At 45.9% G+C, this 69,219-nt stretch overlaps 2 protein-coding genes across 2 annotated transcripts; one reads left to right on the plus strand and one right to left on the minus strand.

Moving 5' to 3' along the window:
• Nucleotides 1–37,033: 37,033 nt before the first annotated feature.
• On the minus strand, nt 37,034–40,172 carry Tlnrd1 (talin rod domain containing 1). The gene has a single exon (XM_055623325.1). The coding sequence runs from the start codon at nt 38,850–38,852 to the stop codon at nt 37,764–37,766; it is 1,089 nt and encodes a 362-aa protein (XP_055479300.1). The 5' UTR covers nt 38,853–40,172; the 3' UTR covers nt 37,034–37,763.
• A 7,220-nt stretch (nt 40,173–47,392) lies between these two features.
• Mesd (mesoderm development LRP chaperone) lies at nt 47,393–55,910 on the plus strand. Its single transcript, XM_055623326.1, has 3 exons — nt 47,393–47,625; nt 52,537–52,769; nt 54,555–55,910. The coding sequence occupies exons 1-3, from the start codon at nt 47,437–47,439 to the stop codon at nt 54,811–54,813; spliced, it is 681 nt and encodes a 226-aa protein (XP_055479301.1). The 5' UTR covers nt 47,393–47,436; the 3' UTR covers nt 54,814–55,910.
• Nucleotides 55,911–69,219: the final 13,309 nt, after the last annotated feature.

A 69,219-nucleotide genomic window follows, 5' to 3' on the forward strand; every position in this document is an offset into this window, starting at 1 on the left:
CTAATCAATGGCACCAAGCCCTTAACACATGGGAGGCATCAGAAACTTTAAAAGGTAGGACCTACTAAGAGATCTTTGGGTGTACAATGAGACCCAGATCATGAGAGCAGCCTTGCTCTGCCAACTGGGGTACCTAGCTTCATCACCTGCCCAAACCAAGGGGGACAGATGATCATGCCCTCATCCTCCAAAACTGTAGTTTGTGATGCCCTTCTCTCTTGAGAAGCTGATGGTCTGGGGCACTAATGATCTGAGGTGGTGGAGAGTTCACTGGCACGCATACTCACCTCCAAACATTGCCGAATCTTCTCCTTCCCAAAGCCCTGGAGAGAATGCATTGGCAGTATAGCAAGAGGGATGAGAACAGACCAGTCTGCACAGCTGTCCACATATCCTGCATCTTGGACATTGTCTTTCTTGCTGCGGAAAACTTATGGGCCCTCAGTCTTTCACTTTTGTATGCCTTTAGGTCAATTGTTTTCCACGGCCTCCTCGTCCTTATTATCCAAACAAATGCTGGTGTTGCCAGATGTGGGCTACTTGTCACTGCTGTAGAAACCTCCCAGCCTAAGCCTGACAAGAAGTGTGGTTGTTGCTGTGAGGACAAAGGACTCTCCCATTGCCTTCCAACAGGCTCACTTTTTCCTTGGTGAGAGCGCTTCCCCGCCCATCAGAAAGCCTCATCAGGGGCTTTCTGGTGGTCTAAGTAAGCATCTCTACCTGAGGCTAAACCCAGGAAGCTCAGATCTTGCACTTCTGTCACTGGCTGGAGAAGGGATTCTTTCTGGAAATTGGAAGTTTCCACCAGCTTTTCCTTTATGAAACATGTGGCGTTCTGCTCGTGAGCTGGTGAGCCCATGTAAAATGTTTCAAAGATAGCATTAGAAGAGAGGAATTCAAATTTCTTGTTATGAAGAAATTCTGGACTTCAAAATGAAGAAGTCTGAATTCTAGCCCGATTCTACCACAGTTTTTCTTAGCAGCTTTTGTGGTGTTGGTGTTGGTGTTGGTGTTGGTGTGTGTGTGTGTGTGTGTGTGTGTGTGTGTGTGTGTGTGTCTGTGTGCGCGCACAGGCCTCTATTATTTTCAGCAGTGTTTTTTACACAGGGTCTATACCTGGAGCTTGCTAACTGACAAGACTACCTGGCCACAAAGCCACAGAGATCCTGCTATCCCCACCTAGGCCTAGGTTACAGACAAATGCATAGAAAGCACTCTTCTCAATGAGCCACCTCGAGCCCTTGCAACTCTGGAGACGTTCCTTGCTTTTTGAAGCTTCAATGTTCCCTTCTGTAACAACAGCCCTTAAAATTCCAGTCTTCGCAGTAAGAGCTCTAATGCAATTACTTAGAGAACACTAGATTCTTCTGGCTGAACAGTCTTATCTCAAAAAAACCTATCCTGGAACAGCGGAGTGAGTAGATCATTCAGACCATACATTTCTGTGCTCTTCTCTCCACACAAAGTCAGTAACAGGAGAACAGCTGCAAGTTTGTCCCATAGACTTTCAAGGCTCCCCTTATTCATTAATTCTTCATAGTCAAATTGGCTCTTGACTGTCAGAGGAAGCTGAATTATTAATTATTATCATTATTATATTATTATTATCATTGTACTTTATTATTATTATTATCATAGGTGCTTGTGAGCTATATCCACCAAGGGTACAACTTGATCATAGGGTCTGTACTCTGCCAGAACACTAAAATGTCCCCCTAAGTGGGTGTGTTCACAGGATACTGGGTAGGATGTAGCAAGGGAGAAGACAGGCCTTTCCTTGAGGCAGAAGGCATGGCGTCACTGAAGGCTGAAGAGACAGGGCTCTTCAGGCCAAGGATGGGTGGGTTTGCCTTCTTTCACAGGAAATGGGTGAAGCCTCATTTTGAATTATTCCTCAGACGTTTTGTACTGTAGAGGAAATGTCTTCTGATAGCACGAAGCTATTGGTTTCCTGTTGTGAACTGGGAATTTCTGGCTTGCCCAAGAATAGACAGGAAGGGAAAAAGAGCTTGTCTCTTGAAAGTCCTTGTTTAATGAAAGTGTCCATTCAAGGGTTTCCAGAACACTCCCAATGGCCACAAGAGAGGGTGAGATTCTGAGAGAGGTCAGGGTAGAAAAGAAGGTCTTGTGGACAGATAAGCTTGTGACACATTAGTTCTAAGAACACTTGCTAAGCAATTCTATGTTCTGAGAATTGTACTATAGTAGCCAGGTAGACCAGATGGCTTGAGCAGTCTTCTCCTTCCAGAAACAGGCAAGTGATGGAAAGTGATACAAAAAAATAGGTTTTTGTAATATAAAGCTGAGATGGAGCTATGCTTAAAGTACTAAGTAGCATATAATATACTTCAGATTAGAAGATTAGATTAATCTTTTCTGTGCACATATGCCTGGAGAGGAGGGGGGGAGGATGCGGAATATCATGTATCCTGCTCTATCTTTCTTCCACCTTAGTTCTTTGAGTCAGGGTCTCTCTCTGAACCTAGAGCTTGCCTTTTCTGCTAGGGTTGCTGGCCAACCAGCCCCAGAGATCTCATATCTCTGCTACACCCCTCATACAGCCCCACCCTTCTCCCCTGCCCTCGTGTTTCAGGCATGCTCAGCCACACCTGACTTTTACATGAGTGCCAGGGATCTAGATTCAGGTTTCTCCATCCAGTGCTCTAACACACTGACCCATCTCCCTAGTACCACTGAAGTGGTTTTTACATGCTTGGGAGTCTTTTTCCCTTTATTTATTTGTCATGATGCTGAGAATCAAAAGCAGAGATTAAAGTTTCCTAGAGTGAGACAGTGAATACCGAGCGCTGTATGTGTTCTGAATGCTTACCACCCCTGTCCTCACCTAGTGTCTGCCACACTGATTCTAAGAAATAGGTCTCTGGAATTCAGAAGGTAATCATTTACTGAAGGTCACAAAATGTAAGACAGAGAACCAGAAGCTAGCATCCCTCTTTCCTTTACTCCCCTCTCCTCCATCTCAGACTCCCTTCTCCAATGTATTTTTGGGGTGACCAGGTTTGCTATCCACCTTTAATTTGGATGAGGCCTGACCCACTCTCTCCTCAAGTTGTGCCAAGAGGAGTTGTATCCACATGAGTCCCAACTTACTGAAGAGTTTGACTCCAGGGAATTACAAAACCAAGGAAATTTCCAAGGACCCAAATTAGAGATAGTCACCAGCCAATTTCTATTTTCTCTAAAAATGTTTCAAAACTGTTATAAGTCAATGGTTTGCCAGAACACCCTAATTCCTGGGTTGCATGTCCATTCTGAATCTGCCCTTCGCTTCTTCCACATGTGTAGCTCTGGTTTACTATGCAGAGGAACAACTGGCTCCTCCTGTAATTGAATTCACCCCTTCCAGGAGTGAAACACAAGAACCTATAGAGAAAAGCCCTAACTGCTATGGTCACACTACCTTGCTTGTACTTATGGTTACATACCTCTTTGCTTCTTTGTGCCTATATGTCTGTGCACACATCAGATTGGTGAATGGGAAACACCATATCGCATTATAAATATTGACAACTCAGGCTTTTTTTCTTAGCACTTGATGTTTGTGCACAGACATATTCTTCCCTGTGTTTGTAAGAGTATGAATAGAGTTTACCAAGAACCAAAGTCCATCCTGTGAACTAGAGATTCAGACTGAAATTAATAGAATGTGATAGTCTTAGAAAAGTGGCTATTAGTCCACTGGGGACACTGTTTATAGTACATCCTGTGAGTTGGCCCTCACTACACATAACTCCAGTTCTCCTTTCTTGAGTCTTTCTCTGTCATAGTGACTGGGAGAGAAATGCTTATTTCTTTAGTCTCCCGTCTAGTTAGAAATGGCTATGAGACACAGAACACAGTTTATGTGATACCGTGCTTGGAATAAACACAAGTCCGTGAAGAGGTGTTCTGGAAAAGCTTCCTATGACATGAAGGGAAGAACAAATGCACATGGAGCCTTTTGCTTCATGTCTGGAATGCAGACATGTTGGGGCCAAGGGCTGTGAGTAAGGGGTAATATATACTATTCCTGTGCTCTGGATGACAGTGCTGAGAGTATTCCCCTGTGAACTGCTTGCTTTACATTTCCTTTCTTTCTTCCATGCTGGGAATAAAACCAGGGTCTTGTGTATGCCGGAAAAGCTCTCTACTACTGAGCTTTTTGAGGCAGTGTCTTGCTATGTACCCTGAAACTCATGATACATCTGCCTTTTCCTTCAAATCTCTCAGTTAACAGGTGTGTCTTTTGGACATGAGGGAAGGTCTTTCAAGCAGGAAGATAAGGAATGACTGAGTCTGGAAAGATTAATCTGCCAGAACACAGGATGGGTGAGAAAGAAAATAGGGAGAACAGATGATGCTAAGATTGCTGGACTTTTACCGAGAAATAATGAGATGGGGAATGAGATTACAAAGCTCAAATAAAGGAAAAGACTTGAGGCACAAGTGTTGCAGTCTAACCTAAAGGGTCAATGAAACACACACAAACACACCCCATTTTGAAAATGCAAAAATTCTGTAAATATAGATGCTATAAAAATGTAGGCAGGGAGACAGGTATTAATAGATATTAAACTATTTTCCCTTCACTCTGCTGAGCCTTGGGCTGTTGGTCTTTGATTCAGGAATAGATGTCTGAGGAGGTAACAATTGAGTGCATGCCTCACTTGTATAAAGTCCTGGGTCCAGTTACCATTACTAGATAAACCTGGTGTGGTCATGAACACCTATAATCAAAGAACGGGAGGTAGATACAGAAAAACCAGAAGTTCGAAGTCTTCTTTGACTACAAGTAAGTTCAAACTCTGTCTAGGCTACATGGTATCCTGTCACAATAACACATGAATGTCCTCTAAGAGATAGTCCAACATCACCCTGATCTAGAAAGCCACGAGCCATCCCTTAGGTCCATGAAGGGTCTTACCTGAGAAGTTCCCTTGTCCAACTCTAAGTAGTGACCACCTGGCTAAAGTTTTGCATTGTGACTTTCTATCTAGCTGGGTCATGGGAGAAGAGTGTCCTGCTCATTCCCTCCATTATCTCTACCTGTGGGTTCTCAGCCTCCCTCACTCTCAAACCTCCAAGAAAATAGGTTGCCCCAAAGTACAAGGTGGGAGGTGATTCATTCGGTAGGGCTCTCTGAAACTAGCCTAATCTACATTGTGGGTTTCAAGCCATCCAAAGCTACATAGTGAGATTTTTTTCTTTAAAACAAAACAAAACAAAAAAAATTCGTTTCAGAATTTCAGCATTCAACCTGAATTTCACAAAACATGAATACCCCATGAGATTTTTGTTATTGTTGTTGTTGCTTTTTGTGTGTGTGGGGGGGGGGGTTCGAGACAGGGTTTCTCTGTGTAGCCTCGGCTGTCCTGGACTCGCTTTGTAGATCAGGCTGGCCTAGCACTCACAGTGATCTGCCTGCCTCTGCCTCCTCAAGTGCTGGGGTTACAGGAGAGCATCACCATGCCTAGGTAGATACCCCATGAAATGTTAATAGTTTTTTTTTAAGTTTCTACATCAAACTTAGATGAAGTTAAAGATAGTTTTGTTATAAATTATCTCAGAGATTTTAACAGGCTAACATTTATCGTGCATATCACATACAACAAATGAAGGGTACGGCATTTGCAAAAGCCCTGGTTTGGCCCACCAGGATTCTCTACCCTTGTTGGGCAGCAGCTGGGGCATTCTGTGGCTGAGCGCCCCTTTCCAAACAACAGCAGATCCCTCCCTCTCTCTATCTTTCTCTTCTTGCTACCCAATTGCTAAGCCTGGCTAGGGAAGGAAAAGGATTGTGTTCCAGAGTGAAGGACCCTCTTCAATTCATGCACAAAGAGGAGGAAGACCCCAGCTCCCAGGGCCTCCAGTGAGCTTCATCTGTGGAGACAGACCATGGAGTACAACTGGCAGGACATGGGCCATCCGTCATTTCACTCCTGGACAGATGCCTCTGTCCACCAAGTCCCACCCAGGTTGCTGAGGCTTCAAAGCAAAGAAGAAAATGGGCAGGAAGTAGAGGAAGCTATAAATATGGCTGGACACACACACACAAATAGAGAGCCAGATGAACAGACAGACTACCCTTGTGACTACCCTTCTAGTTCATCTGTCCTCCTTTTCCTCCTCCCTAGGGTTCTTACCTCCTCTTTCTCTTTTGCCTCTGCTCAGCCTTAAGTTAACTGATTCCATTTCCTCTAATGAAGCTGTCTTCCCAAGCCCAAGAAACCCCTTATCTCATCTTTAGGATTTGCTTTGAAGTACTTTGGGGGAGCAAATAAGTAAGTGTTTAGCCTGACTGAGGTTGGGTCATTGGGGTTCATACCCATTTGGGGTAACATTTTTAAAAACCACACACCTAGCAGGCATAGTAATAAACAAACTTGGCCTTCAGGGCTCTTAAAACAGACTCCCAGACAAACCCAGTCATAAAACAAACAGAAAGGGAGCACACGCCAACGAAACAGAAAGTCCAAATATAAAGTCTTAGCAGTAATTACAGAGTTGTAAAGTTCAAAGTGCCGAGGAGTGATTAATAAGCGACTTACCCCACTTCCCATCTCAGAACTAAACCCTGTCTGCACAGCCTCCAGACACAGCCCTCCTCAGCATACCTCCACGGTGAAGGGCACAAGGCCCCCTCCTTACACAGACTCACTGCAGTCCTGAGCCCTAACAATGTCTGAATATAAAGAAAGAAACCGTGAAAACTCAACAGACAACATTAGCTTTTATTCAAGATAGGCTCTTCACTGAAACCTGTGGACTGCCTGGCCAACAAGCCCCAAAGCTGCTCCTCCTTCCACCTCCCTGGTGCTAGCATAGCATCCAGGCTTGAACCCAGATCTGGCTGAAATTCCCCAGGCCCTCTTGTTTTAGTTTTGAGAATTCTCCATAATATATTAAGTGGTTGGTCTGGGTTTTGGTCAATGTTTACCATCTGCAAAAGGGCCCAGTTTACGTTTTGTTCTAGGAGCTAAAAAGTCGGCTTAGCTGTTAAAAGCATTGGATGCTCTTCAGAAGACCCAAATTTGATTGCCAGCTCCCACGGTGGCTTACAACCATTCATAATGCCATTTCTGGAGGATATGATGCATTTTTCTAGCCTCCACAGGTATTACACACATGCAGTACACAGACATACATGCAGGCAAGACACCAAGACACATAAAATAAGAATAATAAATCTTTTTTTTACAAGTTTTGTTCTAAGTGAACAACTTCAACGTGTAAATAAAATATAAATAATTAGGTTCTCTTTCTTCTTTCCTTCCTTTCTTTTTAAAAGGCAGGGTCTCACTGTGTATCACCTGGCCTTGAACTCGCTATGTAGACAAGGCTGGCCTGGAACTCACAGAGATCCACCTGCCTCTGCCTCTTCAGTGTTGGGTGTAAAGCCATGTAACATCAGGACCAACAATAATTTCATTCTTAAATGACTTCTCTTGTAAGTTTATTTTGCCCATACTTCTAAAGTTATTAAAGTTTTAAACTACACGAAGAGCTTTGGAACATTGCCATACCTTGTAAATATGACCAGATGTTTCATATAGTGTTGGGGAGCTGGGGCAGGACTTGAAAGATCTGGGATGTTTCCCAGGCCAAGCCTAGGATGCTGCAAGATGCATCACACACCAGGATCCTGTCACACCTGTGTCTGTGTCTGCTTGCTCGCTTCCCTCCACCTCACCCACCCAACATCCAGACTCTCATGATGCCTGGGGACAACGTGAGAATATGAGGTGGCCAATGCACTCAAGTTTCACCTCTCGTCCATCTTTTTTTTTTTTCCTTGAACATCGAATGGGCTTTCTTTCTACACTCAGCTCTCTGCTATTTAAACTTTACCTTACAGGCAGAAAAACCACAGAGAAGCTTTAATCAACAAGGAAAGTGTCAATTTTGAGCTAACATGTTTTGTTTGATTTTCATTTCATATGAATATTCTTCAAATCTATGAGGACAGTCTTTCCAACCTTTTGTGCTCATCCTCTGAAAATTAGTTTGTGTATCCTGGTCAAGAGACATGTTTGACATGTGTTGATGTTGAGACCATTCCGACCAGTAGATGGAGGATGACAACTATGGTGTCTCCCCTCCCCCACTGTGTGTGGAAATACTTTTGCTCCTATCCTCTGTCCAGCATTTTTTTTCCTTTTTTCCTACCTAGCAGCTCTTTTACCAGTTGAAGAGTCCCATGACATCATGGTTATTATGGTCTAGTTACAGTTTGCATGTGTTCTTCAAAGATTGGCTTGGAAACTTGATTCCCACTGTAATGGGGTTAGGAGCTCATGGGACCTTTAAAAGGTAGAACATCAGGAGAAGTCATTCCTGACCCTTCCATGCTCTCAGGCTTCTTAGCTCATCAAGATCTGTTCTTCAGTTTAATACATCTACCGTAAGGTTTCCAGCTGATGTCTGCAGTATACCTTTGGATCTCCAGAGCTATAAGCAAAACAAATCTCTTTTCTTTATTAAATTACCCAGTATCTAGCATTTTGTTATAGTCACAGATTGTGGACAAATGCAGTGGTGAGGATTGTTATATTTGGAGTCAGAGTGATTGTATATCCAAATCAAGCAGGAAATAGAGCAGAGATTGAGCCTTGTGCAAAGTCTGCAAAATTAGAATATGAAAAAAAATTTCCAAATATGATGGCTATTCTTGGTGTCAACTTGACTACATCTGGAACTAACTAAAACTCAAAAATGGAGGGTACATCTGCAAGGAATTTTTGTTTAATTTGAAGTGGAAAGATGTACTTCTAATTTGGATCCACAAGCAGTAGGAAGAAAGAACATGAGGCCTGGCTTGGGCTTCTGAAACCTGAAAGTCCACCCCCAGTGACTTCCTCCAACAAGGCCACACCCCCCAATTCCTGTCAAGTAGCACCACTCCCTAATGACCAAGCATTCCAATATATGAGCCTATGGGAGCCAGTCTTGTTCAAACCACCACCCCAAAGAAAAAGACTAGAAACTCCCTGGTCCAGGACAACTAAAAATGACTCATCCTGTTGATGTACAGAGGCACTCCAGAGCGCCTGAGAATAACCTATGGCTCGTTATTGTATAAAATACGCAGTGAATACTGAAAATGTTAATGAGATACGTGATGCATGAAATTTTATGTAGAATTATGTGTAACAGATACAGGGTTATTACAAAAGCCTGTGCTATGCAAATGAACTCCAGTACCCTGCTGTATAATGTAAAAGGTCCAATCTGTCACAGTGCAACACATGCCATTTTTTTTTCACTCTGTTCAGCTCCCATCTCTCCCAGAAGTGTACAACCCCTAGATAAACTCTCTCAGCGTCTGTTGGCATCCATGCGTTTCTGCTCAATTCCTTGTTCAGGGACACAACCTGAAAGCCCTCCTGGAGACGACCTCTAAACCCTGATATCAGCTAATATCATTAAAAAAAATACATAGTCACAACTGTAAAAGTTGTCTGCTGGGGCTACCCTGCTCAGTAGGAGGTGATGAGTTGATGAGTGCCAACTAAGCTAATCCACCCTCTTCACTGACTAGGATTCATTAAGTCCTTAACAAAAATAAGCTGGAAAAATTAAGTCCAGTAGACTCCCAATATCTGCCTTATTCCCATTTGTTCATAAGCCATCAATTTAATAGACTCATTTGTTGGTGGGGTGGGGCAAAAAACCAGACTCTTCCAGAAATGTGCCAGGAGTTAAAATTAATTCACCATTGAGAGGTCCCCAGTTCCCCCCTTTTCCTCCCTTTAACAAGACAGCTCAACTCCGCTCTAGCATGACCCCTCCCTTTCCCATTGCCTTCAACTTCCAGAAGATTACTAACCCTGCTTCTGCTTTCACAGCTGCGCTTCCTCTTAGGACCTTGGAATTTAATTCATCCCAGTTTTGAGACATGAATCTGATTGAAAAACTCAGACTCTCTCCCTATCACTTCACATTTCTGTTTTCATTCATTCAATAAATGTTCCTGAGTTGCAGAACCCTGCTGGTGCCATGTTAAATGCTGGCAAGATAGAGCACACTGCCTAAGGTCTTAAACAGGGTTTCCTGCGTGAGTCAGTTGTTCAGGCTCCCTCACATTAGCTCCCTCTTTATCCTCTGGTAATTTCACAAGGCTTCCTCAGAAGGACCAGTTTATCTTTTTCTTGTTCTTGTTCTATGCAAATCCTGAAGCGCCTTCAGATGAGTTCAGCACTTTCCCTAAGCCTCTGCTCCTTTGCAGTTCAGTTTCTGTATTCAGCCTTTCTTTTGTGTTTTATACAGAATCAACTCTTGTGCCCAGATAAAGCTTCTGTGAAGCCCATTAACCTCCTTGAAGAAAAGGCCTCTCAGCTCCAGGCTTCACAGGGGACACTGAAAAGGACTTCTGTGAGTAAGGAGTTTATTAGAAGACCATGAGCAGACAGACAGTGTGGCAGAGTTCTGAGCTATGCTAGAGGCAGACAGCATCCTGGAGGAATTTCAACAGAGGCTCCTTCTCTTCTTAGAGCTCTCTGAGGAAGGATAGTTTCACAGCACAAGCCTGCAGCCAGGCTCTCTAGCTTTCCTGTAGGAAATAGGGAAGCCGGTGGGTGCAGGATGGGCGGCCACCAATACTTTCTGCTGTAAACTCATTTCTCCAGGTGAGAAATCCTGGCACCTGGGTAGCTGTTAGAGATTCACAGAGAAATGTTCTCAGTAGGGTGCCTGTGGGTATCTGTGGGAGGGGAAGGGCTGCTGCAGGCTGGTCTGGAGTCTAGCAGTGCGTTTACGGCCACCTTCTGTCTCCCCCTCTGAAGATCATTGGTCCACATAAGGCAGTTTTGGCTACCGTAACAAATGCTTAGAGCAACAAGGCAGAATTGTTTAATTTTTGATCAGTGACTCAGCAAAATAGGACAGGGCTTATTGTCCTATCCTGTACCACAAGGCTTTCTTAGTCAGTGCAGTGGGGAAAGAGCCTTCTGATGAGTTCAGCATTTTCCAGAGGCCTCATTCCCATTCACAAACCATTGGTCAGAATTTGCTGTGCCCACACATTTGGAGAAGGACAATGCGTGAGCAAAAGATGTTCATTCCATAGGCTGAGTCACCGTCCCACAATATAGAGCCCTGAAGCCCTCCGGCTCTAATATCAAGCCTCCCTTCCTCCCCCTCTCCCTATGCGTGTGTGTGTGTGTGTGTGTGTGTGTGTGTGTGTGTGTGTGTGCATATACATATGCACATACATGTTTGTACATGGGCTTGTGGAGCTCAGAGGACCTCCTCTGCACCTCAGGTTTCCTCAAGTGCCTCACGTTTTTCTCTGAGGCGAGGTCTCTCATGGGTCTAGAATTTTACCAAGTAGGTTAGGCTAGCTGGCCAGAGAGCTTCCAGGTATCTCTCATCTATCTTGACTTCCCATCTCCCCCACAGCTCAGATTACAACTGTGCGCCATGGTGTCCACATTTCTGTGGGGGTCCAAGGGACTGAACTCAGATCCTCATGCTTGTGAGGCAAACATTTTACTGAGCCATCCTCCTGTCTATTTCCAACTCTCTCTTTTGTCATTTTTCTTTCTTTCTTCCCCACCCTACCTCTCCTTCCTCCTCTTTCTTCTTTTGTTTTCTTTGACAAGAAGTCATGTAGTCCACGCTGGCTTCTAATTCTCTATGTAGCTGAAACTACTACTGACTGACCTGCTTCCATTCCTCAAGTGATGATATTACTGGCCTATGCCAACGTGTCAGGAGGTAACCTATCCCTTTTAAAGCATATGCTCCATGTCCCAGGTTCTGCCAACCTTTCTCTTCTTCATTTATTAGCACCATTGTTGAGAAACTTTTGCCATTCTAACTTTATGCTTAACATTTGAGTAACCTAAGTAAAATATGATTTGAGGAAAGTAGCATGAGGATAAAGGTAAGATTACAATGTGGACCTACAAAGAGAAGAAAGGCAGCTGGCAAATAAGTGACAACTCCTGCAGAGCGACAGAAGATGCAAAGGAAGGGGTCTTGCTGCTCCAAGTGGGGTACCTGTTCAAGCTGCCTCTACAACCCTTGGAGTTCTTAGATATGCTGACTCAGCCCCACTGAGACCCTCAGTCAGACACCCAATGAGTTGACATTCAGTTCAGTATAGTGTAGGAAACCATGTATGCTTGCAGGCCAGAAGAGGGGACCAGATCTTATTATAGATGGTTATAAACCTCCATGCCAGTGCTGGGAATTGAACTCAGGACCTCTGGAAGAGCAGCCAGTGCTCTTAAACCCTGAGCCATCTCTCCTTCCCAGGAACCCCATATCTTAAAGGCAGGATTCCTGGAGCATGCAGAGACCGAGTGGACAGTGAGGTGATACAGAAGCAAAACCCAATGAATTTTCAACCACATTGCTAGATGTGAAAAGAAACTTTGCACCCAATAAGAAACAATAGCTGAAAACTACTTATGTGAGACTAATCCGGAGTGGACTATTCTCGTTAGTTTTTTAATTTAGTCTTAGATATTAGCCCAAAGAATGAATATGGAGCCAAGTATGGTGGTTACACACCCATCATCACAGCACGGAGGAGGCTGAAACAGAGGTTCCTGAGTTAGAGGACCCCTATGACACAGCAAACCTTATCTCACAGAGCAGGAGGAGAAGGAAGGAAGGAAGGGAATGGCTTCCCAAGGTCCAGCTGCATTTCTTGCCCTTTACATATTCTTTATGCAAAGGTATTTGTCTACTACAGGGGTCAGAATCAATCCACCCCACTGGCCTTCTTGCTGACAATGATGAGGCTTTAGCCTTGGTTTCGTCACTCCAAAATCCCAAAACTTCTCATTGCTAACTCCTCAGCTTGCTTTCCCTATACTGTGCTGACGGCTCTTCCGTCTATACCACAGCCCTTCTTCATTTTAAGAGGTGTTGCAAGCTCGTGGCAGCGTAGGACAAATTAGAGAAGAGAGGGGGGATAGATAACTAAGCCCTGAGCATCTGTGCTAGTCATTTTTCTTGTTGCTGTCTCCAAACGCTGGCAGAAGCAACCTAACGTCAGATTTATTTGGGCTCACAGTTTGAGTAGGTACAGGCCATTACGGCATGGAAGGCCTGGCAGAGTTTGGAGTGGTGGGAGTTTACAGCTGGAACTTCTCCCTTCTGGAAAGACCAGGAAGCAGAGAACAGGAAGTAGTGCTATCTCACTTCTTCCCTGTCTCCTTTTCATTCAGTATTAGACCCCAGCCCGTGGAATGATACTGCTTGCACTTAGGGCATTCAGTGCCATCCAGTCTTCCTTCCTCAGCTAACCCCTCTCTGGAAATATCTTAAAGTCACTCTTACAATGTATCTTTTAAACGATTTCAAATCTAGTCAAATAGAAGAATAAGCACCTCTCTGAGATTTGACTTTTCCTAAATCCCAGCTACCCCTTGCTTTTAAATTTTTTATTTTTATTTTTTATTCCACACCTTCCAGGACACTGTGAACAAGTTCCCTTTTATACTCCTAACTCAAACCAAGTTTCTTTGGCTGGAATCAAGAGATTAAGCCATTCTCCAAAGCCTCGCCTGTCTCTTTATACTACTGTGGGTGAAACCATGATTTACCAACTACTATGCTATACCACTGTGGTTTTATTTTTTCATTTACTTTATTAATCATATTGAGGACAAAACTCAGGGCCTCAGCTATGCTAGACAAGTGCTCTATTGCTGGGCTTTGCCTGCATCCCTGGGTTACAGCAAATATACAAAGTGATGTAAAGCTATGTGTATCTGTATTGTAATGCTGGTACTGTAAGGCGTCTGTCCATACATGCCATGGTACAGTATGCTCAGGAAAGCAACTCAAGGGTGAGAGCCGAGATTAGCTGAGGGCTCGGTGACTATGAGCAGCTCTGCACACTCACATTCACCAGCTTTGGAATAATTCTGCATGCACCCTTCTAAAGACAAGCAACAGAACATCCCCGACCCATGCGAAGCCTGATGACATGGGAAAATGAACCCATTTCATCACTTCTGCAGCTAGGTGAGTCCAAGGCAAGGAGAATGCTTCTTCAGAGAACCTGACTGTGCCAACACCATGAACTCTCTCAAACTTCAGCTTCCACTAGATACGGATGGCGGCTCTGGCTTGCAATCCCGGTGCTGGGGAGGTAGATGCAGGAAGCTACTTGGGACTTATTGAACAATCAGCCTAAATTCCCTGTTCCTTCCCTTTGCTACATACAGAACTGAGTGTGGCTATTATCCCATTGAGGAAACACAAAACTGATGCTTGGTAAGGCAGGTCACATGCTCGAGATCACCAGTTAAGAAACGATGCTTCTAGGAGTTAAAGCTAGATCTGCCAGACACTTCACTCTGTGTGCAGCTGTGATTCTCAAATTGAAACTTGCATAGAGTCATGTGGGTTTTCCCTGGGTACAGGCAAATTCTGACTCAACAGCTATAGACTCTAGATGGGACCTGGGAGTTTATATTTTTCTTTTATTTTTAATTTTTTTTTAATGTGTGTGAGTGTTTTGCCTACATGTACGTTTGTGTACCATGCACATGCCTGGTGCCCACAGAGGTTAAGAGGAGGAGTCAGAGCTCCTGAAACTGGAGTTACAGGTGGTTGTGAGCTACTCTGTGTGTCCTGGGAACTAAACGTGGGTTCTCTGGAAGAGCGACAAGTATTCTTTACCACTGAGCTTTCTTTTCAGTCTCTTCTTTTTCTCTTTTGATTCAGGGTGTCATATAGCTCAGGCTGGTCTTTGACTTACAATGTAGCTAAGGACGACCTTGAATTTCGCTTCCTCTCTTTCTCTCCTGACTCTCCTTGGATTGCAGAAATGCACTCTAAGAGTCCATATTTCTTTTCTTTTAAAATATTAATTGTATGTTTGAATTTATGTGTGGGAATAAACCTATGTGTGCAGGTGTCAGCAGTGAGCCCAGAAGAGAGCTTTATAACACCCAGAGTTGGAATTACAGGTAGTTTTGAGCTACCTAATATGGTGCTTGGAACTAAACTCAAGTTCTCTGCAAGAGCAGTACATACTCTTAACCAGGGAGCCATCTCTCCAGACCCAGAATCCACGCTTCTAACAAACTCCCTGGGGATGTGATAGCTACAGTCTCCGAACACACAGCAGGTGACTTTAGGTGACAGCGTAGCCTTGATCATGTGAGTCCTCTGAGCATTAAAAGGGACCTCAGGAGGAAGCTTGATTTTTGGAATCGGTAGATTTTGAGCTAATTTTATATCGCTCTTGTGGGGTAGGGGGGCCTCACAGTAACATCTGGGCTACATAAGTATTCAGCTGTACAGAGCCCAGCTTTGTTTTTTAAGATACAAAAAAAAAAAAAAAAAAAAAAAAAGACTGAAAACTCCTTTTTTTTTGTCCTGCTGGCAGAAGCTTCCCTGAGAGAGAAGACATCTTCCCCTGCCCCCTGTTCTTTCAGTGTTGCTCTGCACTGTCCAGCTAGTCATTTCACCCTGGTCACATGTGAGCCAGGCCATTAGCCATCACCTAGCTGTAGCACGAGCTGTCTGATCTCCCTGCCCTTCCCCCACTGTAGGTTTTCCGAGAGGTCAAAAATAATAATTACACGAATTTCCATGATAAATGGAACTTTAAGCAATGGATTCACATAGCAGGACACGTCATAAATCCAGGGAAAAGTCCAAATTTTCAGGAAAACAATTTTTTTTTTATTCTTTTTGCACATATTTGAGAAAGGGGGCAGGGAGGATAAAGCAACTTGGCCTGGGAGATTCCTCATTGAGTCAAGGAAACCTAAAATGACTGTTGGCAGCTCTTTGCTGGGACGGGGTGTGGTTCCCTTTCTGACAGCTCCAATAAACTGCTCGAGGATGAAAGTGACCTTGAGCTGTGTCTCCAAAGCTAGGAAGACTTTCTACAGCTTTTCCCTAGACCTTACTTGGAGCTCATCTCTATCCTATCAAGAGCTGCAGCCCTCAGCTGCACCCACCAAACCCCTTAAATCTTAGCTACCAAAACCCATGGACACCTTGGCAGTGTCACATAAACCATAAAAGTCCGTGCATGGTCTGTGACCCAGGAATCTACCCTCCAGTGCATGCTCGAGAGCCATGCACTAGGGACATGATTCTCAAGGGTTCTCAGGGGAGCTCCGTTCCCAGCAGTGCTGAACCGAGAACAACTGGATTGTGTAGCAGTCAGAGGAAAAATGGACGGGGCTGCGTTTATACAATGGGATAGTCTAGAGTGTTGGGAACTGCAGTAAACTGGTCCAGATGTGACGCAATCATTCCTGCCTTGAATCAAAGCAACTGCGATCACTCAGATCCTCCCTCACAAGACTGAGCCTGCTAACCTTCCTCCCTGAAAGGTTAGATCTTTGGGCCCTCACCTGAGAGTCCAGTCACAGCTCCCACCTGTCGCTGCCAGCATATATACTGTCCTGGCTGCATGAGTTGTTTTGCTTGTGTTTGGTGAGGGCGCTGTGGAAGGCAGAAGGCTGAACTGGGTCGGGGGAGTCCAATGATGCAGCTCTCCTAGGTCATCAGCCACGGTGGGATGGGTAGTTTTTGGTGATGCAGGTATCTTTGAGTCACCCATGTGCCTGTATGTGATCCCAGTGAGTTCATTGGTTTGCCAGGCTGACCTCGCTTGGTAACATTTCTTGGGTTTATAATTATCCTATCTGGGATGAACAAGAAAAAGCATGCCTTGGGGATGGATGAGCTCAACTTGAATGAGTTCTATAATGTACTGAATGATGGACAAGTGTAATCAAAGATGTGTGGGTAAGATGGCTTAGTGGATAAAGACAATTGTTATCAAACTCTAAAGCCTGAGTTCCATCCCTTGAACTACACAGTGGAGAGAGAGAACCAACTCTCTCTATCCAAGTTGTCCTCTGAATTCCATGAGTGTACACATTCAGATACACACACACCACCAAGACCAAATAAATTTAAATATTTTGTGTGAGCAAAGGTGTCAGAAGTGGGGACAGTGGGATCTTGTGACGGGAAGAACACTGGAGAAAGGGTGCCTGAGATGTAGCTGTGTCAGGCCCCTAATCTGGGTTCTCATGGTGGGAGTGAATGCTGTGTGCATCAGGTGAATGAATACCTATGCTCATAGGTCTGCTGTAGGAACCAGACCTTCGAGTCCACCCCGAGCATCACACGAAGCGGACATGACGGTGTAAGCCTGCAATCCTAGCACTGAGGAGATTGAGAGCGAAGACCAGAGCCTCTGAGTCATCTTCAGCTGCATCCTGAGTTCTGGGCAATCTGAGTCCATGAGACTCCATCTCTAATTAATTAAAAATAAATGTTGACTTAAAGAGAAAGCTCACCAGTCTGCTGATCTCCAAAGAGCACCCAGACTCCTCCCGTGACTCTGCCACCTCAGGCCTTTTCTGATGGGCATTGCTCCATCTGTTGCACTTCCTTAGTGATGGCCTCACCCTGAGACCTGTTATGGATGAAACTCATCTCCGGATTCTGCTCTCTGCCCTGTCCATCCATTCCTTCAAAAGCGTTGACGTCCACTTCACCCTGACCATGATCTTTTTCATCACCCACCTACCACCACTGAGTCCAAGATAAGAGCCCGCTCCTCTGTCTGGACCACATATGTTCAAACCTGACCAATTTTGTCTACTCTTCCCTCCCTGTGGCCTTCTATGACAGATTCCCTAGCTAAATTATCTCTTTAGTGTCACCATCCTTCTTATTCTTGCTGCCTGCATTCCTGAGGAGCAGAGAAACATCAGGCCACCTCAGTCTTGCTCATTCTTCCTAGAAGGACTAATTGCCATTCAGTCAGATTTCCTAGTAAGCCTGGATCATAGCCCATGCAGTCTTTTTCTCCCAACTCACCTTAATTGCTTACATCAACCACAGTTGGCTTTACATGTTTGGATTCCTTCAAAGGAGCTAGAGAGGGATGACAGTGTTCTGAATGTTGTTTCCCCTTGTCTAAGTTCCCAACTCGTGCCTGCCTGTTACCATCTAATTTAGAAGTTTCTCTGTCTCAGACCTAGGTCACCTGCACACCACAGATGGCCTTAAAAAACAAAGACACTGTATCTACCTGTCTAGTATGTGCACACACACACATACACACAGGAATGTACACAGGGTCATGCACATGTGTCCACAGGCACCAAAGCTCAAGTGTGGAGGTCAAAGGGCAATTTGTGCGAGTCATTTCTCTCCTTCCTTCCTATGGGTCCCAGGGATAAAATTTAGGTCCCCAGGCTTGGCAGCAAGGCTTCACCGGCTGAGACATCTCAGGCCCACATCAGACTCCTTCAACATCAGAAGACAGAGCCATTGCCTGGGGCCTGCCTAAAATGACCCAGCAGGGTATTTCCTCCGGCCACTTGATGGAGGAGTTGAGTAAAGCAAAGCAAAGAGATGCACTACTGACAGAAATTGGGATCACAGGGTACTAAGGCCAGCTGAAACTCCAGAGATGTATCCCCACCCCCAACTCCAATCCCACCACCTTCCTTTGGGGTAAAGCTTCTCGGAGAAAAATGCAGCTTTTTCAGAAAAATCAAGGCTGGATTCACTGCCCAGACAGTTGCTGGCCTGCTGGCCTGGGCTGGGTGCTTCCCCGCCCTGCTCTGGGTCAGGCTGCTGGAGGACTGCAGCGGGAATGAGGCAATGCTGGCAGGGTGGCGGCCCACACAGAAAAGGAAGCACGTTTACCAGAAGCAAGCAGTGATTTGCATACAAACCAGAGAGTCACAACTACATTCCTGACCCTGCAGGATTGATCCCCCTCAGCATGTAGTTACAGTGGTCATGGACAAGTCAGAAAAAAGTTAGTAAAACAATGTTTATGAATGCAAATGAGAGGGAAAAAACAAAAGCCTTGCAAAAAAGTGGATGGAAGTTGTAATTATGTTAAGTGAAGTAACATGGGCTCAGAAAGACACATATTGTATCTTCTTTCTCATATGAGGATCCTAGCTTCTGATTTTTGTACATGTGGGAGGCAATGTTGGTCCAGGTCCAGAAACTAGAAAGGGGCCAATAAGAGGAGGAAAGGAGGCTTTATGGAAAGAGGCAGGGAGGGTTCTAGCATCCAGAACCCTCTCTTAGACACACATCTATGAGTCTTTCACTCGCTGGTGGCAAACTGGCCACATGATGCTTGGCGACAGGATTGAGAATTAGATGATACAGCGTATTCAGAAACACAAACCATTCAGATGGGTAGATTTAGGCCATATGGAGCTCGTGGCGAAAGGCTTGGAAGAGTAATACCTTCAGTGTGACCACCACAGCAGGAGAGATGTTACAGGACATTTGTGTCCCTCTCTTGAACTACCAGACTATTGAGACAATGAACCAAAGAGAAATTTTCTCTAGGAATTCTGTGCTGGAGGAAGGGAAAGGTGGAAGCCATGGTGCCAGCCAAAAGAGGAACTTGTATCCTGGGAAAAGATTCCACATGTTTTGACAAAGTTTCAGACCATCTTGTGGGAAAGGCTGGAGAAGAGACAGCTGTGCAAATCTTTTGCTCTGTGTTTAAACCAGGGTTCTCAACTTGGGAGTGGCTATCCCTTTTGGGGATCACATACCAGATATCCTGCATATCAGATATTTATGATTCACAATGGTAGAAAAATTACAGTTATGAAGCAGCAACAAAACAATTTTATGATTGGGGTCACCACAACATGAGGAACTACATTAAAGTGTTACAGCGTTAGGAAGGCTCAGAAGCACTGATTTAAACGTAAACCTCAAGTTAGGACTCAAATGGACTTGAAGGCCACTGGATCTCCTTATTTGTCCCCCTATCTGATGTGCCCCCATTGAATAAAGCTCATTTCTCTGCCTCTCACTATTCCTTGTTTCTTTAATTGACATATTGGGACTTGGTGGCCAGGCTCACAGGCTTGGCCACCAATTGGTTGGGGCTGCCAGAGGCTAAGCTTTGAGCCTTAGAAATTCTAAATCATGGCTGTGGGAACAGCATAGCCCAGATTCAAATCCTATTTTGATAAGTTATCACCTGCGACCTTGAGCTACTTGAGCTTTCTGGACCTCAGCAATCTCCCCCATAAGTCGTGGCTGATGATGCCTAGGCTACCATAGGGATACATGCTTGGAAAAGCACCTGGATCTCAATGCCACATGGGTATTGGTTTTGTTGGGAGAGACTGGGCAACATATTCTGAGTTCCAAGGATTCCTCTGTGCTACCTGGCCATTTCTACTGCTTGTGTTCTTTGCTGCCCACACAAAGATGGAGTCCTGTACCACACTCCAATATATTTGAACAATGAAGATCTAGAGGTTGTCTGAGGATATTAAGCAGCAGTTCTAGAACATGGTCGAAGAAAAAAAAATGTACCCAAAGTTCCGAACTACCAGCTTTTGTCCACTATTTTATGAGTTGAGGCTATACACAACTAATTGTGAGGTATCCTATGGCTGAAGAAAAAATATACTGGCATCTAGTGACACAGGAGTGTAAAGGCCCATTATGGGGAAACTGGTTCCTTGCTGTCAAGAAGAGAAAAATTTCTGACCTGGATGGAGACCAGAATACTAAATTAACAAAAACACAAAAAGGTGAAACTTCTCAGGGTGGTCAGTCACCTGGCCTAGGGACCACTTCTCAAGAAGTTGGCTCACCTTAAACCATGCCAAAGAGACAGGCAGAATAATTATCCCTTTAATGAGATGCTGTACTTTCCTTCCCAGAATTTCTGTTCAGTAGCGTAGTTCCTACAAGCTGTTCACCTAAAGCAGAAAAATGCCACTTTTCCTTTTTCTTTATTCTGTCTCTTTGGAGTCCTAGCCAGGTAAATTTTGTGTTTGTTTGTTTTGTACTCTGGGCTTCCATATTGTTCCTCTAAGGCCTCCCTTCCCACCATGTGGCTGACTCTCAAGTTGGTTTAACTCACCAGGCACGGCTGGCTCTGTGGCACCCCTCTTCTTTTCTCCGTTCTTGTCCTCTGGGCACCTGTTAAGATTCACCGCTTGTCTGCCCTAGGTTTTTCTTTTAAGCCCACATAAAACTGTCCTGTTTAAATACACTTTGACTCTGCTTGACTTTTAAACTTTTCCTGTCTTTTAACTCTTTAACCCATAGGAAAAAAAAAAACGAAAGTTTTTTCTGCACCCCCAGACAATGTCAACAGGGATGAGGGAGAGCAGTGGAAAGGGGCTAAAGGTGCTGTCATGTAAGAGCACAACATCTGTGTCGTGGAGGTGGCTTGGGAAGGGGAGGAGGGCTCTTGGCATCCAAGTCAGAAAACCTGAGTTCAGTTTCCATGGTGGAAAAAAAAGAAGAAACTTTGTAAAAGTTATCTTCTTCTGACACCAGGAATGTGCTATGGCACATAAACACACACACACACACACACACACACACACACACACACACACACACAGAGTCATACAATAATTGAATTGAATTGAATTGAAAACAGCATCTAAGAGGAAAGCTCTTACTATCACAATGACCCTCCTACAGAAATCCCCCAGACACCCTTATTGGACTTGATCTTGGCCTCTACACTCAAAAGGCAGGAACTGCTTTATCTTGTTTTTCTTTGAACTTTTGGCCACAGCCTTGTTTTCCCTTAAAATCACCCATAAGAGAGCACGTCTCCTTTGTGAGTTTCAAGTTCTCCATCTTTAAAATAGGGATGAAAACACATTACAGGGTTTTTTTTTTTTATAAGGCATGGATGTGCCTCATACATAGCCAATGACAGCTATATTGTCAGCACTAATACTCACTTGCAATATCAAAGAAATTGTTCCTTACTAAAAAATCTCTTCCCCCACAGCCAAGCATGTTGTCAAACATCTGTAATTCTAGCACTTGGATAGTTGATGTAGGAGGATCAGGAGTTCAAGCCCAGCCATGGTTACCAAGTGAGTTCCAGGCTAGCCTGGGCTACAAAAGACCCTGTCTATCTGTCTCTGTTTCTTTCTCTCATTTTTTTTAAAGATTTTTTAAAATTTATTACGTACACAGTGTTCTGACTGCATGTACACCTGCACACCAGAAGAGGGCACCAGATCTCACTATAGATGGTTGTGAGCCACCGTGTGTGAAGTGGGAATTGAACTCAGGACCTCTGGAAGAGCAGCCGGTGCTCTTAACCGCTGAGCGGTCTCTCCAGCCCCCTCTCTCTTGGTGTTTTGAGACAGGGTTTCTCTATACAGCCTTGGCTGTCCTGGGACTCATCTGTAGACCAGGCTGGCCTCTAACTCAGAGATTCACCTTCCTTTGCCTCCTGAGTGTTGGGATTAAAGGCCTGTGCTGCTGCTCCTGCCACCACCAGCTAAGACCTTGTGTTTTTGAAATAACATTAAAATAAGTAAACAAACAGAGCTCTTTTTCAGCATATCTTGCTGTAAACTCAAGCTCTACTTAATCACCATTAACGCTGTACAAAGATGCCATCAAGGCAAAATGGACCCTGGGTCCCTAATGCCTTCTGAAGTCCCTGAAGTTGTCCCAGATAGTGAGACATAATTGGATACCTAAAAAAGGAAACCGCACATTCATGCTTCCCCAGAACTTGTCAGCTATTTAAGGTCATAGAGTGGTGCTACTCAAAGTGCCCTAGTCCAGTGACCTTGTTGAAAGATGAAGAACCTGATACCTAGCGACAACAGTTCAATCAAGGTTGTGCATGACAAGAAAGAGCACTAAGTTCTTGATCTAGGGCTCATGTACCACAAAGCAGGTCTCTCAACAGGGACAGTACTCAGAAAAAAGCACTTCTCTCTCTCTGGGACTGGAGCTGTCTTACTCCCCACCTAGACTCCAAGCTACTTACGGCAAGAACACGGTTAATGATTTGCCTACTTAGAAAAACAAATCTGTCACTCAGGGCAAAGGCTGCCTCTATACAGAACAGGCAAATTTCTTTAAGAAGCTGTTCACAGCCAGGAATGGTGGCACACGAGGGTAATCCCAGCACTCGGAGGCCCTGAGGCAGAAATATGAGTCATTCATAGAGATGTCCACACATACACTACCTGTTCATTATTCAGAAGACAGCCACAAGATCTTATTAATGAACGTATTGATTACCTCATACCATACATGCAGTCATGCTGGAATTGTGTTTTTGCGGGTTGGTGGTGTCTGCCTGTGGGCACCTATGTGCATACAGGTGAGCTCGCCTCTGCATGCATGCACCAATGGGGCCAGAGGTTCATGCCCAGCGGCTTTCTCAATAGCTCTCCACCTTACGTTTGGAGACAGGGTCTCTCATGGGACTTGGAGCTCATCATCTTAGTAGAGTGACTGGCAGGTCGGCCCCTAGGATCCCTCTGTGTCCTCCCTCTCCCTGCAGTACTGGGACTAGCCACTACTATTACCCTGCTTGGCTTGTATGTGAGTGCCCAAGTGTCCTCGTGCTTGCACACAGTTAACCCACTGAGCCATGTCCCCAGCCTTGTATTTACACAGCATAGCATCTTAATAAGTTCACGTTGACAAAATGTGAAAATATGAGGGGAAAAGGTCACAAAATGATTGGTAAAACATGTTGCTAACTGTGATGATGTTTCGGACGTTCAGAAATGATTCTCTGCTCCGGTTCACCTTTGAAAGTATCTTTTAAGACACTGCTTGGGGGTCTGGAGAGATGGTGCCACAGTTAAGCACGGTCCTTGCCCTTCCAGAGGACCTGGGTTCAGATCCCAGCACCCACATCAGACAGCTCATAACCACTTGATACTCTAGCTCCGGAGGATCCAGTGAGCTCCTCTGGCTTCCTCAGAAGCCTGCATGTATATGATGCACATAAACACATGTGTATAAATAAATTTTTACATGTGTGTAGAAATCCTTAAAACAGTGACAGTGATGCAAGGTAGAATGGCAGAGGGAAGGGAAGAAGCCTGTAGCCTAGGGATGAAACTAGTGTTTCCTGCTGAATGAGGGCCATTGAACTTCAATGTAACTGGCAAAAATCACCTACGGAGATAGTGTTTGTCTTCAAAAAATACATCTCAAAGATGATGACCATAATTAGGTAGGTAGGGCCACATTGTCTGTATCCTCCGGTTTCACTGTGTTAGCCATCTTCTCTCAGCCCTAACCCAAACAACATACTCCACAAAATCACCTTCTAATTTAATTTATGAAAGGAAATTATTCAAGAAAATATGTAAATAAGCCTTTTAAAATTATATCTATCTGTGTGGAGATATGGGCACATGTGCATGTTTGTGTATGTGTGAAGAGGCGTGTGCATAGGCATACATGTGAGGGCCATAAGTCAACCAGTGTTGTCATTCCTCTATCCACCTTATTTTTTGAGACAAGGTCTCTCACTGCAACCTGGAACTCACCAACTGGGCTGGGCTAGCTAGCCAATAACCCCAAGGATGTGTCTTCTTCCCTCCTTGCTGCGATTACATGTCTGGCATCTTGGCATGAGGCCTTCATGTCACATGTCAAACGGTTTACTTGAGCTATCTCTCCAGCTCCCCACCCCCTTTCACTTAACTTTCAAACTTGACTTCATCATTGAAATATTGCAAAGAACAACTTTTAAACAGCGTGACTTAGGAGGACAGGGTCATTGTGAAGACACCCGAAGCAACTCTCTGGAGAAGTCTGCATTCATGCTCGGATGCCTGCTGTGGTTTTCCTAAGCGACCCCCCAGCCAACACATCCTTGAATCTAAAGTGTGTACTGACATCTCTATTATAAACTCTCTCTATTATAACTCTCTATTATAAACTCTATAAACTCTTTACTTCACCTTGATCCAGCCTGAAATTCATTTCCTGTGCTGTAACCGAGGCTCTGCTTTGCTGGAGGGAGGGTCCCTAGGAGGGCAGGGAGCTTCTTGGGCTACAGGCTGATCCTCAGCGCTGTCACTGCAGTGGCACCAATTCAAGCATACACTTAGGGGGAAAAACCTAGGACTCAGGATATTTTCATAGACCTGAAAGGCCAGTGGTTCTCAGACTTTAGAATTTCTGAGTACAGTAGTATATTCCTTTAGATGCTGGATACACCAAAATAAGGCAATACAAGAGCAATTTTACAAATGACAACTACTGCCATTTTTTTTTCCATGAGATAACCTCCCATGAAAGATTGGGGAAGGATATACTCTTAGAATAAAAAGAAGCCCATGAAGGTACTTAAGTCCATTATAAGTAGCTGCTGACATTTCACAATGTTCTTTTCCATTCTGCCCAGACATGAGATCTTTGTCATGAATATGCTCTGCTCCTCAGCCAACATCTTGGAAACACTGTTTGAGGTGACAATCACGGCCAACTCCCTATTCCCCAGAACATAATGTAACTACAAAAGGCTTCCAAATTGTACCAGAAGGTAAAGCTTCTTCTAGGCATTGCTGTCACATTCAGCAGAGCGTGGTCACATCATACAAATCCTTTTGCTTATGTCTGTGTGGCTGTTCCACTCAGGCTTCAAGGCTCAGCTAGCTCATCTTCACAGAAGGCACCTCTTTCCCAAATCTCACAGCACAAGAAGCTATATGCCCAGCTGACTCTGGTGTTTCACCCTCCCCAGCTCTCCTCCCTCCCCCAATAAGTCTGCTATGACCCTCACTATCATGGAACCCAGGTTGTTGTTGTGACCTATAGAATGCCAGCCCAGTAGTCATGACAACAGAATGAGCAGAACACTGTGAGATACTAGGTTTATAGCAAAAGTAATGGGGCTGTTACTATTACCTGGTAGGAGGAAGGGGGAATCATAGGACCTCATTTGGAGTTCCAGACACTTATCTTTTCTGTCCCTCTCATCTGCACATCATCTTGAGAAGGTTTCCGTGTTTAAAAGATGGAAGGTTAACTGAAGGTGGGATTCTATGATTCAGTTTTCATGAGGTCATCATGCATGCTGAGGTGGGACTTTTCAGGGAGGCTACTATTCTGGGGTTGCCTACACTCCATAAACCCTTCACCTTGTTCCTGTAAGTAGGCTCATAAACCCATTGTTTTACAAAACTAGGCCTGGGTAGAATTGTTCCTTTGGTCTGCCATCAAATTTTCTATCTGTTGTGAACAGAAAATCTGTTCATGTCTCCCCAAGAAAAGTCACACAACACCAACATGACCCCCTTTCCCCTCTAAAAGGACACAAAAGCTTCTCTCCCAGAGATCAAGCCACCAACAAAAATCTGAGTTACTTCTCTCAATTTCAATTATGGGATGTATAGATAGCTTGAGAGAATAGCATGACATCTTCCTTCTTGAGTCAGGGTGGGGTACAGGCAGGAAGCTAGGAAAGACTCAAAACTGATGTTCAAAGAGATGATAAAGGCTGAGACAAGTGGGGTGATTCAAAGGACACTGGACAGAGATTTCTGTCCCAGTCTTATGTTGCCCCTCCAAAAAACAAACAAACAAACAAACAAACCAGACTTCCCAGACATAGAGGTGCAAGCCTTTATTAACAACACTTGGAAGGCAGAGTAGGTGATCTCTGAGGTCAAGGACAGCCTGGTCCCTATAGCAAATTCCAGTACACCCAGGGATACATAGAGAGATCCTGTCTCAAACAAAACAAAAACTCCACAGACTTATTCCTGAGCCTTGTAGGACTTGAGACGTTAGTAGTCTGTACTGGAAAGCAGGTTATTTTCTAGAAGCATCAGTTCCAGTAAGCACAGGAAATGGCCCTTGTATTTACATCACTGGTGCTCAGCCCCAAGGAAGTTTCCAGAAACTGTCAGCCTAAATGTATATTTAGGCTGGTGGGGGGGCCCCTCAATATCCAGGCAGTCCTATGACAAGGGTGAGGTACGGAGCTAAGTCTGGGCTTCCCTCAGTGAAATGAAAGGTAGGGTGATGAGCTAGGTGGTCTAGCTAGGTCTGGGAGGCAGAGTAATCTCTCTCCCTCTCCCTCTCCCTCTCCCTCTCCCTCTCCCTCTCCCTCTCTCTCTCTCTCTCTCTCTCTCTGTGTGTGTGTGTGTGTGTGTGTGTGTGTGTGTGTGTGTTTGCGTTACTGGGCACTGCTCACTCCAGAAACAGATTTAAGTTCATTATCATAACCTGAACCTGATTATGCAAAGTCATGAGTAATTTTTGTATTATAACAATCACAGGACTAGAAGCCAGAGCTCAATTCTCACGCCAGCTTCAAGGGCTCCCTGGGGAGTCTGGTTCTCAGTGGATGTGTGGGAAAGAACGACTTCCCAGGGTGGCAAATGATTTCTAGACCCTTGAGGAGAAGAGCTAGAATCATCACCAGGTGGGCACCTAAGCCTACAGCCCAAAGTCCAAATTTAACCAAGGCCCCAGAGGAATTACCAATTTACTAACCACCCTCAATCCCGCCCCCCCCCCAAAAAAAAAATAGAAGTCGGTCCACCCAAATCCTCTTGTCTCTTTGGAGTTCACTCAAATCCCTGGGCAGCTTACAAGATATTTTTTTTCTGGGGGCTGGAGAGATGGCTCAGCACTTACAAGCACTAGCTGCTCTTCCAATGGACCAGCGTTTGGTCCCCATTGCCCACACAGTGGCTTACAACCATTTATAACTCCAGTTCTGTGGGATCCAACTCCCTCCTCTGGCCTCTGTGGACACACATGTGGTGCACAGAGATACATGCAGACAAAATACCCCCACACATGAACAGTAAAATAATAATACATTTAAAACAATTTTTTTTTTCTGAGAAAGGGCCTAGTGTAGCCCAGCTTAGCTTTCAACTTACTACATACCCAAAAAATGCCCTTGAATTCCTGATCCTCTTACTTCCCCAGTGCTGGGATTGTAGGTGTATATCAGAAAGCTAAGCTCAACTACATCCTCAGCCTCTGGAAGGCCTATGAACCCCTATTCGGGCCAAAGCAGCCTGTCCTGCGGCTTCCTGGTGGTCCTCATCTTTAGACCCAGGAAGCAATCTGCACTCACCTACTTAGAGGGATGGGAAAGAAACTTTGCAGAGAAGCCAACAAACTAAGGCACCAACAGGGATGAGAGTGACTATGGACCCATATTCACACCCATCCTGCTAGAGCCAGGCCTTGGGTTAGATGGAGAGCAGGCCTCACCAGTGATAACGGCTTGGCTCTGTTCTCAGTGGGACCCATGCAGTGTCATGCTGCTGGTAATGAACGTGTAAAAACTGTGACAGCTGGAAGTTACCATGAAGAATCAAGATGTACTGTTCAGAAGGCATGACTGATGGATAAGAGAAGTGAGGGTAAAAGTAGGCCTGATATGGCTACACCTAGGAAATCTCACAAAAGCCTGGAGGAGGCTGGGGTTGACCACCGAAAGAACAAAACATAAAGGTTTTAAAGAGCCTGAAAACTGACTAAAGGCAACTGGAGGAAGTGGTTAATAAAACATTTTCTTCTTCGGACTCTGTCTTTGAGAAACTGGTGAGACACTCAAGCCTTACATTTGTTCGTGGATATGTGTTTATTGACCATGTCTGTGAGGTGACTACTAGACTACTAGTCTGTGAGGTCTAGACTACTACTGGGGCCCACAGGAGAGGTTGTTATCAGAGCTGAAGAATAGGAGAGGAAAGGGAGAGGTGGGGGTGAATGGCCCGAAGAAACACAGCTTAGCTTGTGCAACAACAGCTGGAAGACCAAAAGAACACTGGGAGCTCAGGGTCACAGGTGGAGTTTGCAAGGTAGCTAGGAGAGTCAGCCTTCTGGAAATGTCTAAACGGGGAGTGCGGCTTCTACCCTCAAGTCAGTGGGAGGACTGTGGGAGGTACGGCAGAGTGGGTGGACAACAGGGACATTTACATCTTAGAGACCCAAAGGTTCCTGAACGCCAGAAGCCGCTCTTGCCCAGGCATCCTCTAAACCCCACAGGATGTGCCAGCAGGTGTCCCTCTTTTCTCCAAATCTGTTTTGCCTGAGTCCATTACCAGGAACTCTAGCCAGTGCTCTCTGGTGACCCAGGAGTGCAAACCAAATGTGTGAGACTCAGGGGGAAACAAACAAACAAACAAACAAACTCATAGGAGTTATCCTCTGTAAGGTGAAGAAATAACTAGGTCAGAGGCATTTCATCTAAAAGAGCCCAGGGACTCGATGCTGGAAATTCACTTATTCAGATAGCGAAGTCCCAACACTAGGCTCTGTCAGAGACAGCCCATGACTCATTTTCTGTTCCTACTAGCAGCTAGTGACCTGGGCAAGGAGTTTCAGTTGAACATCCTAACCTGAAAGAACTCGTGTGGCCCAGGATAGCCCAGGATTACCAACTACTACTTCCCTCTTGTTAACCAGCAATGGAGAATCTTGATGGCACCGAGGGATGATAAAGATGAAACAGACATGTCAATCACCTCAGAAGGATCCCATTCCACCAGCAAGTCCTCACCTTCCCAGCCACATGCCTCCTCTCCTGACCCAACTCAGCTCTTGGTGATCTGCAAAGGCAGCCAGACGCAGGATCTGTACGTAAAGTGTATCCTACCAGCAGCACACGAGCTCCTGATGTAAGACGAGGCTAGTGCCAGGTGGAGAGGAAACCCAGTCTAGGAGGAACCTTACACTACACATCAACACAACCTGGAAATCAGAGTAGAAAAGGATAGGATACCTGGGCCTTGGGAAGAACCTTGTTTGTTAAGGTACCTATGGCCTCTCTTGAAAACCACCCGTCACTTGAACAGAGAACAAGCCATGAAATTCTCACTTACTGTGGTCACTTGGCACAGAGGGTAGGGAAATCCTTTCCAGCCAGCATCGTTCCCCTCTTTGGCAGGTTAACATAGCCAGTTTGACCCAAACTAGGGATTATGAGGGCTGGAGTTAGGCAAAAAGCTAGAAGATCCTTAGGCACATGGGCTAAGGTGCTTAAATCGGTCTCCTGTGAGCTGGCCCACCTCTCATCATCTCAGCATCCTCAATGTACACTCAACTTCAGGAGTCTCTACTGAGGGCCCCTGAAAACTCCGTTAATGGTATCTACACAACTGCCAGTAGGCTGTAGTTAATATCCTATGCATGGAGTTTGCCAATATGTACACACACACAGATATTTTTTTAATTATTTGGTAAGGTAGACACTGCAGTTGTTCCTACAGACCATTTCAACTATACTTTCTGGGATTTTGTTGTTATTTTTATTTTGTCTATGGGTATTTTGCCTATGTCTGTGTACCACGTGCATGGCTGGTATCCTTCAAAGCCAGAAAAAGGCATTACATCCTCTAGAACTGGAGTCACATAAGCCCTATGTGGGTGCTGAGAATTGAACCCAGGTTCCCTGGAAGAGCAGCCAGTGCTGCTTTGAACAGCTTTCCAGCCCGTGTGGGATTGTGTGTGTGTGTGTGTGTGTGTGTGTGTGTGTGTGTGTGTGTGTACAGTTTCATCTAGCCCATACCATACTGAGGCTGGCCTTAAGCTTCTGATCCTCCTGTTTCAGCCTTGCAAGTATTAGTTTAAGTCATTCACCGCTACACACAGCTTTAAGTACCTATTTTGAAATATAGTCCTACTTGTGTTTAACATGGAATGAGAAGGAACTTAGCTGCCAGGGACACTTTTAGGAAAATCTCTATAACAAAATTCTACCCAAAGGAAGATGCTGGCATGATTTGCCAATTGATCTTATTATTTAGTTATGAAGTTTTCTTTTTTTTTGGGGGGGGGGGTGTGATTCATTGTTGTTGTTTGAGATAGGGTCTCATGTAGCCAGGATAGCATTGAGCGTCTAGCCTTCCTGCCTCCATCTCCGTGTACTAGGATTATAGGCACTTGCCACAACTGGTTCTTTGCCAGTCGATTTTACAACAGGAATCTGATGATCACCCAAAAAAGAAAAAGTTAAAGAAAAAGGGTGTATGTCAGCAAAGCTACCCTGGGTTTCCTCAGAAGCTCTCTAGCTTCCGGAGGACTGCCATCAATTCAGACCTCCTGAAAGCTGTTTGACAGGACAGCCAAGGTAACCGGTGAATTACTTTTTTGCTTGGTCAGTATTTTCTTAAATACCATTCAAAATTTAGGCAGGCTTGGGGTGCAGCTTAGTGATAGAGCACTTGCCTAGCACGCCAAGAGTCCTGTGAAATTAATGAATTAATTGTTAATAACTTGGGCTATTCTGAACAAATTCTGAAGTGATTTGTGCTTCACCTTCAGCAATTTGGGGAGTCTGAGCAGTTTGTCCAACATGCTCAAGTTAGACACATCCCAAATATATTACCCTTCCTCTAGAACAGGATTAGACAAAGTCCCCTGTATCCTTGCTTTAGCAGAATCTGAATACATGTGTGCTACACATTTAAAATAGAGTCAGCAAGAGGCTTGGCAGACAAAGCTGAGCAAGCCTGGGGACCTGAGTTCAATGCCCAAATTCCATATAAAGGTGGAAGAAGGGAACTGAATCCTCAAGGTTGTCTTATGACTTTCACATACCTTCTGTGACATGTGTATGCACTTCACATACTTTCTGTGATATGTGTGTGCACATACACATCAAACACACACAAACGCATAAAAAAATAAATCTTATAAATCCAACTCTAAGTCATAGTTTCAAACCAGAAACTAGATTCATTTTAAATTATGATAAAAGTCATATTTAATATCTAAGTCTTCTCTGAAGCCCCAAATGTCCAGATGGTGGTTTAAAAGTTTTTAAGATATGCAATGTGGTAGAGAACCTGGATTGGGGGTCTGAATCTACACAGGACATTTCTGAGAGGATGGGGAACACAGCATCACTTGTGTCAAAGCACTCAAAGTTAAGGCAAGAGTGTCAAAGAAAACCAACGTGAACCTAACATTCAGTGACATGACTCCATGAAGTGGATGGGGCTACTCTGATGGAGACATTACAAGGCCTTCTGCTTCACGGAGTACACTGTAAACATTTGCTTTGATTTTTACAATGGGAAAATGGAGGCATGAATGTTTGGAAGAGATACAGTGAATAATTCCTCCCTCCCCAGCGTGTTCTAAGGGCCCAAGTACATGTTATGAGTGAAAGTGATCTGTAAAATAAAGAAGCTGAAATGAGGGTAACAAATGTTTCAGTTCCCACAGTTAGCATGCAGCCAGGACTCCGTCATGGCTACCTCATCCTACCACAGAACTGCCTCAGGGTTAATGTAACCGAGGCCCCCAGATAAGTTGCCAAAGAGCAGTTCTCACCAGGCAGGGCTGGGGCTGGGTATGGCTGAAATCCTGTGTACCCTCTGAGTAATGGAAGATGTGAGTGTTGGCTTCAGGTCCCAGTCCCCACTCCCACCACTGTCCCATAAATAGTGATTTTTTTTTAAAGGCAACTCTACCTCTTGAGTCTAATGACCCTTAAAGAGCCTCTATCTGCTGAGGATATCATACAGTACAGTACAAATACCCTAAGGTACACTTTGGAATAGGTCTGCACAGAAGTTATTGTGAGTATAAGATGTTTTACAACAGATACAACAAAGCCAGAAAAGCTACAAAGGGTAGCTACAGAGGGGTACTACAGAGACTGATATATCAACCAAAGACCAAGCATGGATATGACATAGACCCCTGCCCAGATACAGCCCATGGACAGTTCAATCTCCATGTGAATTCCCCAGTACGGGAAGAAGAGACAGTCTCTGACATGAACTCGGTTGCCTGCTCCTTGATCACTTCTCCTTGGTGGGGTGACCTAGCCAGCCCACAGAGGAAGAGGATCCAGGCAGTCCTGACAGGACCCGATAGGCTAGGGTCAGACAGTAGAGGAGGACTTCCCCTATCAGTGGACTAGGGGAGAGGGATAGGGGAGGAAGATGGAGGGAGGGTGGGACTAGGAGGAGATGAGGGAGGGGGCTACAGCTGGGATATAAAGTGAATAAATTGTAAATAATATAATAACTAAAATGTAAAAAGTTGTTTTATAAACTCAGTAGCCAGGGCTAGATAGAAGGCTCAGCAGTTAAGAGCGCCTGTAGCTCTCACAGGGGACAGGGACCCAGGTGACTATAACCACCCATAATTCCAGTTCCAGGGAACCTGATGCCCTCTTCTGACCTCCTTAGGCACTCGGCACACATGTGGTGCACATACATACATGCAAACACTCATATACAGTAAAAAAAAAAAAAAAAAAAAAAAAAAAAAAAAAATTTAAAAAAACTATTAAAAAAAAAAAAAACAACTCAGAAGTGTTTTTTTTCTTGGGTGGTGGTCAACAATCTCACAGGTTGATTTTTTTTCCTTTTTAATTCCCCTTGCTATTTCCAGGACAAGAGATAATAGGTAACAACGGAAAGCCACTTTGCTAGTTTACTGTTGTATTGCTTCAGTTTATTTCCGAAGAGTGGAGAGAGGGAAGAGAACTCTACTTTAGACACTCACACATATGCATGTATCTGTACACACACATACACACACACAGAGACACACACACACAGTTCTCAAGCCCAAGAGATGGCTCCAAGGGTAAAATCACTTGCTACACAACTCTGATGATCTAATTGTCATCATTGTCTTCTGATCTCCACATGCAAGCTGTGGTATGTGTACACTGGACACACACACACACACACACACACAAATCATATGCACACAAAACAAACATGACACACACATATCCTCAAACATCAATCTAAAGAAAAGTTCTAGGGCCCAAGGACAAAACTCAGTGGCAGACTCCTTGTCTACCATATACAAAGACCTAAGTTTAACCTCATAATACCCCAAGAGAAAACTACTCCAGAGCAAAGGAAGAGCTCACAGAAATGACGGTGCCCTCTGATACACAAGTGATGTATTCTGGATTTAAAGATGAAAAACAAGTATTAAGAAATATTAAATATTAAACACTCCATACGGCAGGGAGTCTCCAACCTGGGCATAAATCAGTTACCTGGAGAGCCAGATACAATACAGACAGCTTCTACTGAACAAAGCTGAGGTGGCATCCATGATAGTTTAATCCTTGGACCATACAGCAGTTCTGAGTCTATAGCATGTACCACTAACTAGGGTACTAGTTGTACCCTAGTGACCATCATAACTTCCACTACCAGGAACTACTTCACTACTTGCTTGTGTAAACTTATTGCAGGCATTTTATTAGTTTTTATTCCAAAACCAAAATACATACATGCCAGGCATTATAGCCTCTGACCTTAATGGGTTCACCACTCTGTTAAATTGACCCCAATCACAGATGCCCATGCTAATAGCCGTTTTTCCTTGTTGTATCTAGACTAGTTTTTGAGCCTTTTATCATCGTGGGGGAAACAGATTACTCACAGAAACTTTGCTTAAGCAAAATGGACCAATTAGTTACACAAAGTAATACTTTGAGAGGATCTGCCCGGAGCACAAGTGTCTGTTTCCTCCTTAAAACCCAGCTCTCCCTAAGAACTTTTAGTTACTAGAGCCAAAGGTCAAGGCAGGAAGTAGCCCCAGGCGGAGGTGCTAAGTCTGTGGATTTCTTCTCCAAGTCTTCTCAGTCTCTGTGCAACACTTGGTTGATAACTTTGGAGGTCCTCTGTCCAACCCCTGTCATTCTGCCTGTTCACCAGTTGCATTCATGCAGAAAAACAGGTGTTCTTGTTAAAATTAGCTGTCTCAAACTGCCAAATACTTCAGATCCCCATACCAACTTTAAAGGAAAAGTGAAAAATAACCACTATTCAGCCACTTACTGATGTTTCCAGAATTATAAAGATCATAGGGGCTGAGAGACCCAGACAGAACGAACACACGAACACACACACACACACACACACACACACACACACACACACACACACAATTATAAAGATCATAGGGGCTGAGAGACCCAGACAGAACGAACACACACACACACACACACACACACACACACACACACACACAAATTTCGCATTCTTACCAAGAACTCGGGATGAATAAGAAAGGCCAAAATTTAAACTGCTAGAGAAAGGCTTCTTGTCTTGTGATTTTTTTTTTTTCTGGTAATGCTTGAAAGCCTGTTTTGTCCCATTTCCCTGGGTTAACTGTCATAGAGAATGGCTTTTGTTCACAGAATTTAGCTGTTTTTCCTTCTTCTCTTTAGCATTCCTAAGAAGGTTCTTGACATCTCTTGATCAGAAAGGACGGTCTGCATTAAGCCTGACTTAACAAACCTTGACCTGGAAAGTCAGAAGAACCCAGGGATGGACTTGAAGTTAATAATTCTGAAGTTTAATTTACATACTTTAAAAAAAGAAGAAAGAAAAGTGAAACGAGGCCATTCTGATTTTATTCCTGGAACCAGTAACTCTGCTGACCTCATTACACCCTATTATGAAATAGGTTGATGTACTTCTTTAAAAAAAAAAAAAATCAGGGACTATTTAAAAAAGAGGTTCGGAAGTACTGGTACATTGGGAGAAAGTTAGAATGCCAAAGACCTGTGCCAAAGTCCCTTGCCTAATCGGTCACTGCAGACCCACACAGGACAGCGCTGTGTGCTCCTCACTCTGTCTTCTAAAAACTTGCTGAAAAGACAGAGATAATTTCAAGACACCTGCTGTTGGACAAACTCCAACCCTCAGAAGCAGAAGAGATAAAAGAAGTTCAGTGTCACTTTTCTTAGGGACAGGGATCTTTAACTTTACACACCGAAACCTTCACGTACACATAAGCATTGAGAGCAACTGTCACTTGTCTGTGAGAGAGAGCAGTGTCAAATTTAATTTGGAGATAAGCTAGTTAATGTTGTGCAAGAAGACAGGGAAAGTCTTTTTTTTTTCTTCTTTAAGAAGTGAGTCCAAGAGTAAACAATTCTTTTTTCTTAATTATCAAAATTACAGGTTTCTAGTCTTTAATTCTTTTGAGTTTACTCTGTGATTTGCAGACTAAAGGAACCATACAAAATTTAAATTTTATCATTATTTGCGTAAATCCAATAAATAGAAATAATTTCCACATGCACACAGGACTTTTTGACACCCCTCTCCTCAATCCCCCTGAACCCAATTTAGACTAAACTTTACAAAAGAACAGGGAGAATGAAAACACTCAAGGTTACTTTAATAGTTTACTCTTGTAGGACTGGAAAGAAAAAGCAAAACAAAACAACAACAAAAATGACTGCTCCTCTGACCAGTTCTTATCTTTTTGTTTGAGGCAGACCATGTTGGCTGCAAGCTCATGGCAATGCTTCTACCTCACTCTCCTAAGTGTTGGAATTACAGGTGTGAGCCACCATGGCCAGCTTTTCCCTGACCACTGTATATAAAAAATACCTTATTACTTTTAAGAAACATTGCTTTTAAGAAGTGTGACAAAAGATCATTTTGTAAGTTAAATTGCATATTCTTGCAATAAATACAGCCACATGGCAAAGTCGTTAATATGATTTTCTTCACTCTAATATTTTATGGTGGAAACTCTTCAGATCTGTAGGCACCGTAAAGGTTTAAGCACAATAACCGACTCCTGCCCCATAGTAAATGACACACTTAAAGCCTGTAGTTTCTGTGCATGTGGCTTTTCCAGGCTTCAAGGCTCTAAATAAGTTTGTCGTTCCTTTTAATAGGAAACTATCCATCAGTGTCTTCAGCAAACTGCACACTCCCTTATAAAGCCCATCCCAAATTCCTTTACATAGCTACAGAAAAGCCAAACCGCCTTGACATAATTTTCAATCAACAAAATATTCTCTCCATACACCACCAACCACTTGAATCAAGGTCACAAAAACAAGCCCTCTGCTGGCAATTATGCTCTAGAAAGTTCTTAACACTCTACAGGAGACATCCTCCTCTACCAAACTGCCTAGAACCTTCTAGCCTTCTTCCGTAAAGACGGAGATTTCTGAGTAGGGCCTAGCCTCCCCAAAGATGCGAAATGAACTCAAGTGATACACAGTGCTGTTAAGTCTCATGCAGAAATCCCGTGAGCTGGCAAGGCTGCATCCCACACAGTATTAGGAAGTGCTTTAATCTGAAAATGACAGGCCGAATACAAATCAGACTTCAGTAAGCCTGAACCATGGCTCATTATGCTAGTGCGATGAGTGGAGGACAAAGAGAGCTAAATTACTTTCCAGAAAAGCTAGAGGGAAGACAAAACCCCCACTAACATCCCACCCCCAAGCACTGCAGAATCCAATCACACACCGCTGCCCTTAAAAAAAGATCACATACATTTGTCTTTCCAAGGTGTTCGGAAGAGTAATTCTTGAGGGAAAACTGGACAAGGTTGGGCGCTGGGGAGTCACTTTTTCCCCACAGCTCCTTCCCACAGACGACAGGCAGCATGCACAGTTAGTGAAAGTACAGTAACTGCAAGAAGCCATCTGAGAAACATAACAATTTAATAGATGAAATAAATACTCCAGTACATGCAGGGTAAAAACTTGACATTGGGGCGGGGGGGGGGGGGGAATCACTCTATAGTGTAAATTAAAAAATAAAACACACGCTCACAGTAGCTTTCCCCCCACTTGCAAATCACAGGGCAAAGTCATACTCTTTTCACACCATGTATACTCTAAATTCAACAACAACAACAACAAAAAAATAACGACATACAAAAAGGAAGCTACATCCATGTCTAAGGAGTGAAAACTGAGGTAACCTTTCTTTTAATTAAAAAGAAGAAATGAACCTATGACCTCTTTCCTGCCCAATTAGTAATCGAGTTGAGGGGCTGGAGTGTGGATGGGTAACGCTGCGGCCAGCAGACCCCCATCTTCTGTATCTGAGTCCCTAGAGTGGGCTGGTAGACACCTGGGCCCTGTGTGTACGTGTTGTGTGCTTGGCCCTGCCTTCTGGAAAATTGCTTTTGAGCATTTAACACGGGGAGAGGGGTCACCTATGATTTCTTTGGTATAAATGGAAAGGAGAGGAGTAAGTGTCTTTCTTTAGCCTGGGGTGGAAAACAGGTATGAGGGCGGGGAGGTGCTAATTCACAGAATTGGAATTCACTGGCGGTAAAGTCCTGGGTGAAGACCTTTCCCTTAGAGCCTGAGATAGCAGGGTGCAGCCTTCAGACACGGCACAGGCCGAGTTCCTCAGCCTCTCCCTGTGGTCCGACATCTTGGCGCCCCCATCCGGGTGCTGCGCCAGATCCCTGAGGCACTGGGTCAAGAGCACGCAGGCTGACACCACGCTCATGGCGCCCCCCAGGATGGCGGTCTGCACCGCCTTGCCCTCGGCGCTCACAGCCGCTGCTCGACCCAGGAACTGAGGCTCGGTGGCAAAGCCCACCAAAGCACTCACGGCCTGCACCAAGGGCCCGCTGAAGAGTGCGCAGCGGCTGCGGGCCAGCTCGCTAGGTGCCGCCTTCACCTCTCGAACGCACGCCAACAGCGCCGACGCACTGGTGCTCATGCACTTGACGCCCAGCTTGAACTGCTCGCGCGAGAAACGGTCCCGTGACTTGTCACTGGCCAGGGCGCACGCGTCCGTCAGGAACTTGAGGTTTCGAGACAGGCCCTGCGACACCTCCAGCAGCAGCTGAGGGGTCATTTCGGCCAGCGGGGTGGCTCGCAGCACAGCACAGCCCTGCTCCACCTCGTGGCGGCAGCGTGTCACACGGTAGCGGTCCACAAGGCCTGGCTGGGCAGGTTGAGCGCCCGGAGTGGCAACTGCTGCCAGGTAGGCCGCATGGGCAGAGCACTCGGTCAGCGACACCACCAAGTCCCCCAGTTCTACAAGACTGTCCCCCGCCTCTCCAAAGCGGCCCATGTTGAGCTGGCTCTGCACGTCGTGGGTGAGGATGGATAGCCCCTTGGTGCGCGCGATGATGGTGTCCCGACACTGCTCGAAGGACTCGGCTCCAGCGCCAGGGGAGGCGGGACCTTCGAAGAGCACCGGCCGCGCCTCGCTCGACAGCAGCAGCAGGTCGGCCACCAGCTGCATCTTGCCCTTGCAGTGATCACAGATAGACACCAGCCTCTTCCGCGGCTGCGAGCTGGCCCCGCCGACGGCGCTCCCAGGAGCCGGAGAAGCCGCCTCGCCAGTGGGCTTCCCGGCGTTGCCGCTAGCCATCGCGCCCAGGGGGCACTGGCATGCCGCTGGGGAGCCCGCTACCACCGCCGCCGCGACTCAGCTGGCCAGGGCCACGCTGCCTTCCGCGCACCATCATGCCACCCACCGCGGCGGGCACAGAGAGCGGGGTGGCGGCGGCCGGGGGCCGGGCGTCGCGCCCAAGCCCGCGGCAAGCTCTTCGGGGCGCTGTGCGCGCGCGCTCGCGGGAACCGTGAGTCGGGGCACGGCAGACTCCTAGTCCGCGCCCCTCACCACGAGCCTACCAGAAAAGTCCCCGCTGCCGGGCTGTCGCCGCCTTCCTGGGCATGGCCGGCCGGGCCGCCGGAGCGGAGAGGGCGGGACGGGGAGGCTGGGAGTTGTCCTTCCTTCCTTCCTTCCTTTGAAATCAAAATCCTCTGCTCCTGGAGGAGCGCGGGCGGCGGCCCCGGCAGGCTTTGCTGTCAGCCGCTGCGCTGCGGCGACCCGGTTCAGCAGCGCACGTGGGCTTCAGGCGCGGCGACCCCTCCGGGCGGTACTGGCCGGCGACGGCGGCCGGAGCTGACGCCCAGGGGCGCGCGGCCGCATCTCCTGCCCCGGCTCTCGGGGCGCTGGGCGGCCGCAGGGCCGAGGGCGTGGCTGGCTCTGTGGCGGACGCGCGGAGTCAGTCGGGCGGGAGGCTGCAACGCAGGGTGCTGGGCGGCCGCGCCTTCCCGCCTGGCGGTTCAGAGTGCGCGGCCGGGCGCCGAGGCGGCACGCCCTCCCCGCCTGAATGGCCTGCGCCCGGCCACCGGCTGTCGTGGCGACTCCATCACCGTCTCCCAGCAGAGCCCGCCGGCCCCGCGCATCCGACGCCCCAGGGTGGCTGGTTCAGAAGGTGCGCGCGGCAACGCGGCGGCCGACCAGGGCCCCGACTCCTGCCATGTTTGTCAACCAGCAACTTCCGAGCGACCTCCGAGCAACTGAAAGGAAGGGCGGGGACCGCAGGCCAGGGACACCCGCCTGCCCGCGCCCGGCTGCGGCTTTCGCCTCCTCGCGTCCACCTCGCCCCCGGCTCGCCGCCGCCACCTCGGCCGTAACCTCCCCGGAGCCTATAGGAATCTTTTGTGTGGCGTCACCGCCTTTCGTTTAAATCCCGCTTCCTCCTCTCGCCCTTCCTCCCGCCCCCTCCGCCGATCCCGGATGCTTGCGCGATGCGCTGCTCCTCCCCCGGGAAGCTGGGGGCCGTGGGAGGACGCCGCGCCCAGCCCCGACGCTTTGGCCCTGGGGCCGGTGGTCCCTGCATCCGGAGAGGCTGGGGAGCGTGTGTGGTGGGGGAGGCCCGCCCTCGCTCCGCGCCCAGGCGCTGCGCACACCCTGGGGACACCGGGGCGCAGACTCGAGTGGCCTTACGTAAGCTCTCAGCCTGCCCCGGGACTCGGTGCTTCCTCCCCGACGAGGGAGCAAGTGTAAAAGGTGAACTGTTTTGTTCGCTTGGGAAGGAGGTCGCTCACTATCCCGTTTGTTTGGTTCCTTTCTCCCCTCGCCCCCATTCTAATAATCTCTTGAGATTTGGTGACTTTCTCAAGCCCTCTCCCGCCCTTTGTTGTTTTCGACCCTCTCCTAGGGGTGGGTTTCCCTGAAGCAGTGAAAGAAAAGGAGCGCTGGTCAGCACGAGTCCCCGCAGCTAGTGGGGCTAAGAGGTAGACCCTTCCTGGGGTTGGTCTTATCCCAGCCGGCCAGGAGTTGTGTGACCTTGGCCAAGTTCTCTCTCTAAGTCAGGTAGTGTCTGGTGCCTCGGTTCCAGCTTGCTAGAATTAGTGTGCGTCTTGCTCAGCAGTCTGCCCTTTCCCCGGCTCCATCTATATAATGGAATAATAGCAGCCATTGTTAAGTAATGAGCCTGTCTCTGGAGGTAAACACTGTTATCTCAGGGTTACAGGCTGGGAAACGGGTGGCCCGGATGGCTTCCCGCCCTATGACTAGGGATTAAACCTAAGACCTTGAACTACTGTACTTTTTATTTAAGTTGACCTTTTTTGTTGTTTTTTTGAGATAGGGTTTTTCTGTGTAGCCCTGGCGGTTTTGGACTTTGAAGACCAGGCTGGCCTGGATCTCACAGTGATCCACATGCCTCTGCCCTCTGAGTGCTGGGATTAAAGGCACACGCCACCAAGCCCAGCTGGACGTTTACTTATTAATTTTGGAAACAGGGTCTGATTAAATTGCGGAGGCTGGCTTTGAACTTCTGACCCTCCTCCTTCAGTTTCTCAAGTAGTTGGGATTGCAGACTTGTGCCATTGGGCTTTGTGGCCAGGAGGACGAAATGACTTACTAAACTCCTGACCACAACAGATGGCTAGAAGAGGTGGTCCCCCCCCCCCCCGGCCACGGCCACCCCCCCCCCCCCTTTCATTGCGCAGGCTTTGTCTGCAGGAAACTTGTGGAACACCTGGGCGTCCTCCCAGCAATGCGCTTTCTACCGTCCCGGTCCCGAAGCCTACTGCTAGTGCCCAGCACAAGGACAGCTGGGTGTGCTCAGCCAATGGAAATGTTTGTTCTTCTTTCCCTTCCTAGGACCTCCACGTCATCATTTCTCAGACGGTTATAAATGTTATTTATAAGTTGGATGACCTTCAGATTTATTGTCCAAACCCGAGTAGTTTATAGAGTGAACTATGAGACAAGTTATTAATATAAGTTAAGGAGAGACAACAGATAAAAACCTGGATGGATAGTCACCCTACTCATAACTAAAAAATGTCTTTGTAGATCCTCTAGATTCTAGGTGAACCAACTTTTTTTTTTTTTTTTTTTTTTTTTGCAAACTGCAGCCAGTAAAACCCATGGCTCTCTAACGAGTGATTCTGTAGGACTACGCCATATTTTTTTCTGCATGGGAAAAGAAGATCAGACTCTTTCCATGGTAACCCAGGAATAGCAGTTAGTACTAAGGCATAGTTTCCTTTGTTTTAAAATCTTAAGGGAATGGCCAGCAAGGTGGCTTGGCAAGCAAAGGTGCTTGCCACCAAGGCTTCATTTTTCAGATAGTACCACTCTTCCTAAAGTAATCTTTCCAGGTTCTACCTTCACCTGCCATTTATTTATTTATTTATTTGCCTCCTGCCATTGTTTTCTCATCGCTCAAACACTGAGCACCAATCATGTGCCAGCCCCTGTTCAAGACACCGAGCTTGCGTAATAGATGTTGCTGGGCGGCCTCTGCCCATGAAGATTAGTCTAGGAAGTACTCCCAGTTACTGTCTGTACAGTGAAAGCGCAGAACAAAACGGACATGGTATTGGGCACTGCGCACTAAGTTTTTTGGTCAAGTTGGGCAGACTCGTGTGCGTTCTGACCAGTGCTAAGGAAGCACAGGTGACTTGCTGGCCAAAGCAGTGGAAACCAAATCTAAAATGCCCCGCTCTTTCTTGACTTGCTGTAACTGCGGGGGACTGTGCCCAGCCACCATCCAGCTTCAGAAATGTTTCATCTTCCCTGACATTCTACCCATGAAGTAGCACATTTTCATTCTCTCCTAGTCGTGGCCGTCACCAACTTTGTCCACGAACTCGATTATTTGAAGTACTCTTTTCTTTTGTGCCTGTCTGATTTCATTAAGGTTCGTCAGTGCTATAATATGTCAAATTTCCTTTTTAGGGGAAATAATATTCACCTGTACGTACTTTGGATATTTATACCCGAGTTTCGTGGTATACTGCAGAATCTGTGGACCAGCAACCAAGCTGTCTGTGGTATACAGTGCCACCCAGTGGTTGGTAAAGAGCAGTCTTGGCCACATCTTCTCTTTATGCTGTGTTTCTTGGCTTTACATTTGTGCTCACATGTGAGTAGCGATCTCGGGTCATCTTTCTTACACATCTGCAGACATCTCGGTTCATTCTCTTCCTTGGAGTATTGCTCTCGGCCAGGCATGGTGGCACACACTGGCCCTAGGGGGGTAGAGGCAAGAGGATCAAGAATTCAAGATCATCTGCAGCTATGTAGAGAGTTTAATGCAAACCTGGGCTAGGTGAGACCTGGCCTAAAAACATCAACAACAAATAACATCTCTCCTGAAGAAGAACAGTTTACAGCTGAAGAGTGTGGTCTTATCCCTTTTTTTCATCACAGTTCCTGCAGAAAAGACCCTTAGTAGCTAGGGTGCAGAATCACCATGGAATAGGCCACCCTTTCTATTTGGTGTATTCTCTAGCCCTCTGGCACATCACGATCCTGTCCTGGGCAAGACTTTGGCCTTCAGGCTCTCATCATCCCTGTTGCTTCTCCTGTGGGCAAGGAAGCTGAGCACAGGCCCAGTGATGGCATTGGCAGGAATGTCTTAGCATTCAGCTTCCAGTATCTAGGAGAGTGGTGATTTCCTCCAAGTGTTTTCCAGGGTATCCTATATTGGTGAAGTTGCTTGCGTAGGCCAATAATTTTATAGCCTTGTCTACTAGGCAGTGAGAGAAAAGATGAATCCCAGGATTTAGCCAGCACAGACAGCTAACACTAACCATTCCTGGCAAGGATAACACGTCATTGGTAGGTTAAGTAGGGCTATTGCTGCCTTACACAGAGTCCTGGCTCTTTAGACATACTTGGGCATGTTTGCCCTTCATTTCTATTGTCTACAGAACCTGGGTGAGACCATTGCCATGCTGTTTGGGACTGCTGTTTTACCTCCCTCCACAACTCTGTCAACCTGTGAAGAATAGAGCTGGTATCTACTCTCCCCAGTATCTGATGCCTTGCATAGTCATCAGCCGGTGTTGATGGCATCCATTTGTCAGGCCTTTCCACAATTTGATGGTTAAAGGGTTAGTGTTTGGCACCAGTGACCTACCCACCAGGTCCAGAGCCTCACTGGTGACTATGTCATCCAGTTTCTCATGTTTTGTATGTTATTCATATAAGGCTTCATGTAGGGCTAGAAGGTTTTGCTCTACCCACTTTGCTTTGGAGTATGTAGAGCAGCATGAACCCAGGCTCATACTCTCATTAAACCCAATGTGCACTTGGAGATGGGTATTTAACATAGAGCCTGGCCCTTCATTTAGCCATGAACACACCTCTGGCCCCTCCTCCAACTCTATATTGCTCTGCCTCAGACCTGGTTTGGATTCCAGGGCCATGTGAGTTCTCCTGGCTCCAGACTTTGCAGCCTGTTTTCTATGTGGCTTCTAGTGTTACTATGCTGTAAGCCTCGCTGGTGCTGTTGTAGAAGAAAGACATCAGGGAAGAACATGTCCTGTGTTCCTGGGTCCAGATTTTTGTCCCGTGGCTATACCAGCTATTTAACCACAGTTGATTCCAAAACCATGACAAATGCAGGGGCTGGCGTTGGGGAGATGGCTCAGTGGGTGAAGCACTTGCTGAGCAAGCATGAGGACCAAAGTTCGGATTCCTGGGACCTACATAAAAGCTAGGTGGGCCAGCCCTCAAGGAGACAAAAAGGGAATCTGTAAAAACAGACTAACAGAAATGGCATGCTCCAGGTTTAAAGAAAAGACCTTACTTCAATGTATTAGGTAGGAATCGATGAAGGGAGTACTGTAGATATTAACCTCTGGCCTTCACACGAATCTCTCTCACACTCACACACAGAGACGAGGGGGCTGGGAAAGAAAGTACAGACGCTTAACCATGGTATGATCTCTTTAGCCCCTGACCTCCTGGGATTTGTAGAATTACCTGTAGATGACTTACCTCCTCTGCTATTGCAGAGCCTCCTATACAATACCAAGGACATTACCTTCCTGTCTGTATCTCACCTGCCTAATAGTAAACCATTGGTAAATAAGGTACTTCAGGGTTGAACTAAAGCAAGTTCCAAAGCACCAAAATACCCTTTCTGAAGTTTCAAAGTGTTGAAAATGTAGTTGCTCCAGATGTTTTCACATCGATGAAGTAGGAGCCAGACGTGTTTCTTCTCAGATGATAGTCAGTAGCTCTGGAATTTCTAACTTGTTTCAACAATTGCGGTACAACACTTAAAGAAAGAAAAAGAAAACCTTTTATTCTCTGTAACTAGATATCAAGGGCCAAGAAAACTAGCATTTTTTTAAAACAAAACAAAACAAAAAAAACCCTTACCTTGGCAGTTGGCAGAATGAATGACCAGGGTGACCCCGCCCTGCAGAGCACATGATCTGCCACAGCTGTGCATGTTTTTTAGCATGACTGTGCCAGGACAGAGCTCCAAGCCACTGGGTGGAGCAATGTGCCCCTGGGAGAAGGCTCATGACATTTCCCCTATGATTTCAGAAAAGAAAAGAAAAAAAAAAAATCCCTTCCTTTTTTTCCTTCTGAGTTGTTTCTGCACAGTGTCAACAGAGAATGTCTTGTGTTTTTTTACATTTCCATGCATGACTATGGGAAAAACTGGCCACTATTACAGTGGGAATAAACACACACTGCGTTTGACTTCAGAGTGAAGGACAATAAGGCACACGTCACTAATCTGCTGCTTTCTTAACCTCTAGTTTATGTTTTTCCCTTCCTAACAAGCCTAATTTTACTTGGGATGGTAGCAAGGTAGCAAATACAGTTAAATGATAACTTCCTAGCCTCTCTGGGAGAGGAGGCTCCAGCCAATGAGAACAAAAGTGCCCTACACATTTCCCAAATAGGACGCTCAAGAGCCGTTGATCCCATTTGAAAGGCTTCTTTCCCATTTCCTTTGATTGGAATGCCATCTGAAGGCTGGAGCACCAATAGCCATCCTGGAACTTTCGATGACCTTGAGGGTGTAAACTCTATAGACAGGTGTGTTGGGGTCATATGAGAAAGAAGGCTGGATGCCCCAGGACACCCTAATTCACTCAATTTCCACCTACTTCTCTGATTCCTAAGAAAGATCTGTTTAAACATTTTGTAAATATTTGTACTATAGGAAACCTATAATCATATCCATCCAAACAGTGGAGAAAGGGGGCAAAGGGTCAGTAGTTATAACGACCGTGAGTAGAGAAACAAAACTGAACACTGATGTAATAGTGAACACTCTATTATACACCAGGTGTGGTGTCACCTGTCTCTAATCCCAGCACTCAGATCAAGCACATGTCTGAGTTCAAAGCCAGTCTGGTCTACACAGTGAGTTCCAGTCAGCCAAGGAAACCCTGTCTGGAAAAAAAAACAACAACAAAAACCAACCGGGTGTGGTGACACACGCCTTTAGTCCCTGACCTCAGGGAGGCCGAGGCAGAGTGATAGATGTGAGTTTGGGGACAGCCTCGGCTACAAAGTGAGTCCAGGACAGCCAAGGCTACACTAAGAAACCCTGTCTCGAAAAAAATGAAACAAAAAAAACCCCAAATCAGAACAGTAACAACAAAAACTGTACGATAGTAAAGAGACAAGCACTCAAGGACTGCAGTATGCTTAGTGATTAATACAATATGCTGATATAAACATTGAAAAACCATTCCTGAGATACTTGCACATCTGTAAACCTGGAAATGAATCTGTTATGTGACGCCATCAGTTCTTAAACTATATTGTCTGAATATTTTCCAGTTACATCAAGTTTCATGTCTTATACATAATTTGAAGTTTTAAAGAAATCAGATCTCCCACTTGAAGCTTATGAATCTTTAAAGAATCCCTGACACCAAATATTTTCCTTTTATTTCTGAAAAGTTTAGTAGTCAAAATCTTGAAAAATAGAAAACAAAATTAGTGATTTTTGTCTTACAGATTAGAGCCATAATAAATGGAAATAAGAAACTAGAACTATTTTAAACAATAAAAATGGTTAGCAATTAAATGATTTAATTTTTTTTGTGTGTTTAGTTGACAGTTATATTGGAAGATGGGGTGGGTAAAATCTTCTGTGGAGCAGAACAGCAATAGATCCTATATTTACAGCCTTTGAGAAAAGCTGCCCTGGCTGCCCTTAGCTTTTTAGCTGGTGGTTCTCTTGTGGGAAATTACTAGGGAGCGAGGTTGAAGGTCCACACCCTGAAAAGGGCCTCGTTAGGGTCGTCAGTTTACATATCTCCCAAAATGCTGAGACTTCGAGGACGTTGTTTGGCAGTTTCTGCAAGCCCTAAGGAAACTTTCAGACCTGGCTAATGAATGAGAGACAAAAAGGCTGATTTCCAACAGAACCCCCAACATCAAAAAAAAAACATAGTCCTGAAGGCTAAGGCAGACCGCTTGGCCCGCCCAGGGGAGGAGCTCGTGGGGCGGAGCCTGGTGAGGGGGCGGAGCCAAAGGCGGAACGCTTGGTGCCCAGCCAGGTTAGGTCCGGGAGCCATAGGGCGGAGCGAAACCTTGGGGGCGTGGACAGGAGAAGTGTTGCGGGCGGAGTCAGGTGATGAGGCGATCTATGGGGAGGAGCCTAAAGTTGGGAGTCCCAAGGAGAGGCAGCTGTGGGGCGGAGCCAGGGAGGAGGAGCGTGGCTTCTGGAGGAGGAGGAAATGGGTCGAGCCGGGACGCGGTGAGCTACGGACGCCAGGGAGGCGGAGCTACTGGGACCTGCGTCCGCGAGGGTGGGCGTGGCTCTGCGCAGAACGTGCCGGGGGCGAGGTCGGAAGGCCGGGGGCGGGGCGGGGCGGGGCGGGGGCAGGCGCGCTGCTGCGCAGGCCCAGTGTGCGTGTAGCCGTTACGCTGGGCGCCTGACATGGCGGCCTCCAGCTGGCTGCGCGCGGTCCTCCTGTTTCTGTGTGCCTCGGACCTTCTGTTGCTCCCTCCTCCCGGGGCCTCTGCGGCCAGCTCGCCCGGCGAGGCCACCCCGCCTCTACCGAAAAAGAAGAAGGACATCCGCGATTACAATGATGCCGACATGGCGCGACTTCTGGAGCAGTGGGAGGTCCGTGTCGCCCGCACACTCCTCATCCCTCCATACAGATCCCTTCTCTCTAACCCTTACCTCTTCGGTCCCGTGACCTTCTGACTCTTGTTCCCTGGTCCCTCTCCCTGTCCTGTGCTCAGGGTCCTTGTTGTCTTGTCTCAAGTACCCGCTGACCGCTCGTGTCTCCTTTCATTCCACCACGGTTCAGGCCTCTGGCCCAGTGTCCACCATTGCCATGGCTCCTCGGCCACTCCATTCAGGACTTGGCCTCACACCAGTCAAGTCCTACTTTCCCTGCTGTATCCCGGTGGTCTCTACATTGATCTTGGGGGTCAGTGAGCCGGCAAACAGGGAGATAGCGTTTCTGAAGAGCGTTCCCTCACTCCTCCCCTTTCCTGTTCCGGAGTGAATGGGTAGAGAAGGTGGTCTCTGAAGAACGTTTTTGGCCTTTTATAGAGATCCTTCCAAATATAGAGTGTTTCCGACCTTTTTTGGTGTATGTTCCTGCTTGGGTGCGGATTTATTTTACTGGTAGGGGGAGCTAAAGGCCTCTCATGGAACTCTGGTTTTTCATTCAACAGAGTAGTGGACTTGCTTTGTGAAAGGCTTATTCTGATCTCGTATTTGAATGCTCTGGGTGTGCAGTCACAACGAGCGTGAGTAAGGTGCCGAGGGGGCGGCAGTTCCTGACCAAAGCACTTTGCAGCCTCTCCTCCAACTTCCGAAAGTGATTTGTACAGCTGATGGACAGGAATCGCACAGCTGTACTCACCGTGTAACTTTGGGCAGGTTGTCTCTTTCTGCAAGAGAACTTTCAAAGTTTGTTTCCATTGCCAGTGTTTTAACTTGTGGCTAACTCTGTATTGTTGGAAGGTGATAGAGACTTTTGGACATAGGTTTAAAATACCACCTGCTGGATTTAAAACTCGTTTGGGCTTCACAGTGAGACCCTGTCCCCTCCAAAAGAAAAGAAAAATTAGAGTAGATTTGAGTGGGTATGTATGACTGAGTCCCCCATTCTCCTCAGTTTTAGACTGTCTTCTTTTTTTTTTTTTTGTACTAATAAACAGTGCCTTTTAATCTGCCAAAGTGAGAACCTTGTCTTGTGGGAAGCCTAGCCATGTGGAAAGTGCTCAGACACTGAGGAAGAGGAGGTTGCAGAAATGAGTAAGGCATCTGTCAGAATGAGTGGATAAGAAATAACCATAGTACACAGAAACAAAGGAGGATGAGTCGAGTAAAAAAAAAAAAGTGTTGTTATGTGGGAACATCAGAAGGCTACAGGGAAGAGGTTGCATTTTACACAGGCTAGAGTATGTGAGAAGTCTAAGAGAGACCTGGGAACAGGTCTGGAAAGCAGAGACAAGCAGATTAGCATTCCCTGCATTTAGTACAGGAAATTTGGTCTGGTAGAGCTCTCTGTGCCTGTGTGTGAGCCACAGCATGCATGTGAAGGTCGGAGAACAAGTTGGGTGTGGGTGATCAGTTCTTTTTCCCACCAGGTAGATCATGGGGATTGAACTCAGGTCATCAAGTGTGCGCAAGGCAAGCACCTTTATTCACTGAGCCAACCCATCAACCCTTTTGGGGATTTTTGTCTCTTTGTTGTATGTATTTTTCTATTTATTAGTTAATAGTCTACTGTTAGTAATGCATTCTTTTTTTATGTCAGTATAGACAAATTCACTTAGACTTGTGACTTTGGTCTGGTACAGAGTGCTTGTGGTTTCGTTTCCTTATATGCACAATGGAAGTGTTGCTGTTCATCCCAAACTGCTGTCACAACTATTAACAGAGAAAACAGGGAGGACTCGGGAGAATACAACTCATAATCAGTGTCTGAGCTAATTAATCTAGGCTAGGGAAGCAGGCTCTGTCTGAAGCCAACTAATAATGTATGAAGGTGGCTGGGAACCCGGCCATGAGGTCTGGAATACCATAGGGTTTGCACTGTATTTAGAAGTAAATGGGTGGATCTGATGGATGAAAGTTGTCTTATCCAGATATTATAGCACTAGATATCCATGCTTACTTACCTCTAACCCTGTTTCTAGTTTGTCCTCATGAAAACATAATTTTAATAGCTGTAATGAGTATAAATGGACTTTAAAAGTTGTTCTGATAGCTATTAAGCATTTCTCCATGTACCATCTTTCTAGCTATACTTTTGAGCAAGTTCAGAATGTGCCCTAAACAGAGCTGTTGCTGTGTTTTGGATAGAATGCCAAGGTTAGGATGAAATTTGATAGCCACTCTGGGAAGTGAAGGCTTGGTGAGCTGGGAGGGTCTGAAGTCTGCTACATAGTATCTTCTTTAATCCTCTCTCTGGGCTGATGAGGAGGCTTAGCTTCCTGAACTCCGACCTTGAGGCATCTAGAAGCAATTTGCCCAGGGTCGCAGCAGTTTGGCATTCTGTCGTTTGACTTCAGAGCCTATTCTTCGACCGTGGGGCTGTACTGCTCCACGTAGCAGAGAACACTATGCAGGTGGACTATAATGAGGAAGTTAATCATGAAGCCCAAAGCTTGTACGAATGATGCAGGAGCGAGCAATGTGATCTTAAAACCCACATTTACTGCTCAGCTTTACCCATCGGGCAGTGTGTGACTCTCTTCTTCTGTCTCTGTAGACCCAGACCAGAGAATACCTACCTCACTTTGCCCAGCCTCCGTACAGATGTGAGCTCTCTTCCCAGCAGCCCTGGTTCTCCTCGGAGAGGAGATGGTTCTTCTGCATGGATGAAATCCTGCAATGTGTGCCCCGACTCCACCCTGACAGCATAACTGTTTCCTGAGGGCCCTGCCTCTGTGCGTGGAGGGGAGGACCCTGTGTTACAACTGAATGCTGAGGCCCAACGGCCCAGGAAATTCAGATGTGATTTCATTTTTTTTTGTGGAGACCAGAGGGATTTAAAGCAAGAAATATGTATTTAACTTCAGTGTTAGGTGTTCTAGTGTATATGTAAATAATTGTGGATATTCGTTGAGGCTCATCTAATTCACTGAGTAGAGAACTTAAGCTGGTGGAGATAAAATGTGTTCAAATGGGACATTCTAGTTATTCATGGTAGCTTTTACCAAGGCCCCTGAAAGAAGAAAAGAGTTCAGCTTTGTTGTCTGCAGACAGCTGTGGAGCTAAGACTGCACGCACCTGGCTGTGATGTGCAACTGTCTGGCATATCTCCTACTCTGTTGTTCTCCACCTTATTTCCATGGGGTGGCCTCTCCCACCGAACCCGAAGCTGGGTGGGTGGACAGCAGACTCCAGCCTTTTCCCCCTCCAACCGTAGTGCTGGCATTAGAGGCCTGAGAGGCCATGCCCAGCTTTTAAACTGACACTAACTTATTTTGTGTAAGCAAGCCCCAGCATGCATGTGAAGGTCAGAGAACAAGTTAGGTGTGGGTGGCCGGTTCTTTCCTTCCACCCGATGAGTCCTGGGGATTGAACTCAGGTCATCATGTGTGCCAAGGCAAGCACCTTTGTTCACTGAGCTAACTCACCAGCCCCTTTGGGGATTTTTATTTGCCTAGCTGTTGTGTACATTCTTTCTATTCATTATTTTATTAGTTATTCTATTATTTTCAGCTATTTACTAATATTCTACCATTAATAATGCATTCTCTTTTCTCTGTCATTTCTTTATGTCAGTATGGACTTTACTTGGGGAGTTATAAATCTTACTATTATTTTGATGTTCGTATTATTCCAGATTTGGCACTTGAACTGCTTTAGGTTGGTGTCCGTGTCATTGTGATGTGTTGTATGATTTGTTGAGCAATTCTTTCTGATACAGAAAGATATTTGAAGGCTTTGCTTTTGGTTTCCATGCAATGATTAGGCCTTTCTTCAAGGGACCTACATTTTAATATTTTTTATCGATTCACTCATCTAACTACCTGTCAAATCAATCTGTGCCTGTAAATCCAGTCTGCTCCCACAAGGTACATTCTTCCTGCTTCCATGTTTGCATATTTCTCCAAGTGAGGAATCTGCTGTAGTCACTCAGCATATCTACACCTATGCTCCTTCCTAGAACTCACAGGTGCTTTTAGAATTGCTAGGTCACACGTCACGCCACTGCCTAGAATAGGCCTGCCATCTGGGATTGAACATTTGTGTGTGGTGAATTGTGGGTTTTAAGTATGCAGCACAAGGAGTGTGTTTTGCTCCTGGATGGAACCCAGGATGGGCCTGCTAGAAATCCACTCTGCCACTGAGCCCACAATGAGTTTTGAATAGTGTAACTACACCTTACTGGAATATAGAACTGAGTGAGTTGCTGGGATTGCAGACCAGCACACCAAAAGGTTCTTTTCTGTGCTTTCTCATATCCTCCCAGAGGCAATTTTGTTCTATTTTCTGTCACCCCACGTTAGTTTTACCTGTTCTTATTACTTTAAATAAATGGGATTGTATAGTGTGTCTTACTTCTATACCTGTCATCTGTTACTTAAAAACAGAAAATTGTCTTAGTGGTGTTAGAGATTGGCTCCAAGGCCTTACACATGCCTGGCCTTACTCTACCGCTATGCCAAATCCCTAGACATTTATTTTATAGGCAAGGTCATGCTAAGTTGCTTATTGACCTTGAATTCTCCGTCTCTCTCCTTGGTCTAGTGAGTCACTGGAATTATAGACCTCAGCCATCATGCCTGTATTTAAGGTTTGTTGTATGTGTGTTTGATTTTCATTGCTAGGTAGCATCCGTAACCATACCAGAATGTGGCTGTTTTTATAGTCTACCACATTGGGTAGATTGAGAGCAAAAACATCATAGAAACCTATCTGACACAGGAACCCTGAGTGGTGCCAAGGGGATATCCTCAGGCTTTTTGTTTGTATAGTAGTTTGGTCGTGAGCATCCTGAGCAGTGCCTGTGCGAGTAGAATGTCTCTGATGAAAGAGTTAATGCTCCCTCTCTCCTGGCAGAAAGATGATGACATAGAAGAAGGAGACCTTCCAGAGCACAAGAGACCCTCTGCACCCGTTGACTTCTCAAAGCTAGACCCAGGCAAGCCCGAGAGTATCTTGAAAATGACAAAGAAGGGGAAGACGCTGATGATGTTTGTCACTGTGTCAGGGAGCCCCACCGAGAAGGAGACAGAGGAAATCACCAGCCTGTGGCAGGGCAGCCTCTTCAACGCCAACTATGATGTTCAGAGGTAAAGACCCAGACTATACTAGGTCACTGTTTTTAGGATTTGGGGGGGTTACATTTGATTTTTTTAAGATAGTGTTTTACTCTGTAGCTCTGGCCATGTAGTCCGGCTGGCCTCACTCCTCACACAAAAAGATCCTCTTGCCTCTGCCTCCTTAGTACTGGGATTATAGCTTCATGCCACCTCACCTGGATGTGTGATGGGGACTTTCCTGGGGTTGAAGCAGGGTGTCTTTTTTGGAAGTTCACCAAGAGCCTTGAACCTCTCCTGTCCTTTTAAATGCATTTATTTAAACACTGGCTTAGTTATTGGTAAAAAATCAGAAACTTTGTTTTAATATCTCATTGAATCTTAAAAGTTTGGCTTATTTTTGTCTCTAACTTTTGCTTCATTAGGATAAAAAGTTGTATTGCTTAGCCTCTTGGAAAGATAAATGAGTTACAGAGCCACAGGTCATGGGTAGCTGTGTTGACACGTGGCTGTAACAGGTGGTAATAAATAACTAAGCTGAAGAAGCCTGTTTTTAAAGACTGTATGGTCTTAAAATGCAGTCTACTTTATATAGATTTCATCCAGTATATTTTTTATCATATTCACCACTCTTCACCCCTTCTGTATTCATCCTTTCAATGCTCACCTCTCTACCCACCAGCCATGAGTTTCCTTTTTTTAGAGCCTGCTTTTTCCCCTTAACAATAGTTCTCTGAAGTTCCAAGTCTTCAGATGTCTTAATTGAGGAAGTGATAAGGAAGAACAGAAGGAGTTTATAAGAGTGCACAGTCCAACATAATGCTTTCTGCAACTTCATCAGATATCTTGGTGATGACTGCTATCTGATGGAAGCCTTGCTACTGAAGGGAACAGGTGTGGTGTGTTCAGGAATGGAAGCATCATGCTTTCTGGTCATGCTTTTATGTGTCACCCAGACCCATGTTGTTCCTTTTTGCTTCCTGGACACTGCTGAGTTGGGATAAGCTGGGCTGCTTATTTCTAACCTTGGTGGTTAGGATTTTGGTCTGCTTGCTAGGTATCTTTGTGGGCCCTTGAGGAGCCTTGTAGGACCTGTTCTAAGCCAGTGGCTTTTAGCTTTTTCAGAAAAAGCCTTTTGTCAAACAAAACTAATTGGAGACTTCAGAACATAAAAAAAAAAGGGTTGGCACAGTGAATGGCATATGCCTGTAATGTCAGCACTTGGGAGGTGAAGTCAGGAGGATCTGAAGTTTAAGATCATCCTCTATGGGCATGGTGGCTCACCCTTTAATCCCAGCACTCAGGAGGCAGAGGCAGGCGGATCACTGTGAGTTTGAGGCCAGCTTTGTCTACAAATTGAGTCCAAGACAGCCAAGGCTACACAGAGAAACCCTGTCTCAAAAAAAAAAAAAAAGTCATCCTGGGCTACATGATTCATGAGACCATTTATGAAGAAAGCAAACAAACAAAAAAATCATTAAACATAGAAGTGACATTTAATATTTCAGAATATTAAAGATAAAAATGGGAATTTGTCCCCTCCCTAGCATATCATACCTATGGCCCTCGGCAGCTCCCTAAGTAGTTTTTCTTTTCTAGTCTCTTCACAGGAGCATCATTTATCCCTCAGAATCATTATCTGCTTCTCTCTTGACCAAACAGTATGCTTGTTTAGAGCTCAGCATACCACCACTTGGCCCAAGGCAAACTGGTGTGATGTTCTGTGTTTATGTGGAATTCAAATGTGGCTAGGTGCCCCAACTTTCTCTGAGCCCTAGAACCTTACTTGCATTGCTAACTGATGGCTTCTCCATCCAGGTTCATTGTGGGATCAGACCGTGCTATCTTCATGCTCCGGGATGGGAGCTATGCCTGGGAGATCAAGGACTTTTTGATCAGTCAAGACAGGTGTGCTGATGTCACTCTAGAGGGACAGGTATACCCTGGAAAAGGAGGAGGAAGCAAGGAGAAAAACAAAACAAAGCCAGAAAAGGGTAAAAAGAAGAAGGAGGGAGAGCCCAAACCTCGGGCTTCCAAGGAAGACAATCGAGCTGGGAGCAGAAGAGAAGACCTCTAGCTGGTGGCAAGCTTCCCATCGGGCAGGAAAGACCAAGACAGCCCCTTAGAGGCCGATGGGACAGGTGGATGCAGGAAGCTGCATACCGGACTACATTCTCATGTCTTCTAGAAAGACTTCTGTTCGTGACCCTCTGATCAGTATCACAGTTACTGTATGAAAGGCTTCACATGTGAAGGCAGGCTTTGTGATTGGTAGTGGACACTGGCAAGTCATGCCTACTCTGTCATCACCTGACATGGAAACTCGATAGATGTTTATACCTCTTACATCCAATGAGTCCTTGACACCCCTGGAGTACCACTCCCTCCCTCCTCACCACACCTGCTGTGGTCCAGTGGCCTGCTGTGTCTGTGTGTCACAAGCTTAGGTCAGACAAACTTTGAGAACCTGTGGCTTGACTGAGGAAGGCATTGACTGTTGAGCCGTTGACGACAAATGTGCTGTATGAGCAGTGTGGGCCAGCTCTGCACACCCAGGATCCGGACAGCGAACTCATGCAGGGCATGCAGATTGGCCAGAGTGCCATCCAGAAATCCTAAGCAGTCATTCAGACGGCTTCAGCCCTCATCAGTTCAGGGGGTCCTTTGTCTGCCAGTCTTCTGTGGTTGGAGAGGGGGTGCTGTTCTGCCTCGTGTGAGGAAAAAGGGTGTTTCAGTTTTGGGCTCTTGTTCTTCATAGCCCGACAACTATGACATTGGTGAAGAGAGAGGGACCAGCAGAATGTTCTATAGCAGAGGACCTCATCTGCAGTATTTCTAAGTGGTTTTCTTTGATAAAGTGCCTAATCTTTGCGTTTGTGTGGTACTCTGATGGTGTGCTACTGTTCACAACTGGTTTTTGCTGTTCATAGTTTGAAGCCTATCTAAAAGAACAATTCTACGAGGATGCCATTTTTAAGAACTTACATTCTTTAAAACCTCAGTTGTGATTTTAAGAAATTCAAAATAGTACATGTACACATACATGGCTAGAAAGTGTCACTGTTAGAATGTCGCCGTGTGAAGAATGCCCTGCCCTGCTGCCAGTACTTTGTCCCAGTGGAGTTACTGTTGATCATTGCTTTTTCAAAAATAAAGTTCATTCACAGGCTTCCAGTGATGTCTACATTCTGTCTTCACTTTGGTTCCCATTCATATTTCTCTGAGTGAGCCACACCTTCTCCCTCCCTAGCTCAGGGTGTTCTGGATGCAGCCTGCTGAGCCTCTTCAGAAAGAGGCTTTTCTTGGTCCTCACGCATTGTGACCCTAGAAAGATGCTTTGCTGCTGTCCTGCTGTTTGAAGGTGCTGCCAATCCAGGAGAGGCTGGGAAAGGCCATCCATCCTAGTGCTATCTGTGGGCTCAGCAAATCTGAAACAAGCCCCAACTTGGGTTTTTCTGTTTTCACATGGGGCAGTTGATTGGCTATTGTCATGTCTCTAGTCATACTCTTGTCTCCCAGGAGGTGTGTCCTTCTGGAGACCTCCATGTTGTTGACACAGGACTGCCATGGCTTTCTGTGTGGTGCGCAGCCACTTCGCCAGAATTCATGCATCCTCTGTGACGTGCTTGGCACTGCTGGGCGCCTAGGACAGTGCAGACATGGGAGGAATGACAAATGACCTGCAGTGTGAAGAAGACTGCAGAAGACTGAGTAGGCAGAATCTTTACCTTGTTGGGACAGTCAAAGGCTCCAGCAAGGGTGGGGAAAAGAAAGACAGAGTCAGAGGAAACAGCCTCTGCAAAGGCCCTGAGGCTAGAGGTAGTGGAAAAGGGGCCTCCAAGGCTGGCTGTGATGGTAGCAGCAGGCAGAGGCAGGCGCTCTGAGTTTGAGGCCAGCCTGCTCTACAAAGAGGCCAGGGCTACACAGAGAAACCCTGTTTAAAAAAGGGGGGGAGGGGCAGGGACTCCAGGAGGCCACTGAGGAGTCTAGGGTGGGGACTGAAGCCTGGGGATGTGTAAGAGTTTGGGATGCCTGAGGAGTTTTACATAGTACTGACTGACTGACAGAAGAGCAGCTCCATGCTCAGGGCATTAGTCTTCCAGGTTTACAGGCAGACAGGCTTGAACCAGCGCTCTGTCCATACTTCCTGCTGTTTCTGCTTTCTGGCTGTGTATCCTCAGCTGTGATGAACAAATTTTCCTCTCTAAACATATTTACTTGCTACCAGAAACATTAAGATTCCTTTTATTGGGACTCAAGTTTTTGAAATCCAGACAAATCTAACTATCTTTCCTAATTATTAACAATACTTAAACTGCCCAGTGTTCTCACATTCCTACAAATTCTTGGGTTCAAGTTTCTAAGTCATAAGAAACTGGGAGGCCTACTGGTGCTTCTTTGAGTCCAGTCAAGTAGAATTCAAGTATACTGAAGCCATTTGTATATAAACTACAGATTCCTTAGAGTGGTGCCAAGGTAGAGAAGGCAGGTGTGGTGATGTATACTGTAATCCCAGTGTTTGGGAAGTAGAGATGGGAGGATCTGGGCTGCAAGGTCAGCCAGGCCAGGTTAAATAGTTGGAAGCCAGCCTCTGACCACCCCCCCCCCAAAAAAAAAAAAAAAAAAAACCACAAAAAAAGAAGGAATAGATGCAAGAAAAATCGGTTGCACAACTCAGGCTATTCACAATTCTTGGTGTGCAGTCTTTTCTTAGGATGGAGTAGCTCTCTGTCTCCTACATAAAATACAACCAGGAAAGACTCAAGGTTTCTACCTGGTTGACCTTGCCCTCTCTTCTCATGTTCTCGGGAGAACCGGCCCCTGTTGCAGTGATTGCAGGTATATCTGGACAGCACAATGATTCACTCTAGTGTCCCCTGACACCCCTGGCTTTTAGCTCTTTTAAGCCACCTCAGGGCTCCAGGAAGCTCTTATACTGGAAACTGGTCTTGGCAGTGAGTCAGTTATTAGCATTTCTGAGTAGACCCAATGCAAGCCCCTCTCTGAGTTTCCCAGGGATCTTAAGGAGGTGGGGGCGGGGGGCAAGCCGAAGTTTCTGAAAGGTGCTCCAAGGTGCTCCCCCTTCCCCTAGCCCCCATATTACGAATCCCTAATGGAGCCTTAACATCCAAACTTACTGAGAAACTCAAAAAAGCAAAACACTACACTAACAACAGAAATGACTGAGAGCAGTAGCCCAACCTCTGGATACTGCTTTTTCTTTGGGCTTGGAACTTACTAGGAAAACCGGCTTGGCCTCACAGGAGATCTACTTAGCTCTGTCTCCTGAGTGTTGGGATTAAAAGCAATGTCATATTTATTACCCAGCCCCTCTGGACATGTTCACATACAATACTCTGGTGAACTTTTACATTTGAAAGGTAAATTGTTAACGGTGTAATTGTTAAAATTTACCATTTGGTACATATTACTAAATAGCTGATGCCAGTGGCTCTGCCATCTGAGGTTCCCAGCAAGGTCCTCTGCAGGAGCAGCCAGTGCTCATAACTGCTGTCACTGAAGAAGCTCCATGCAGAGTCCTCCTCTTCCAGCCCCGGTTGTGAGAGTCAACTGTGCAGGCTCCAGTGAGTCGGACTGTAGTGTTTCTATCCCTGGCCTTTCAGCTGAGTCTGAGGACACAAAGCCTTGCTGGTCTGCGAGTTCATGAGCAGAAGAAAAGCTGTGTTTTCAGCAAGTTTGTCTTCATGTTCGTCTGTCTAGTGGGCTAATAAAACTTGGATAACATTATTAGACTGTCAACTACAAGATGGGTCGGCATTGTTAGAGAAGTACATGTTAGGACCTCCCTTTATCCTTGAGCTCTCTGGTCTATGGCAGTTCTGTTGTGGGTTTTAGTACTTCCACTGGTTTCGTGAGTGTGTGTGTGTGTGTTGACCTGGTTAAGACTTAGGTATGGGTAATAAGGTACTTGCCAAGGGTACACAACCTAGGGTTATCACAAATTCAATAATCAAAACGAAAGTTTAATGCAGTAGTTTGAAAATTAACATTAAAAGGATTTTAATGATAAAAATTAACACTTTAATAAAGAAGAGTGTCTTAGGATTACTATTGCTATGATGAAATACCATGACCAAAAGCAAGTTGGGGAGAAAAAGGTTTATTTGGTTTATTTCCACGTCAGTCACTGTTCATCATTGAAGGAAATCAGAACAGGAACTCAACAGGGCCAGAACCTGTGGGCAGAGCTGATGCAGAGGCCATGGAGGAGGGCTGCTTATTGGCTTGCTCACCATGGCTTGCTAAGGCTGTGTTCTTACAGAACCCAAAACCACCTGCCTAGGTATGGCATCACTAATAATGAGCTGGGCGGGCCTGGGCCTTCCTTATCACTAATTAAGAAAACGCCGTACAGCTGGATCTTATGAAGGCATTTTCTCAATTGAGGTTCCCTCCTTTCAGATTTCTATAGCTTGTATCAAGGTGATAAAACAAACAAACAAAAAAAAAAAAAACATTGTTCAGCCCAACCAGTGGTACAGAGTGAGGCTATAAGACATGGTGTCAGAGATGGGACTAATCTTCTAGTTTAAAATTGCAGTTCATATATATATGTGTGTGTGTGTGTGTGTGTGTGTGTGTGTGTGTGTGTGTTTAAAGAGGCGAGTGAGATGGCTAAATAGGGAAGAACACTGTTGCTCTTCCAGAGGATGTAGGTTCAATTCCCAGCACCCATAGCGTAGCTCACAACCATTTGTAACTCCAGTTCCAGGGGATCTGACATCCTCCAGCTTTTGTGGACACCAGGTATGTAAGTGGTACACATACATACATGCAGACAAAACATCCATACACTAAAATAAATGAATTGGAAAAAATAAAAATATAATTTATTTTATATATAGTAATACAATTTACATGATATTTATTTATTTACTTATTTTTTTCTAGACAGAATTTCTCTGTGTAGCTGTGGCTATCCAGGAACTGGCTCTGTAGACCAGTCTGGCCTCAAACTGAGAGATCCGCCCTGCCTCTGCCTCCCCAAGTGCTGGAATTAAAGGCCTGTGCCACCATGGCCCAGCTACAGCTTACATGCTAAGTGACACTGTATGTAACAGAATCATTTGATACAATTTTAAAATTTTTTGAAGTATATGTGTGATTCCCCGGAGTCCAGAGGACATCAGATGCCCTGGAGCTAGAGTTATGGGCAATTTCGAGGTACCTGAACAAGGATGCTAGGATCCAACCCAGGTCCGCTTCAAGAGCACTGTGTACTATTTACTCCCTTATTTTTAAGACAGGCTCTCACCGTGTAGCTCTGGCTGGCCTGGAATGCTCTGTGTAGACCAGTCCCTCAGCGCTGGATTAAAAGTGTGCACCACCATACAGAATTTTAAAAGGAGAAAATTTCAATTTAAAAAATCCCTTTTCCCAAAACAGAACAAAATTTACATCACTTTTTAAAAGTAGGTCAGCATAACAAATGGATGCAGCATCTAGTTATGTCTGTTTCCTGTTGCTGTAATGGCCAAAGGGATTGGAGAGCTTGGCCTCAAAGGAAGAAGACATGTTAGATTCTTCTGGAATGCTAAGATGGTTCTTGCTGTTTCCTCACGCTAAAAGTTCAAATTCTCTGAATTCCCGGGTTATCTCAGATAACAACTGAGATCTTGATTTTGTTTATTTGGGTTTGTTGTTTGTTTCTGAAACAGGGTCTTGCTATGCATCTGTACCACACCCATAGGAATCCCTGATAATAATCACCAAGCAGGATGATATCACTGACCAGGTTGAGGTAGCTCATGCTTCAAGCACTTCAGGGCCTGAGATGGGAGGATCACTGCAAGTTCAAGGCTAGCCTGGGCTAAACTTCTAGACTCCTCTCAAACATAAATAAATAATATAAAAATCACAGCAACAGTAAAAGCTCTATAAAAGAAAGAATGTGTGATGTCTCTATAGGTAAAAGTGCTTGGTGAAAAGGTGAAGAAGAAGAAGAAAAAAAAAAAATTCCAAACCAAACCAAACCAAGAAAACCAAGTTTGATTCCTGGGTCCCACAGTAGAAAACACAGGACGCGCTCCTCAAAATTGTTTGTTGACTTCCACATGCGTATTATCACACTTGTTTTATCTCATGAAGGCCGCTTGTTCCAGACTGCGAGAACCCTGTCTCCATCCTCAGCTTTATACATTTTGTTTAATTTAAAATCTTTTTGTCCCTGGCACTGAGACTACAGAGACTCCAAAACAAGTTACCAGCTTCGGTTTCCCCGCCCTTCCTCCTGTGTTTTTTATGCATACTGAACTGTACTTCACTTGGTAAAACTGTCCAGATTATTTGTTTCAATTTATAATCCCTTTTAAATGTTAAATAAATGCAGGTTTTTTTGGAGCAGCACAGGAAGGGAAGGGAGAGAGCAGGAAGGAAAGGGGAGACCCCACAACATTCGCCTGTCTGTCCCTTTTTAGGAGCATCTGCTGCAGCCCAAGGCTCCAGCCACTCTGCCAGCCCGACCAACCTCCCCGGCGGATCCACCTCCTGGATGGTCATGGGACCAGACTCCTGGGTCATCCTACATGAGGTTGGCAGCCAGATCTTCCTCAGTCAGAGACTGGTCTAATAGCTGAGCATTTGCGAGTGGACAGGTAGATGGAAGGACGGCCCAGGGATCTCTGTTGGGGAGGCTTCTAGACCTGCCCTGAGTGTCTGCCTTCCGTTGTGTTGATCTAGGTTGCCGTTGAGTTCTGAGCGTTCAGGAGTCGTGAGGGCAAGTTTGGAGACGCTTCTGCATTTCTGATTTCTATTGCCCTCACCCCAGCTTTTCCTTGTTTTGTTGAGCGCACCTGTGAGAGGGGCCAGGGAGTTGCCTACACAGTCTGCACTGGTAACTGCTCCTTCCTCCCTGCTGACTGAGCGACTTCTCTGCTACTCCTGGACATAACTCCTGCTTAAATTAGTCCTTTCATGTTGGCTCCTGAAGCAAAGACATCTCTGCTACAAGATGCGGCTTTCGTTCTGAGAGCATTGTGCCAATCCACTACCCCTGTTATGGGAGCAGACCCATCCATCTAGGTGCCCAGTGAGATTAGGACAAATAAACACACCAAACAAACAAACAAACAAAAACAAATGAACAAACCCCACAGGCATAATTCAGTAGGTGAACCATGTTAACTTAGCTTAATTTGTAAGCCTTAATGTGTGAAATTTCCTGCCCACTGTGCTTACAGCGTGCTTACTGTGTTCTTCTTCAGTGAGATGGCTCAGCTGCTAAAGGGTTTTGCTGCCAAGCCCAACCGCCTAGATTTGTTCCCCAGAACTCACCTGATGAAAAGTTCTCCCCTGACTTTCACATACCTGCCGTGATGTATGCACACCCTCCCTTCACCACACACAATAAATAAATGTTATAAATATATTTTTAGCTGGGTGTGATGGCACATACCTTTAATTCCAGCACTCTGGAGACAGAGGCAGGTGGATCTCTGTGACTTTGAGACCAGCCTTGTCTACAGAGAGAGGAACCAGGGCTGTTACACAGAGAAACCCTGTCTCAAAAATCTAACAAAACAAAACATACACCTTTTAAAAAAGATTTGTTTATTTTATGAATGTGTGTTCTCTATCTGCATGTACACCTGCATGCCAGAGGAGAGCATCAGATCCCAGTATAGATGGTTGTGAGCCACCATGTGGTTGCTCAGGACTTCTGGAAGTGCAGCCAGTGTTCTTGTATGCTGAGCCATCTCTCCAGCCCACAATATATAATTTTAAAAGCCAGGTGGTTTTTTTTTTTTTTTTTTTTTCTGTGAGATAATTTTTCTTCTCCTCCTTATTTTCTTTTTCTTTTGTGTGTATGTTTTGTTGTTTTTGATTTTTTTTTGTTTGTTTGTTTTTGAGGCAGGGTCTCACAATGTAGCCTTGGCTAACCTAGAATTTTCAATGTAGACCAGGCTGACCTAGAACTCATAGAAATCCACCTGCCTCAGCCTCTCAAGTACTGGGATTAAAGAAGTATGCCACCTTTCCTGCTAATAATTTACTCTTCTGACTCTTTTAATCTTGGTGGTCTCTGTTGATGAAAATGGCAAAGATAGGAGCAGTAGAATGGATCAATTGTTAGAGGTACTTCCTACTGAGCCTGACAAACTGTGCTTCCTGGAACCCACATGGTGGAAAGAAAGAACGATTCCTGCAAGCTGTCCTCTGAGGTCCCCATGTACAAGAGACACACACACAAATGTAAAAATAATGCCAAGAAAGTAGACTGGGCATTTGGATTGGTTCACAGAGTGCTTTGTGATTTGAATGAGATGTCCCTAAACTTGAGTATCTATATACTTGATCCCTAGTGATGGCCCTGGGTAGGTTTAGGAGATGCGGCCTTGCTGGAGGAAGTCTATCACTGGGATTAAGCTCTGAGGCTTCAAAAGCCATGCACCATTTCCAGTGTAGTCTCTCTGCTTCCTGTTTGTGGTTCAAGATGTGAGCTCCTTGCTGTTGCTCCAGCGACCCGCCACCTGCCTCTTCCACTCCATCACCACGGACTATTATCTGTAAAACTGTAATTTAAATAGCCTCTTTCCTTTACATGTTACCTTGTTCGTGGTGTTTTATTGCAGCAGCAGCAGCAAAGTGACTAGCATGCACAAAGCCCTGGGTTTGAGTTCCAGCACCACATAAACTGGGGTGGTGTCGCATGCCCATAATCCTTAGGAGGTAGAGACAGAAAGATTCGAAATTTAAGGTCATCCTCAGCTGCAGAGATTTCAAAGCCAGACAAAAAAAAACCACTATGTGAGATATGAGATCTGTCTAAAAAAAAAAAAAAAAAAAAAAGACTTTAGTCCTCCTATGACAACAAGGGAAAGACAGGGCTCAGCTGAGAATGCAGTGAAGGTGGTGGATATTTATAACCAAGAGCAGAGTGTGCAGGTCAAGTGGCAATGGCTAAGTGGAATTTGATTAGATATCAAGGAAGAGGGAATTCTTGATCAACTGGCTTATGACTGAAGTTTGGTTTTGTTTTTGAGACCAGGCATTATTGTGTGGTCCATGCTGGGTTTGAACTTGAAATCCTCACCCTCCACCCCTCCCAAATGCTGGGGTTATAGGTGTGGATCACCATGGTGGTCTTCTGACTGAAGTTTTGCAGGGAGTAGGGAGCCTTTCTTATCTGACACTTTGCAATGTTCATAGTCATTCTTGTTCAAGGGCGTTGACTCCAGCCTGTGAGTCCTGATGGCGAAGTAGGGTTCCATGGGGAGGCTGGAAGGTTTGGAAATGTTGAATCCTTTAGGATGGAATCTGACAGAGATTCTCCTCCCTGATCGAACTTCAGTCAGGCTCCTTCAAGCCTGCTGGGCCTCAGCCCTTAGCATTCTTCAATGGCAAATTTGTATTGCCAGTTTGGCAAGAATCCTGTCAAGACAGTTCTCCTAGAATCTCCTACCCTTGCTATCTGATCACTTTTCATACGAATTATGGTTCGAATGTTAAGTGTCTCCCACAAGGTTATGTGGTCAATGCATGATCCCCAGCACTATTTTGAGTTGTTCTGAGAAATGTAGACGATGGGGCCCCATTGGAGGAAGGAACTCACTAGGCGTGCCTTTGAAGGCCGTAAATGGTCCCCAACCCCTTCCTCTCCACATGCTTCCACTGCCATAGACACTGTGCCTTAATGCATGAGACCAAGCCTCAAGGGATTGAAGCTGTGAGGAGAACAAACCGCTTTGTTTGTGTCAGACATTCTGTCACTGTGTGGAGAGACAAGAAAGGCAGCATGATATCTGATGAGGTGTTCAGCCCCTGCCTCTCCTGACAAGATGTTTTAGCAAGGACTCAGTAAGCCAGTATGGCCAGGACCCCCTTACCCTTCTGCCATCATCATAAACCAACTCTACCCTGCCTCAACCATAAATCCCGACTGCTCATGCTGTGCTCGGAGTGCTCTCTTCTGTTCCAATAGCTCCTGATTAAAACCTGTTTTATCGCCAGGTGTAGTGGCAAACCCCTGTAATCCCAGCACTTGGGGAGGCAGAGGCAGGCAGATCTCTGTGAGTTTGAGGCCAGCCTGGTCTAAGAAGCAAGACCAGGACAGCCAAGGCTCCACAGAGAAACTCTGTCTACAAACAAACAAACAAACAAACAAACAAACAAACAAAAACTTTTTTTATCACCTTCATATTATCAGACTATGATTTTCTTCCACAGAGTCTGGGAGGAAAAGGTCCTGAAGAAAAGGTCCAGGGTCAGCTTTGCGGGAATTCTGTTGTAGGGCTGCTTGCAGCGGGGAGCATAGTCTAGGTTTTAGAGATCATGCGCACACTCCCAGCAAACCTGCAGGTGAGATGGTGTAGCTTATTTACTGGGTAAAGGCGGAGGCAGAAAGGGACCTGCTTGTGACGTAGCAGGCAATGAGCCTTCTTCACAAAACTGTCACCCAGAGGTGGTGGCCCACACCTGAAGTCCGTGTACTTGAGAGGCTGAGACAGTTGAAGTGAAATTTCATTAAAAAGTAAAAAGGCTCCTGTCCAATAACGTAAAATTTTGTATTCTCTCCTCCTTATAGTCCTGAAAAAACAAGCCAGCTCTTGGGAGGTCCTTTGCTGTCACTTTCAATATGGTCTCACTGAGGAGTCCACTTGAAATTTGAGTGGATTCCACTAGAGGGCAGCAGAGACTCACTGTGCCTTGCTGTTTCTCTAGTTCTTTTGCCTTTTTCACCAGTCCTCTGGTGAGAATTCTTCAATTATTATTCATTGCTCGCTTGTGCTCATAAAGTGTCTTCTGAAAATCTATCTGGACCCCCCCTTCTCTGTCTCTATCTCTCTCTGTCTCTGTCTCTCTTCCGAGACAGGGTTTCTCTGTGTAGCCCTAGCTGTACTAGACTCACTTTGTAGACCAGGCTGGCCTCGAACTCACAGAGATCTGCCTGCCTCTGCCTCCCTGAGTGCTGGGATTATGGGTATGAGCCACTGCACCCGACCTCCTCACTTTCTCTTTGAAATGTAAGTGATCATTTGACCCCTGTGCATCCTTTAGTGTAACATAAATTAAATTGGGGGACTGTTCGCTGAGAGGGGAGGACCGACTCCTAAAACTTGTCTTCTGACTTACATGCAAGCAGCATGGCATGTGGCCAACAGTGTTCAATAATCTATAGCCTCAGCAGCCCTCTGTGGTGGACACTATATGGGCCACCTTACACACAGGGAAACCAAAGTCCAGAGAAGGAAGACATCTCCCCAAGGTCCAGCCACAAAGACATGACAAAGGCAGAGTTTGAACCCTGTGTTTGGACTCTGAAGTCTGCCCCAGCTCCTTCAATTTGCCTGGGGGTCCTGTTCCACGGGCCTTTCCACAAGCCCACCTGCTTGCTGTCCCAAGCACTCCCCGACTGAGTGCTGGCCACCACTGATCCCGGGGATCTTGAGGGTGATGGGTGTGGATGTGAGCAAGGCAGGCAGGTCCCTCCCTCCTGGCATTTACAAACTTCATTGCATGATATGACACACCGGCTCTGTACAGTGTGTTTTACCTACTATGCGTAGGTCTTCGGTCCTTGGCTCCTTTTTCTCCCTCAAGGTGGTGGTTGGCTAGCCTTTAGCCTGAGGCCTGCTAGAGCTCTGCCTTCCTGAGCTGGACAATCCTGGGAAAGTCACAGAGGCCCTTACCTATGCATGCCGAGAGGCACCGATGCAAGTCTCCACCTTGGAGAAGTGTTGTGGGGGTCAAGTGAGCTAACCCACCCAAATCTTATATTACCAAACAAAAAACAAACAAACAAAAACCAGGATGAGCAAGCCAGGAAACAACACTCCTCCATGGCCTCTGCATCAGCTCCTGTCTCCAAGCTCCTGCTCTCTTTGGGTCCAGCCCTGACTTCCTTCAATGCTGTGAAAGTATAAGATAAATTAACCCTTTCCTCCACAACTTGTTTTTCTGGTCATGGTGTTTCATAGAAGCCCTAACTAAGACAGAGGCCCAGGACTCTTCACTGTGGTTCTAAGCTCTGAAGTAGATGGCTAGGATGAGAATCTGCCTGGCCACAGAGATTGTTCTAGCAGAATGGTCACCCTCCCCTCGTCCTTCCAGGAAGGACCACTTGCTGTTCCCACCATAGTGGTGATTGACTGAGCCTGTGGCAATGGCATTGACAACCCCCTTCCCCGTGAGTTGGCCTTGCTTGGGGGACCAGATTAAGGAAGAGTCCCAGAGTCTCCCGTGACTGGCAGGAGGCTGCAGGCTGACTGTGGTACTTGCTGACACAAAGACATTTCCAGTGGGAAGATTTTTAAGAGGTTCCACCCCAGTGCGTAAAGCCAGAGACTCAAGCTCACTTTCCACTGGGTTCCAATCTGAGGAGATCTGAGCTGGCAGCTGGGTCACTGGCTTGCCAAAGAGCTTGCTGAGTCCACACAAACCAGGGATGTCCGAACACTGTGGACCTCAATGACCTACTTGCCAGAGTCTTGCTAGATGCCCACCACCAAACCCGGATGCTTTTGTCTTCTTTCTCCAGAGGTCCCCCAGTGACAGTCTAGAATCAATGGCTGAGGGGCCTGGCTTCAAGCCTAAGAGGCTGTCCTAGGTGGAATGCTGGGAATGCCAGGGCATGTGGTCCACTTGAATCTGCTTCTGCCAGCCCGCATTCTTCCCATGAGGCCAGGCCAGACACACTGAGGCCTCTTTGATGCTCTCCTCACTTAGGCCCCATGCCAGGGACTGTGGCTGTCATCGATGAAGCTCTACAGATTAACCTCTTCTATGAGCAGGCATGACTGGTTCCTCTGAACTTGAGATTTATATCTCAGAAGAAATGACACCAGGGGGCCCCTCTTCCCAATGCAAGGAGGTCCCTGACCCCTCTGGGACAGACCTTCGTTGAGAATTCTCTGAGACCTGTGTCTCTGTATTTGACCCTTTACAGGGTAAGGATGGAGATTTCTGTCTTTGAGCTCTTCTTGATAATATATAGCACAATGCCTTTCTGCCAGAATGTGCCGTCTCTCTGGGCCTCACCCAGAGTTTAGCCAAGGGTATAGTCCTCCAGGAAGGAGTTTGACAGTTTTTTAAAAAAGACTTCTCTTTTTTATTTTATGCATATGAACGTTTTTACCTTCTGACTTCTACAGTGCCCAGAAGGCATTAGGTCAGTTGTAACTGACTTACAGACTTCCTAGCCAGCATGAAGGATGAAGGCACAAGAAACAGAACTTGGGTCCTCTGCAAAAGTAGTCAGTGTGCTTAACCATTGAGCCATCTCTCAAGCGGCGTTTGCTACTTTGAGGGTACTTCTTTAGTGTTTGAGATGCACAGCCAAGGGGCGGGAGGTGCAAAGCTCTGGGGCAGAGACAATGGGTTGTAGAAGAGGCCTGAATCAAATCAGTCTATAGAGTGCCCAGGCGCACTCTGAACAGGGCTGGAGAGTCCTCAGGAGAGGCCAGGGGAAACTTCCCACCAACCGCCAAGCAGCTGAGATTGGGGCGGGCTAAGATGCCAACTCTGTGAGAGACTGTCCTGGGGATGTGTGCGGAGGGGATTTCACAGAGCAGTCACCACCAAGCTGAGAGGGAAGCAGGTAAGAGCCCCGAGCTGCAAGAGAGATGGGAGCACAGCCTGAGGCAGAGGGGAGAGAGCTGACCGCGGTGAGTGCATGTGAGCGTATGAGAAATGGCTCCCATGGGACCATGTGTTTGCCAGCAATATGGAACATTTATTTAGGAGGCGAAAGTTTGCTGGAGGGAGGATGTCACTGGAGGAGTGAGTGAGGACTTTGAGAGTCTTACCCAATTTCCTGCCCTCCTTCCCACCTCCCACCATAAAATGTGATGTCCTCTTCCTGTTCCGGCTTGCTTCCCTTTCTTCGCTAAGTTGCTTCGGTAAGAGTATTTTTATCATCGTAGCCGAATGGTAACCAATACAGTTTGTGAGTGGGTATGAGTGTGTGTAAATGTGCACGTGAGCGTGGGTGTGTGTTTGTGCACACACAGCGAACACCCCTTTTGTGAGGAATACTGGACCAGCAGAACTCAGAGGTCTTTCAGTCCGAAATATTCTATGACTTCCAGACCCTACAGGCCTACAATGGATGTGATGAGTAGTGTGTTATTCAGACCCTTTAGAAAAATACTGTGCCTGGGTCTACTTGGTCTCTCTCCTCAAAAAAACAAGTTACAAACTATGGCGATTCCATCCTAATGACTTAGTCTAGTTCCTTCCGCAAAGCCCCATTTCCCTCTTCCGCTTCCTGTTTCTTGAGACACGGCCTCACTACTTTGGCCAGGTTGATCTGAAACTCTTGAGCTCAAGTGTACTGCCTCCTGCCTCAATATCCCATGTAGCTAGGACTACCAGACGCTCCTGATCCTTGACACATATAAATATTTCCTACAAAGCAGTGAGGAGGAAGAAGAAGAAGAAGAGGAAGAAGAAGAAGAAGAAGAAGAAGAAGAAGAAGAAGAAGAAGAAGAAGAAGAAGAAGAAGAAGAAGAAGAAGAAGAAGAAG

This window comes from Psammomys obesus, unplaced genomic scaffold (assembly GCF_907164565.1).
Source record: "Psammomys obesus unplaced genomic scaffold, mPsaObe1.curated_primary_1811, whole genome shotgun sequence".
NCBI classification, from domain to species: domain Eukaryota; kingdom Metazoa; phylum Chordata; class Mammalia; order Rodentia; family Muridae; genus Psammomys; species Psammomys obesus.

Excerpts from the sequence above, each read along its gene's own strand:
- Tlnrd1 (XM_055623325.1), bottom strand. The coding sequence starts at position 38,852 with ATGGCTAGCGGCAACGCCGGGAAGCCCACTGGCGAGGCGGCTTCTCCG.
- Mesd (XM_055623326.1), top strand. The coding sequence starts at position 47,437 with ATGGCGGCCTCCAGCTGGCTGCGCGCGGTCCTCCTGTTTCTGTGTGCC. Across the intron at positions 47,626-52,536 it reads GACTTCTGGAGCAGTGGGAG|AAAGATGATGACATAGAAGA; the intron begins GTCCGTGTCGCC and ends CTCTCCTGGCAG. Across the intron at positions 52,770-54,554 it reads GCCAACTATGATGTTCAGAG|GTTCATTGTGGGATCAGACC; the intron begins GTAAAGACCCAG and ends TTCTCCATCCAG.